This window comes from Tamandua tetradactyla, chromosome 22 (genome assembly GCF_023851605.1).
Source record: "Tamandua tetradactyla isolate mTamTet1 chromosome 22, mTamTet1.pri, whole genome shotgun sequence".
Classification (NCBI taxonomy): Eukaryota; Metazoa; Chordata; class Mammalia; order Pilosa; family Myrmecophagidae; genus Tamandua; species Tamandua tetradactyla.
This window is the reverse complement of record NC_135348.1, coordinates 31,458,756-31,530,844: the sequence shown is the minus strand read 5'-3', so window position 1 is coordinate 31,530,844 and position 72,089 is coordinate 31,458,756. Positions and strand designations below refer to the sequence as shown.

General features: G+C 34.3%; 1 long non-coding RNA gene across 1 annotated transcript; it reads left to right on the top strand.

Moving 5' to 3' along the window:
• Positions 1-13,275: 13,275 nt before the first annotated feature.
• Positions 13,276-46,851, top strand: LOC143666117 (uncharacterized). Its single transcript, XR_013167402.1, has 3 exons — positions 13,276-13,360; positions 18,943-19,015; positions 46,735-46,851. It is a non-coding gene; the product is annotated as an uncharacterized LOC143666117 (long non-coding RNA).
• Positions 46,852-72,089: the final 25,238 nt, after the last annotated feature.

Below are 72,089 nucleotides of genomic sequence, written 5' to 3'. Positions count from 1 at the left end.
TATTACCACAAGATTTTCTCTATCTTAATTGATTTTATCACTTTTTTGCTTTAGCAATTATATAAAAATTAATTTCCAGAAAACAAAATATATTGCTACTCAAATAAGAGCATTGAAAGAGTTTTAAGAATTCTTTGCAGTTAATTCCTCTCCATCTACATTTTTCTATTTGAATAAAAAATATACATTTTAGATCAATATGGGCAAAATAATATAACAGTCTCTAAATATATTTTGACATATAATAAGTTTCATTCGTTTCAATTTGTGGGATTTTTTTCCTCTTTTTGATTCAATTTTTTATGCAAAACTATTAAAACCTTGCAAATTAGAGACTCCATAAAGGATAATTAGGTAAAGTCTTGCTTCTGTTCCTTTTTCCTCATACTGACTCCCCAAATAGATCTTTGGGGATCTATTTGGGAAAAATTATGTGCATTTTTTTCTGGACTGTACCTTTTTCACGTCCAGAGAGACTGTATCATATCTTTGCATAAAAATTATATTCATTCTTTTTCCTGATTACAGTGTTTTTCACTGTATTACACACATAGTTATTCATTCAGATTCCCATTGACAGACAGTGAGTTGTTTTTAGTCATTTGCTATTAACAAGAATGCCACAATGAGAATAAATCATTTCATATATTTACCAGTGTATCTTGATGATAGATTCCTAGAAGTGGGATCAATGAATCATTGTGAAATTTTGCTGATGTTGGCAAATATCCCTCCACTTGCTTGTCTTCACCAGCAATGTATGGGAATAAGTTTTTCTCCACTGCTTCTTCAACAAAATATTTTTTCACGGTTTGGGAATTTTGCCAATCTGATATATGAGAGATGCTAATTTGCTCTATCCTTTTTATGAGTGAATTGAACAACTTTTCATGTGTTTGAGGACATGATTTTTTAGTTTCTTCTCTGAGCCTCTTGTTAATATAATTTGGTCATTATTGTACAAGTTGCAGATTTTTTTTTATAATGAGATAGAAACTGCTTGACGAATATATTGTAAATATTATATTTAAGTTTCTCATTTGGTGTTTCCTTCCCTCTAACATTCTCCTTTTACAAATCTCATCTAAATTTTCCTGTAGCTCATGTATAGTTTTAGTTTTACATGTGGTTCTCTCATCAGTTTGGAATTTATCTTGGTGTGGGAAGGAGAAATGGATCCAATTTCTCTTTCATCAAATAGATAGAGCGTTATTGCAACAGCCTTTAAGGTATTTTCTTTTTTCTTTTTTTTTTTTTTTTGCATGGGCAGGCACCGGGAATTGAACCCAGGTCTCCAACATGGCATGCGAGAACTCTGCCACCATCGCCCAATCCAAGGTATTTTCCTTAAAGATAAATCTACAGTGTGGCAATTTATTTCTGTAATATATCACAATAATATGTTTTCTGATTTTTTCTTTAAAGTAAAGTGAGAGAAATTAAATATAGACAGAAAGGAAGCAATTGCTTTGCAGAAATCTTTTAGACAAGGCATTTAAAAAAATTTATAGTCTCTCCATAACCTAGGAAACAATTTTTAATGACCCTGTACTAAATAGCTTATTTTTCCTAAAAATAACATCTCATTGTATTCTTTTCTTACATTTCATCATTTACATCATTTCTGTTCAATTTTGATATTTTTAATAATAAGTAATATTGACATAAAGAGTTTTCAAAAACAACTGGCTCATGATAAACAAGTAACTTGGTTGGTGGTATCAGAGTTAGAATATATTTATATTAGAAAATAGTTTGTCACAGGTGGTCAATATTCTTTCAGTGTGAATTAGCACATTTACAGGGCAATAGAGCATATCCTTTAAACTTGTGAGTTGTTTAAGAAAATATTATTTAAAGTAGCTTCTATGATAACAGACTCCTGGCATCTCAAAAATTGAATGTTTGCTTTCAAAAAAACAAAAAGAATGAGGAGGTGTGAGGGTAGTTCAGTGGTAGAATTTTCACCTGCCATGTGGAAGATCCAGGTTTGATACCTGACTCATGTACTTCCCAAAAACGAAGAAACCAACAAAAACAAACAAAAAAAAAAATTCAACAAATGGTGCTGCAATAACGGGATACTCATATGGAAAAAGAAATGACTTGTGACCCCGCCATACAATGTACAAAAATAAATAAATAATAAATTCCTGTGATTCCCAGTAATGGAAGAAGGAAATATCATTTGCTATGCAAGTGTTTCTGTTTGCTAAATGCTGCTGTAATGCAATATACCGGAAATGGAATGGCTTTTAAAAAGAGAATTTATTATGTTACAAGTTTACACTTCAAAGGCCATAAAAATGTCCAAACTAAGGCACCCAGAAAGGGATACCTTGACTCAAGAAAGTCTGATGGTTCAGACCACCTCTATCAGCTGGGAAGGCATGTGTCTGATGTTTGCTCAGGACTTTGACTTCTGAATTCAAATAGCTTCCCCAGGGGGCATTTTATTTTTGAATTTCCAACTGTCTGTGTCTCGTGTTCGTGCCATCACTTCTGTCAGCTCTGAAGCTTTTTCTAAACTGGGTCCCTCTTAAAGGACTCCGATAAGTGACTCACTTTGTTTGAGTAGAGACACATCTCTGTGGAAACCACCAAATCAAAAGGTCCCACCTACAATTGTGTGGGTGGGTCACATCTCCATGGAAACAACTTAATAAAAAATATCCCACCCAACAATATTGAATGAGGATTAAAGAACATAGCTTTTCTGAGGTACACAGCAGTTTCAAACCAGCACAAGTATTCAAGCATTTTCTTTTGATAACGGAAGAAAGAAGGAAAGAAAAAAAGAAAGAAAGAAAGGAAAGGAGGGAGGATAGGAGGTAGAGAGAGAGAGAAAGAGAGCAAGAGAGAGAGAAAGAAAGAAACAAACAAACAAACAAAGGAAAAGAGGCATGAGAAGGTCGTTTTCCAGAACTAAATATATTTAATACCTTATTTTGAAACACTTTCAAACTTACAGGTCATTTACAAAAATAACACAAACCCCATAAAGAGAATTCCAACAGACTCCAACTCCCAGATACCCAGATCCACCAATTTTAACATTTTGCTACATTTGCCATAAACTATCAATCCATCTAACTATCCATCTACTGCTCTGATTGTTTCTTTACCAATCCATTTCTGAATATCTGAGCATAAGTTGTATCTATTATTCTCCTTTGAACACTTATTGCTGCAATGAACATTTCCTAAGATATTTGTTTAACTAACCACAGTAAGTGCAATCATGCAGTTCAAGAAATTTAATATTGATATAAACAGTCGATATTCCATTTTTTATTCTGTCCCCAAAAATGTCCTTTTGAGCCTTTTCTCCTTAGTTGTTAGGTCTTATACAGAATCTTGCATTTGCACATAATTGTCAGTGTCTCTTTATTTGCTCTTTCTTTTTCTTTTTATTGTGGAATTTCTATAAACATGAACTTTCCCATTTCAACCACTCCCAATATACCCATTCAGTGGGATTAATCACTTTCCCGATGTTGCAGTACCTGATCATCTCTCATTACTAAACCTCTCCCATTGTATTAGTTAGGGTTCTCTAGAGGAACAGAATCAATAAGAAATATTCACAAATATAAAATTTATAAAAGTGTCTCATGTAATCATGGGAATGTAGAGTCCGAAATCTGTAGGGCAAGCTGTGAAACTTATGATTCCGATGGAGAGTCTGGGCAAACTCATCAGGAGAGGCTGACCGGCTGAAGCAGCAAGAGAGCCTGTCTCTTCTCAGTCCTCCTTAAAAGGCTTCCAGTGATTAGAGTAAGCATCACTCATTAAAGAAGACACTCCCCTTGGCTGATTACAGATGGAATCAGCTATGGATATAGCCCATGTGATCATGATTTAATTCTATGAAATGTCCTCATAGCAAAAGACAGGCCAGCACTTACCCAACCAGACAAACAGGTACCACCACTTGGCCAAGTTGACGCATGAATCTGATCACGATACCCGTCAACCCAAACAGAAACCCTATACTCAAGTTTTAATCTTATACTCATTCATTTTGCTGGATATAAGATTCTTAGTTGGCAGTTTTTGCTTTCAGCGTTTTAAATCTGTCATCCCACTGCCTTCTTGACTCCATAGTTTCCAATGAGAAATTGACATTAGATCTATTGAGGCTCCCTTGTAAGTCATGCATTGTTTCTCTCTTGTATCTATCAGGATACTCTCTTTGTCTTTGGAATTCAACAGTTTTACCATAGTATGGTATAGGTAAGATTATTTGAGTTTATCCTGTTTGGAGTTCATTTGGAACATCACGGATGTGTATATATATTCATGGGTCATTTGTTAAACTTGGGAAACTGTCACCCATTATCCTCTGAATATTCTTTCTGCCCTTTTCTCTCTTTTTCTCATTCTGGGGCTCCCACAATGCATGTAATGACACTTGAGGGTGTCTAATAAGTTCTTCAACCTTTGTTCACTTTTCTTCATTGTTTTTTTCTTTCATTTCATCAGACTGGATGATTTAACTTATCAAATCTTCAAGTTCAATGAGTCATTTTTAGTCAGGTTCAATCCACTGTTGAATCCCAGGAAGGGATCTTTATTTTCTGTTATTGTGGTCTTCAGCTCTAATTGATTCATTTTCATAATCTCGATCTCTTTATTGCTGTTCTCTTTGTGTTCATCTGTTGTTTTCTTGATCTCCTTTAATTCTTTGTGCATATTTAGGATCACTTTTTAAAAATTGTTCTCTGGTTCTCATCAGTAATGTTTACTAATATTTTAATTTTCTCATTTACAAGGCTATCACTTTCTATTTTGTATGTTTTATAATATTTTGTTGAAATCTGAAAAATTGATATATTGCTGGAACTTAGAATCTGAAGTGTCTGTTCTTTAAATTTGTATGCAGCTAGTGTTATAACAGAGTTTCTTTGACTGCCAGAAGCTAACAACAGAAAAAAAAAAAAAAAGAAAAAGAAATACCTTTCCAAGTCTTTGCAGATTAACCCATGAGAGTGCACTCCTTCAGGGCTTATCCACACAGTGAATTTAGAGGATAACTCCAGTCTGAAGCATAAGGATCTACTTGAGCCTTTCTTTACATGCCTCTCATCATGGGCAGGTGCATGTGGCCTCTAGAACTTCTGGTTTTCTTGGATACATATGCCTTCCCTATGAATCAGTTTCCTCACAGGTTCCAGGCTCTGCATTGTATGTCCCACACCATCAATCCCTTGCCTCAGTCAAGCACAACTTGACTTCTCTCCTACACTGTTCTGTAGAAGAAGTCTGTGATCTGCCTTCTGCATTCAGGACAAGTTCTGAAATACCAAGCCTGTGACAATCATCCTGGGTCAATCCACCAAGCTGCCACCAGTCAGATGTTGCCAAACATAAATGTTCCCTGTAGGTGCCTGAGGGTAACTTTGCTCCTTCTGGCCATACAACCTGGGATTCCTGCTGGGACCATCAATCAGTTCTATCTCAACTGGTGAAGATATATTGGAAGAGCCAGCTAGAGTGCCACAAGAACCTTCTGATTTTATTTGACATTTCCTTGATTCAGTGCTCATCTTTTTTTTGCTAGACTTTCACCATTTTCTGAAACTTTGAGAGACATGTTACTGCCAGATTTTGCCAGTGTTTCAAAGCTTCTATGGGGAGATGAAACTCTGAAGCTTCTCACTCTGCCACCCTGATTGGGGTGGGACCAGCCCAGTCTCTAGAACTACATTTTAGAAGCCATTTTAGAATACTTATAAAATAATATTTGCAATAAAAACAGAAAGATCATTAAATTACAAGCACTGAGAACAATTTTCCTCATGCTCACATTTCTGTAGTATATGACTCTCTTTAGGCATAACAGCTCACATAGACTTCATTCCTAAAACAATTTGAGCTTTTTGCAAGTCAATTCTGAGTTATTGTTCATATTTAATTAGTTTTTAAGCTGTTTTTTTAAAAGGTTGGTAGATTTAATAATCAAATTCCAACTTATTATTTCAGGTCACACTTAATATGACTACATCTTATTGATTTTATTTCATCTCAATTTTTTCTACCTCGGCCCATCCCCTGTATTCTGCACTTGACAGTGTCAACCTCAGCAGCTGGTTCATCTATGTACTTGTTCAGGCTACAACTTCCTTCTGATAAAAATGGACTCTTATCTGCTCTGCCCACTCTTTGATACCCGGCTTAGACCTTACTTTCTTGCCCCAGGTACGAGACAATCTTCATCACTTCCTCACTAACTGTGATGGTTGAATTCAGAAGTCAACTTAGCCAGGTGATGGTGCCAAGTTGTCTAGTCAGGCAAGTAATGGCCTATTATTGCAAGGGCATTTGATGTCTGGTTGATAAACTAGAAGACTGGCATATTAAATCATCACTCAGTTGATTGCATCTATGACTGATTACATCTACGATTAACTAAAGGTGTCTCTTCCACAAATGAGAAAATTGAATCAATTGGATTTGATCCAATCAATTGCAGACCTTAAGGGAGAAGAGAGAATTTTTGCTATTTCTTCAGCCAGCAAGCCTTCTGTGGAGTTTGTGATGACCATTCGTAGGAGCTGGAAGCCTCACAGCATGCCATATGGATTTTAGACTATTGCTTCCCCATGACTGCATGAGATACTTTTATAAAACTCATATTTTAAGGCATCTCCTGTTGGTTCTGTTTCTCTAGAGAACCCTGACTAACACATTAACCTTCTTAGATTATTTGCTGTTGAATTAAAAATTTGAATTATCTCTCCCTCATATTTGTAAATTATTTATGAATTTTCCAGAAAAATGGCACACACTTTTGTTTTTTTTAATTTAAAGTACTTGATATTGGGTGATGTAGATTTATGAAACAACAGATTTATAAAGAGCTTCATAAGAACACAAGAGTGTTCTTAGTTTTGGCTTTATAATAACCAACTTTGCAGAACCTGAATTCAAAATCTATGGACTGATAATGAGTATTTGTGTTCTTATTAGAATAATGGGGCAAAGGATATGAAATGGACCTATTATAAATACATGGTATGCATGATCTGTGTAACAACTATTTGCTTTAAAAGAGTAAAAATTTTGTGCTTTATATATAATTTTAACAAAGTGGGTAGTGTATACTTTGGTTCAGTTATTTTATTATTAGAGTCTATGATTGTCAAAGAATTGCATTAAATATATTTAGTGGACAAACGGTTTTTTGTATTTATACAGTTTTTATTTTTTAAGATAATTAAGATTTTGTGAGAAAATGTAAACCCTCATGAAATGAAGATTGACAGGTTTTAGAATTTTCCCGTACTTGCAAATATGAGCAAAGAAATGAAAAAAAAGAGCTTTTATAGTTGCTGTTTATAAATTGCTTATTGTAGTCTTTATATTATTGAAAAAATCTTCTCTGATCTCCATGAAAACTTTATGATTTCAATAATTTTAACAATGGCTAAAGAAGCCCTTATATGGAATGATGACCAACATGGAATTTTACCCAACTAAATTATGAGAACATGGGAAGATTAGATATCATGTCTGAGTTTTTCTCCCTTTATTTAACATTCTCTATACACACCAAAAATAGTGGAGAAAAACTTTTTGGAGTGTTCATTATTTTACATAATTGTTGGATGTATCACAAAGTAAAATATACTTGTTGAAATTCTACTAATTTAGTTTATGCACACTACCATTTTCAGAAGGATCCATTTTTTAATGTAATTGTATGTTTAGTAATTAAAAATCTAATAATTAATTAAATTATTGGATTACTATAATTAATAATCTAATTTTCTTCAACCGTGGGCTAGGTACAAACACAGTTGCCCTAGTGCTTAAACCTTGTCCCTGATAGTAAACTGCATAACTATTGGTAAGTTACACAATATTTGAGATTCTCCAATAAACTTGAAAAGTATTTTGAGTAGGACAATCGTATGATATGCATAAAATATATACATATTCATAGGTCCAAGAAAGAATATAGAAAATGTGTGTGAGCAAGTGTGGGTGTTATAATGGTTTTGCATTTCACACTGTTCAAAATAGTGCCTGGTAATTTCATACACCCACGGAAAGGATTCTGATCCTTCTAGGACACTGAGATAATCAGAGTCATTGTGAGGAATTTCTTATCTATTTATATCCTATAAGGCTGATTGACTTCATGCTGCTTCCAAATATTTCTAATTTATACCTACGGAGCATTGGGAAAATCAACAGGGCCACATCCATGAGTTAAAAATCTTGGTATGTGGGTATACCATGAGTTTCATAGTCTCTTTAATATTTTATAGAGGGTAACATCAAATGAAAATCCATTACAAGGAAAGCAGCAAAAAGTTGGGAACTGTGTCTTCCATAGTAGCATCCAACTTACTGACTGACCAGATAGTGAATTGGATTTTATTAAAAAGGATTATGAACTAGATATACTTATGAACCTCGTATTGTATTTTGTCTCACTCCTTCATCTCTGCTGGCATTCCCTCCCAATAACAGCATCGAGGTCATGTGCTAAATACTATGGAAAGGGAACAGGAAAGTGACAAGAGACAAGAGGAAATAATGTTCAGGGCTAAGGTAAGTCCCAATCACCAGTTGAAGGGCAGCCTTATCTGGAAGAATTTTGCTCAATGATGAACCTGCATAGTTTGACTTCCTGCTTTGGAATAATTACAAAACGCTTATTCAGTTTTCCACAACTTCCTTAATTCTTAGAGAAAATGAATGCATATATATATATTTAATATTCAATATTATATGTAACTATTACCTTATGGGATTTATTCCACTGTATCACAAACTGCAAAATAAAAATATGAGCGTTGATAGTATATGAAATCCAATGAATTCAGTTTGAACCATAAAATATTAATGTACAGTAAAAATAAAATGACATATATGAAGTGATTCATTTATACAGAAATTTTGCCAACCTACCTGCACTTGTGAGCAAGGAAGGTAGCAAACAAGATTGAATACTTACTATATTTCAGGTACAGGTCTTCATATCTAAGTAAAGATATAAAGTAAGTAAACTTTATCTGATTGCTATAATGACCTGTAAACAGATTATTTGTTCTTTTTTATACTAGATGAGGGATACTAAGCTGCAGAGCCAAAATTTTAAACCTCATGTCATTCCAGTATACCACTCACATCTCTTTCTTCATAATTATAACTGAGGGCTGTATCCAAAAGGACAAAAAACAAGCAGGATATGCTGATATGTTCAGTTTTGTTATTATTAATGCATCTTTGCTTAATTCCCATAAATAGCTATGCTATTAAACAAATTAACTCTTTCTTGAAAATCAATATATTTTTTTAAATGCCATTTGTCCAAGTGTAGGCAATTTAAAATTAGACAAAAGCATATAAAAATATTTATTCTCCTTTTAAAGTACTAACACAATAAGTTCTCTGTCAAATGCAACTGGCGTATTGAGACTTCCTTTGTACTGTGAAATTGCCAATATACAAATATATTCACGCATAAATATAGGTAGCCTTTCCATGGCTATAAATTACTTTAGATAATGTGCTATATTAAGTACATGGAATTTAAAGATTGCAGGTGAGGCATCTAATCACTCATGGCAGCTGTCACATTTAGAGCAGCATATGAGATGTGGGAGCGAAGTACAAGTGTCAGGAAAAAGAAAGTCCTTTCAAGCATCAAGATTTCTCCAACAGATGGCTTGTTAGCCTATTTTTTTTTATTATTCTATGACTTCTAATTTTCATCATAGTAAACACATTTTAATAATACCTCATGTGTTAAATTAATTTGTGGGAGGAATAAAAAGATGGAAAGAGTTTTACAAACATTTAAATATAGAACTGAAAAGTACCTTCTTGAGTCATATGTCATACTGAAAGTTAATGCCAACTTCATCGACTTTCTATCCTGTGAGAGACAGGAGATGTGATATTTGGAGAAAATGCAGGGTAAAAATGAAGAGAAATACAGAGAACACTATCAAAAAACTGGCTGGAATCAAATCCAATGTTACATTAAAAGAGTTATACACCATGACCAAAAGTGGGGTTTATCTCAGGAATGCAAGGGTGGTTCAACACAGGGAAAGCAACCAATATAATACAGCACATTAACAAATAAAAAAAAAAATCTCATGATTATCTCAACTGGTGCTGAAAAAGCATTTGACAAAATTCAATATCCTTTTCTGATACAAACAGAAGGAAAGAAACGTCCTCATTATGAGCAAGGGCATATATGAAAAACCCATAGCCAGCATAATACTCAACAGTGAGAAACTGAAAGCCTTCCACCTAAGATCAGCAATGAGACAACAATGCCCTCTGGCACCCTAACATTCAGCATTGTGCTATAAGTTATAGCTAGAGCAATCAGGCAGGGAAAAAAAAGTAAAAGTCATCCAAATCAGAAAGGGAACAGTTTAACTTTCATTATTTGCAGATCACATGATACTATACTTGGAAAATCATGAGAAATCTACAACAAAGCTACTTGAGCTAATAAATAAATTCAGCAAAGTGGTGGGATATAAGATTTATGTTCAAAAATCAAGTAGTCTCTCTATATAAACAATGACTTAATTGAGGATGCAATTAAGGAAAAAGATTCCAATCAAAATAGCAACCAAACGTATCAAGTATCTAGAAATAAACTTAACTCAGTATGTAAAGGACCAGTACACAGAAAACTACAAAACATTGCTAGAAGAATAAAAAGAAAATTCTAAATAGGTGGAAAGACATTCTCTGCTCATGGATAGGAAGGTTAAGTGCAGTTAAGATGTCAATTCTAACCAAATAGATCTAAAGATTTACCACAATATTAATTAAAAATCTGACAACCTACTTTGAAGACTTGGAAAAGCTACTTATCAAATTCACTTGGAAAGGAAAGAGACATTGACTAGCTAAAAACATCTTCAAAAAGAACAAAGTGGGAGGACTAACACTTCCTGATTTTTAAACCTTATTATAAAACCACAGTGGTCAAAACACTATGGTACTAGTGCAAAGATAGAAGTATTGACCAATAGAATTGAGTTGACAGTGTGGAGATAGACCAACAAATCCATTATCAATTGATCTTTAACAAAGCCCCTAAATTCACTGAATTGGGACAGAATAGCCTTTTCAATAAATGGGCATTGGAGAACTGGATATCAATAGTCAAAAGAATTTGAAAAGATCCTTATCCTATACTTTATACACAGATTAACTCAAAGTGGCTCAGAGATCTAAATATCAAAGCCAGTACCATAAAAATCCTAGAGGAAAATATCTTTGAGACATAGTAACGAAGGTAACTTCTTAAACTTTAAACCCAAAGCACAAGCAATGAAAGAAAAAATAGATAAATGGGAACTCCTCAAAATCTAATGTTTCTGTGTCACAAAGGACATGTTAAAAAGGTGAAGAGGGAGCCAACTCAATGGGAGAAAGTATTTGGAAATCACATATCAGATAAAGGTTTGATATCCTGCTTACATAAAGAAATCATACAACTCAATAACAAAAGAACAAACAACCCAATTATAAAATGGGTAAAAGATATGAATAGATATTTTTCTAAAGAACAAATACAGATGGCTAAAAAACACATGAAGAGTTGCTCATTTCACTAGCTGTAAGGGAAATGCAAATCAAGAATACAATGAGATGTCACCTCACACCTATAAGAATGCATGCTATTAAAGAAATAGGAAACTACAAATGCTGGAAAAGATGTATAGAAATTGCGACACAATCACTGCTGGTGAGAATGCATAATGGTACAGTCACTGTGGAACACAGTCTGGTAGTTCCTTAGAAAACTAAATATCGAGTTGTCTTATGACCCAGGAATAGCACTACTAAGTATATACCCAGAAGAGATGAAAACAGAGGCACAAACAGACATCACACACCAATGTTCATAGCAGCATTATTCACAAGCGCCAAAAGTTGGAAACAATTTAAGTGCCCAACAACAGACAAGTGTATTAGAAAAAAAAGTGGTATATGCATTCGCTTAAATATTATGCAGCACTAAGATGAAATGAGATCCTGAAGCATATGGAAATATGGATGAACTTTGAGGACATAATTCTGAGTGAAATAATCCAGACCCAAAAGGATAGCTGCTGTACAGTTTTGCTATTATGACCTCGGAAAAGGTAAACTCAGAAGTTTATATTAGAATATAGGGGCCTAGAGATACATAGAAGCTAGAGATGGGTGAATGAGGTAGAGCTTAAATGTAGGGGAATGTATAAATATGAAGGTATTTCATTAGCGGGTTTATAAGAAATATTACCCATACTGAAGTTGAACATGTTTGAAAAGGATTGTATAGAGCCATATATGTTACTGATTAACACTACAAATATAAATAAGTTCTTGCATTAACTACTTTCAAGGTATGACTCTTGTACAAAGAGTCAATAACATGTGGGTTTAGGAGGAAAACTACTACTATTGTAATGCTATAGACTTTAATTAACAGGAAGACATCAACAAAAATAAGGGGTAAATAATGGCAAGGGGGAAGAACAAGAGTTAAGGGGAGGTTTGGATTTCCTCTTTGATGAAGGTGTGTTTTTCTGTTATTTTTCTCTTTGGAGCAATGACAGTCGTCAAAACCTGAGAGTGTTGATGAAAATACCACTAAGTGAGGGAAACGTGAGACACAGGTTTTCTATTTTGGACATTATCCATGATGTCCAATGGATGGAGGTGACTGAAGGATACATTGACTGAAAAGCAGACAGGTGAGCTTCGTGTAGACATATGATGGAATATTATGTGACTATAGAAAGGAATGAAATCATGAGGCATGCAATCAAGTGAATGAAACTTGGGGACATCATGTCCTGAAAATTAAGCCAGAAACAAAAGAAAAAATGTATGGTCTCTTTTAGAAAATACTTATAAGAAAATTGGAAGTTGTAGAAACCCAGCACATCACCTCACACTTTAAAGAGCTGAATAGGTCTTTTTACCTGAGCTAAGTCTTAACTTATGAGTGGGTGAACCAGAAGCATATGGAGATTACGAACAAAGGTGGGCAGGTTTGGAAAAGGGAGGGGTGACAAGGCCAAGGGACTACTTATGATAAAGCACAGAAGCAGAAGCAGCGTGAGTCATTTTATGAAATATATGTTTCCATAAAATAGGAGAATGTTGCCTGTGTCCAGGTGCATCAAGGTACAGTTTGAGAAAATAAGAGAAAGAAAGGTTTACTTCATCCTGACAGCAATAAAGCATTGTGATGTAATTCATATTTGGGAAACTTCATATTGACAGTAGCACAGAGAACAACTGAGGGAAAGTAAAGAAGGAAGTTAGAAGTCTGTATGAAACATATGCAAGCTTTCCTAAGAGTAGTGTGAAAACAAAGGTGAGAGAACATGCAAGCAAAGCTTTGGCTATGTTAAATTTAGATGCTGCTGGAGACCTAACTGATTGCATCCTATAGAAAATTTGACTACTAAATTTTGGGAAAGTATTTTGGCCTAGAGATACATATTTTTTAATAGTGATCGTGCAAGTGCATATTTAAATTATGGGACTAAATGGGTGTTAAAATGGGGTAGTTTAATATTCAGTTCCTTACCAGTTTTCTAATCAATGGATAATATAAAGACTCAAATTTGGATAAAAGTGTCTATTACCTAAGTAGACTAAGCCAAACCCCCAAACTTCCTAGAAATAGGGCTATTGAGTAAGAGTAAACTGGAGAATGCCTATGCGCCTGGAGTGAGAGGAGCAGCTTCAAAGGACCTCTCATCTGACTGGAGCTAATCCATATACCCACGAGCTCCTAGCCCGAAACGCTGGAATGCAGAGGGAAGAGAACTTGTTGGGAAGATAGCATGGAAACCAGAAGTGCAATGCAAACCCTTCTGCCAGAGTGCAGGGGGAAAAATAGACATCAAAAATGTTCCAGACATGTGCCATGTGGCCTCAACGTTTTAACTCTCCTTGTGGAAAATGTGGCCCAGAAAATACAAGTCTCTCATCAGTCTCCCATAATGTTCTATTTGCAGTTAGGAGGGTGGAGAGCAGTGTATGACTTCTTCAGAAATTATCTGAACAGGGAAGGAATGAAGAAGTCTTTGTAAGATTGTCCCTAATAAGGAAGATACTCCCTCATTTATTGATTCATGAATTTAAGAGGAAAATTATCCTTACTGAATGTGGAAGCCACCTAGGAGAGGGTATAAATGAAAGAGAAAAGGAATGATGCAAATAGCCACAGAGTATTTTATATTACATATACAATACATTATAAATATTACATATATATGTAGATGAGGGAAAGGGTGTATAAAAAAATGAAGAATAAACAGGATGGAAAAATAAGAGAAGAAAGTATGATGCAAAATACAAAGAGAACACAGCTAGCATCCAGATTTTCATTTCTCCTAATATCAGGGAATAGAGCTCTTGGAGAAATGCTTTATCCTAAAACTGTGGCGTAAAGGATGCGATACATACTTGCAGCATTTTGTATTGCCCAAATTGGTAAGTGTCAAAAAATGTTGGGAGTATGTCAAAGGGATGAAGGAGCCATACATTGGTGTACAAATACAATTTGAAACCCTGTTTTCACTTTCTCTGGATATATATCTAGAAGTAGAATTGCTACGTCATGTGGTAATTTCATGTGAATTGTTTCAGGGAATTGCCATATTGCTTTCCACAGTGGCTGCATCATTAAGCATTCCCACCAACAATGCATTAGGTTTTTAATTTCTGTGCATCCGCTCCAAGACTTGTCATTTTATGTTTGTTTCTTTTTAATAATGATCAGCTCTGTGGATGTGAAATGGTATCTCATTGTGGTTTTGATTTTCATTTTGCTAATGGATAGTGATGTTGAGCATCTTTATATATAATTATAGCCATTTGTGTAACTTCTTTGGAGAAATGTCTATTCAAGTCCTTTGTGCATTTTTTTTCCTGCAATGTCAAACGTGGGTCTCCAGCATGGCAGGCGAAAATACTGCCACTGAGTCACCATCACACCACCATTCCTTGTACATTTTCATTAGGGTTGTTTGTCTTTTTATTGTTGCATTAAGGTTCTTTATAGAGTCTGGATTTTTAATTCTCATCTGATATATAGTTTGCAAGTATTTTTCCTATTCCGATGCTTGTCTTTTCACATGTTTTAATAGTTTCTTTTGATGCACAAAAGTTTTTTTTAACTTTTGATGAAGTCATGTTTCTCTATTGTTTCTTTTGTTGCTCATGCTTTTGGTATTTTATCTAATAATCTAATGTCAAATCCCAGATCCTGGACACTTGCCTGTACATTATCCCCCAAGTGTTTTATGGTATGAGCTTTTTTATTTAGCTTTTTGGCCCATTTTGAGTTAAATTTTGTATATGGTATAAAATGGGTGTCCAACTTCGTTCTTTGGCGTGTGTATTACCAGTTTTTTTCAGTCATTTTTTGAAAAGACTATTCTTTTCTCATTGCAAGTACTTGATATCCTTGTGAATAATCAATTAGCCATAGATTTATGAGCAAAGCTGGAATAATTTGGCAACAAAATAAGATAGTATTGGGGAATAAACCAAAGTATAAAATAAATAGCTATGAGTTCATACTGGTAGATATAAATGAATAAATAGATCCCAAAATGGTGAGAATAGACAAATTTCCTGTATAGAATAATTCCACATAATTTTAATAGACTATCTGTCTTAAAGAAGGTAGAATATAACTCTCTACTCTTTCAGTGTGGACTGTGCACAGTGACTTCCTTCCAAAGGGAAGAGTGTGGAAAGGGGGTAAAAAGAATAATTTTTCAGTGATGTCAACTCTGATCAGTGCTAATATCAATGGTGATAAATCATATTACTGGTACCTACCCTGGATATAGTTGTTACGAAAGTTACTTTGGCTCTTCAGTTTTCCACCAAAACAAAAACACAGAACCCTAATCTCATCATTACAAAATTACTAGCATATTCCAATTGAAGTACATTCTACAAAGTACCCAATCAGTACTCATTAAAACAGTTAAATTCATCAAAAAAGCAAAACCTGAGAAATTAACGCAAGTAAGAGGTCTCTAACCAATCAGGACAGTTAAATGTAATTGTGTTACCCAAATGGAATCATAAAACAGAAGAAGAAAAACTAGGTGGAAACTTAGGAAATTTGAATAAAGTATAGACTTCATTTAATAGTAGCTTATCAATAATTTCATTAAATGTAACAAATTTTAGCTTCTCTGTAATATGGGGAGAGAAAAAGGGAGAGCCAGAATGAGAAGGAGAAAAAGAACGTCCAGTTAAGTAGGTTTATGAACTATAAACAAAAGAGCGTATTTTAAAGAGATGCTAAAAACAAGAGTGAACAAATAAATAAAGATGGATGTAAATTGCCCAAGATACTGGAGTTAATGATATACGGAACATAGGGAGAAAAATAAGCCTTGTGCACAGGGGAAAAATACTTTTCTTTCCGAGATGGGTGAGAAGACAGCAGTAGAGTGGATATGCATATAATCTAAGTCATGTTAAGAGAGTTGGGAAAGAAGATGAAAAAAAGTCATTTTCTCTGGCTGGCATAGTATCTCACAAATGTTAGTTTATGCAAGGTATTCTTTTACTTTGCTGTCCTGAAAAAATAATCATGTGTCTCTCAGTGTGTAAACCATAGCTGTAAATTCTTTTTAACTTTCAGTCAAGGTATTTATTCCAGCTCTCCTTCTTGATATTGGTTAACCATTTAATATTGAAATACCTGAAGCATGTTTTACTTTTTTTTACGCACGGGCAGGCACCAGGAATGGAATCCAGGCCTGAGGCATGGCAGGCGAGAACTCTGCCTGATGAAACACTGTGGCCCGCCCTGGAACAGTTTTCATATTATATAACTTTTTCCTTCTTCCTCAGTGTTAAGTTTTCAAGATCTACTTATGTTGACTATGTAGGTTTAATTCATTTATTAATGACTGTGTAACATTTCATTGTATAAATTAAACGGATATTTTTCATTCTGCTAGAGAAGTACATGTAAATCATTTCTTTTTTACATATCATGAATAATACTTCATTGAACAGTTGTGAAAATGTGTTCTGTTACATAGGTATAAACATTTCCCTTCATATATAAACCAAGGATCATAATCCCATGCTCTAGAGTAAGAAGAATTTCTTTCCCCTTCCCCTAGGACGTTCAAGGTTTTGCTTTGCTTTGCTTTGTATTTTAATTTGGCCTTTTTCAGGCACAGAACATAGTTTTGACTAACAATTCTGTATAGGTAAGCACACTGTTAAGTTTAACAGAAACTACAAAAAGGGAGATGCACAATGCACAACCATAATCCGACAGGGGCTGTGGCAAGTGCTAAAATAGAATTACAACATGCTATAAACATCCAAAAGATAGAGGAATTTTAAATTGCAAACAGAGGAAAGGCTGACTTCATGCAGATTGTGAAGTTTGGAATTGACCATAAAAGATGATACTGATTTCAAAAGAAGAGTAAGGTTTGGTGGTGTGGGAAGCTACTACAATTACTAAGGCAAGTGTCAGCAAGGCAACGAGAGAAACATTCTATAGTACGTTCATGAACAGTGAACTAATGGAGTATTTTGGATGGAGCACAAAAGCATGCAAAGCAAGATTTTAGAAGAGAAAACTGGAAAGTATATGGCCAGTTCTTGGGGGTCCTTTAATACTATTTTAAGGGTACTACAATTTATCCAGTAAGGAATGGACAAAGTAAGAAACTGACTACAGTTGCAGCAGTTATGCTTTTGGTACTAAGGCTTTAAATTTGAGTTTTTTTTTTTTATATGAGTTAACTAGATATTTTGTGCTAGAGGGTTGGAAAATTTAATGGGTGGTCATTTCATTAAAGACCAGAGTCCATCAATCTGTCTAGTCATCCTTAACATACTGGTAATGCCTCTTTTCATGGTTGAAGGATGGCTGCAATAGGTCTAAGTTGCAAGCGCAGTTAGCTGATGCCCTGCTAACAGGGGCTTATCCAACCTTGAATCTCCTTTTTTCTAAATAAAAATTTCTGAAATGCCTACCAGAAGGTTTACCTTCAGGTACAATTGATCAGGACTGGGCCACAGGCCCTAGCTAAAGTAATCATTATCAAGGGAAGTTGAAAAATTATGACAGACTTAAACCAAATGCTATTAACCCCAGGGGATCACAGAGTCACCAGTCTGAGGAACATGGAATGGCAACACCAAAGCAGCACTGAGCCTTTGCCAGTGGAAGGGACAGTGATGATTTTGTGTATATAAAGAAGCATATTTGCCTTAGAAGTGTATAAGACTTATGTGAGGTGGTAATATTGGCATTACGGTGGTCAATAAAGGTCCTGTTTTGAGAGTTGTAGGGAGGACCAACATTAGGACAAGTAACAATGAGGAATGAAAAGATGAATTTTTTTCAAAGGACTCTGCAAAAATCAGTTAGAGGACCTGTCAAATGATTGGCTAGACAGGAGAGTAGCTGGTGATTGACAGTAGGAAGAGAATGAATAAGAGCTTGAAAAGGATTGGGAAATCAGAGAGGTTTAGAACAGAGAGAAGAAATGCGTTTATAAAATTACATGGGTGTAAAAATGTCAAGGGTGTTCAGATATGTTAATTTTAAGGGGTTGCTAAGGTGCTCAGAAGAAATTCCCTATAAATACCTGGAAATAGAGCTCAGGGGAATGTATAGACAATTACAAATACAAATTTGATAATCAAGCATGCAAACATGATTACTAACCCTAGGGAGCTAGACAAGCTCTTCAAAGAAGGGGAGTGATATTAAACAGATACAAGTAAAAAAGATTGAGAAATATAAATGTTTAGGGAAAAACAAAGGAAACAATGTCAAAAAACAAATTTATAAGCAGCAGATGTCACAAGTATGCAAATACACTTATTAACAAGAAGGATGAAAAATTTGTGATTAGTCATTTGTGACCTTATTTTCTATTTCTGTAGAGTGAATGGGACACAAGCCAGATTATGCTGTATTGAAAAATGAGTAGGAAATAAGCAAGCGGGAACGATGAATGTAAGCTATTTTCTTCTCCTTCAATAAGTTTGGTAATGAAAGAAAATATTGGGGTGGGAGATAAGCTTTAGTGATTTTTCAGTTTGGTAAAGGTTATTTTATTTTTATTTACTTACTTTTATGATGGTAAAGTAATCCCTGACCATGATTTTATGATATAGAAAAAAGATATAGGAGAGAAGGAAATGCTGAAAAGAAAATACAATGCAATTCTTTAAATCATTCTTAGAGGCAGAGAAAGAAGGTAAGATCAAGTGTAATGTACTTTAAAATCTAATGGAATTTATTTATTGGAGGGGGAAAATAAATAATAGATGACCAGTTTCTATTATAAATTAAATTATAAAACATAGTTAGTGTATATAGAAGATAGAGAAAACATTTTGGAGGTCATACACTGCCACCATTTTTTCCCAGAATTGTCCCCTCCTCCAAAAAACAATGTATTTTTAGTTCCTCCATTTTTATCATGGATTTAAAATATGTATTTGTAATCACACTGCGTTTACTATTTTGGTAAATATACATGAGTGTATATATGTACATATGTGGAATGGAGATGAATGAAGAATGTTCAACCTATCTAAGAGAGCAGAAGATGCATGTTTGAAGAAAAGAATAAATATTACAATCAGAGAGATTGGTTTTAATTATATTCTCGATGCCTATTAATTTGTCAAGCAATCCCCAAGCAACAGCATCATGGCAGCTACCAGGTTGGCTTGCCATACTTCCAGACAAGTTCAAATGGATTTAGACCGTTTATTACTTACATAGACAGTGAAAGCATGATCAGCATGGTATCTGCTCCTTAAATCCACAGTTCCACAGCACCACACCAAACTGGAGGACCCACATGTCAAACAGCATGAATCTCTGTCTTAATGGTCATTCTATCTTAAAAGAGCCAACTCTTAACTAGAGAAAAACAGTATCATAATCTGCAACTATACCCAAAGGAAGATGATTACAAGGTTGAATTGTGACCTTAAAAAGACTGGGTCAAGCCCTAACACCCATGTAACTTTATTTGGAAATAGGGCCTTTGAAGATATTTTCCATTAAAATGAGGTCCAACTGGATTAGGGTGACTGGCTACTTTAAAGAAGGAGAGAATTAGATACAGAAAGACACAGAGAGAAATTGGATATATAAAGATAGAGTCAAATGTATTTGGCTTTCCTGCTGTCAGAGCCAGGAGGGAGGCATGGAATAGATTCTTCCCTAGAGACTTCAGAGGAAAGGCCAATGCCTTGATTTCAGATGTCTAGCCTCTAGAACCATAGCCAGCAAATTTCTTTTGTTTTAAGCCATTCAGTTTGTGGCAGTTGTTACAACAGCCTTAAGCAACTAAAACTGAAGGCAAGATATAAAGTTCCAGCCTGATTGGAACCAAGGAAGCAGATCAGAAACTGCTGCATGACAGTCTCCCACAAGATAATGAGGGAAAACAAGAAATATCCTTGTGACAGCTCCTCGCAAGACTCCCTAACTTGCCACATTCCAAGGCAGATAACAGGGCTTGCAAGACCGGGTTCAGAATGTGATTAAATCTTCCTTACAAGGGCAGTGTGGAAACAGCAAGACTGCCAGAGTGCTATGTTTGAGCCAAATTGCCTGCATCCAATTAGTCACCTTATCCATCACTGTAACAACTTCATTTTCTAGATTTTTATTATATCATTATTCCCAAGAGGATATTTTACTTTACAAGAAAAAAAATCAAGAGATTTGTTGCTTTTACTTAGCAGAGACACTACTATTATTTCATTTTCATATTTAAAATTACTTATTAAACGCCTATGTCATATTGTTTCTTATTAAAGGAGTAAGCCAAAGTATTTTCATGCCTTTATCAGTGTAAAATGATCAAATCTCTGCATTAATGTCTCACATCAAAGACATTAGATTGAATCACAAGTCATAAAATGAAGGGTTATATTAAAATAAAAAGTGAAACTATAACAGCTGAAAATATGGACAAAAAGACATAAAAATGGGTATGCAGTAAGAGCTACTAATTAAAATTACCCACTCATTATTTCTTATAGAGGGATATGCAGTACATTTTTAAATGAATGAACAGCTCAATGAACAGGCAAATGAGAATGATTTGAAGAACACATTCTCTTACATAAAAATATAAATATGTAAAATAAAGTATATGTGCATTTTATACACATTTGGTTGATTTTCTTTCATATATTCTGAGTTTTCAGCTATTTTTTAAATTTACATCTTTAAAATTAAAAATCCCAGATTGACTTATGGGCTTGCAGCTACATTTTCTCATTTTCCTTTCTAGTCCCAAAAGAAAACAGATATGCAAACTTTGTATTTGACTGTTGTCTGATGAACTGCAGGGAACCCAGTCATGACTTTTGCCTAATCATAGGGAACCTCTGAGTTTGTGTTCCAAATTGTGTTGTCTTCTCTATTGCATGGAGGCTTTCTGCTGCTTGACCATTATGATGAAGCTCTTAGAAACTCATAGACTTTATATGGCAGCTCACCACTTCTGGGATGTTTTGGGCACTCTCAGAATTTGTTTATAGTTCGCTGTCTTGCTGGGCAAGAAATTGCTCATTAAGACTCCTCAAGCCTGCCTGATACACACATCCTGTAGCCATTTATGTTCCAGGACCTTGAGGTTTCCTTTAGATCAATCAAGAACAGGGTTAAACGTCTCCGTTTTCAATTCTTCCAAAATGAATGGGGACTTTTGTAATCCTACCTCTTGCCTATACTAATGCTTGGCAAATGAACATCAAGGTCCCTGCCAGGGGTACCATCAGCATTACAGGTCTTTATTATTCCTCTCTGACTTTCTAATGTATTTCATAGGGAGGAGTTTGGAGTGACAAAACTTGTTCATACTTCACCTGAGTTCTCTTAAAGTTACTGTTTTCTGTTGGAGAAGAGGCTTTTATGACTCTTTACAGGCTCTATGCTATAAAAATTCAAAGTCCAGAAAAGACTCCTTACTTTCCATTCTTCTGGCACATCTACCTTTAAATCAATGAGCATGGGAGTCTCCATTTGCTGACTGAAGTGGGTTAAGAAATAAGACACAGACGAGAGAAAAGGTAATAATTATGTGGCAGAAGAAAATATGATAATGTCACTTCTGCTCACATGTCAAAATATTATCACTTAGCCATCAGAAAGAATGAATGAGGGCTAACAACTCCTTGTTAACCACATCCTTTTAATTTGACTAAGCACTGTGGTAAATTTAATTATGTACTCCAAGCAAAGACATGTTCTTTATCGTAATCCTCATTTCTATCAGTGTGAATCCATTTGTAAATTTGGCCCTTTGAAGATGTATTAAAAGTTAAGGTATGGGTTCATTGTAAATATGATCTTTCTAAATTCCTAAGTATATATGGCCCAGCTTGGACCTTAAATTACATAATTAGATGGCTAATTAAGAGGAAATTTAGACACAGCCAAGTTGACGTCAGTGGAATCCTGAAGACCAGGCACAAGGAGAGACGAAGTCAAGGAGCCCCGAAGGATTTCAGTAAGCCAGTAACAGTACACTACAGACTTTGGGGAAAGCATGGTTTTGCCAACACCTTAAGTAGCCTCTAAAACTACAAAACAATAAATGCTTGTTGTTTAAGTCAATCTTCTGCATGGAATTTGTCACAGCAGCCTGGCAAATCAAGACAACCATACAGATACATAGAAGCGTGTGAAACTTTATTAAAAGGTTGGCGGTAACTAAAGAATGTATATCTTTATACATTTAATATGACATTTGCTTTTTCAGGGGAGGAGTACCCAGAAAGTTAAACATTTCAGTAAGAAACCTCTCAATGTGTATTCATTTGTTCCTGTGTAAATAAGAAACCTCCTCAATGTGTATTCATTTGTTCCTGCGTAATAACAGATCACTAAGCACATTTTGGTGTTCCAACCTACCCATAGGTGTATATCTGTCAGGGTTCATTTGTTAACAAGAAATACCATGATCTGGATCATTAGACCAGACCAAAACTAGGGGAATTTTATGGTAATCCATTGGATCCACCAGTCTGGATAGTATTTGTCCCTCTTTTGCTGCACCTCCACCTAAGGCTCAACACCAAGGAGAGTTTCATGTGTGTTTGTTGCTACTATTAATGGCTGATAAAGTATGAATGCTGAACATAAGTTGCAAAAGTACTATTTTATAGGCCTCACTATGTTTCTAGACAAGTTATTGGGTCTACAAGTAGGCTAGACATTAGGACAGGAAGGGAAATGAAGGTTGTTTCTTCAGATAGTATTATTTTTCCAATGTATCCAGATTAGTTTGCGTTAAGAAAAATAAAAGCCTTCGTTGGAACATTGTCAGCCCTTACAAAAACAGTGCAGAAATGTGAACACTTATATATAGTATACTGAAACGCGCCCTCCAGTTTAGGGTTCACAGAGAAAGTAGATAGAATAAATAATACTTAATCTTTCTAATAATTTACCACCATGTGCAGGTATCAAAATATTTGTTTCAGGTAGTTTTTTGGAAGCTGAGGCTACAGTGGTTATTTTTTATCTTTCAAATGAACTAGTTCTGCCTAGTCCTTCTATTCTACCCTTTATGTCCTAAGCTCCAATAATATCAAATGATTGAACCTTTCTAGTTGCCTTATACTTTTTTTATTTTTTCACTATATACTTTTTACCTCGGCTTGAAACCTCCTCTCCTATCACAGGAGCACACACACACGGTGACACAAAGCACTCAAATTTTGATAAACATTTTGCATAAATGAGGTCCTCATGCATTGCCTGAGAGTAGATTAATTCCAATTATTTCGAAAATAGGTGCTTTCCAAATTTGATTATTTGGTGCACATCAAAACCTGCAATTTAGAGAAACTTTTTATTTATGAGTTGGTATATAATGGAAGTCAGTGGATAGTGAGTATTTAAAAGAAGTCCAATATTATTACATGGAGCTACAGCTTTGAAAACTTGGGAAAACTGAATCCTGAATCCTATTAGGTGACATAAAGAAGACATAATGGAAAGAAACAAGATAACATTATAAAAATTTCTCTGAATTGGAGAATATGTTATAGAATATGGCAGAACATTTCATAGAATTTAGTATATTTTAAGCCTGTGCATTTTCAAAATCACATGAAAAATCAAACACTAGCTCCAATATTTTGTATTCTATTCTATTAGGTTCAGAGAAAATGAGTAAGGATGCTTGAAAGACATTTTTGCATACTTCATATCATCATACCAATTTAAATAGAGAACTATTTCTGTAAATAAACTATTATTGTTTTGTTTTATTAACATTTATCATTGCTACTAGACTAATTAAAATACCAAAGACAATATCATTTCTGACACTACTTTAAATTGAAGCACTGAATTTTAGAACTGCTCACATATAGCATAGAGTTGTTTTTTCTCATGAGAATTCTATCTCTAGCTTTCAGTCTCTCAAGGCTTGAATAATTAGTATAAATAGATAGCTTGCATATTGAGGAGATTTGGAACCAAACATTTTTTGAAGTTTTTTGTCATTGGTGATAAGAGGAAAAGTACATTTCTTATTCTGCTTTTTAATGAGACATTTAAATTTCTCTTCTTGAAAGGGAGCATACAGTAATGTGTGCATACAAAAGTAAAGGGAAATTACTTTATGAAATACGTAAAAAAGGTTATTTACGGCAATATTATTCATTTTAGTTTAAAAACTGAAAGAATATTTTTATAAAAGAAGAAAGCTGAAGTTTTGGAATTAATAATGTTTCCTACTTTTGCAATTACACAGTGCATTATTTTCTGAATTCTTAGAGGGATTTTATAATGGCATGGGAATATGTGCTAAAATATTCCTATATTGTTTATTCCTTTCTCTTCATCATCTTTCTTCACTAACTTTCAAAATAAATTCCTTCTTGTTCAATTCTATTACTTTTTTCTCAAGCATTTTTTCTCTTTTTTAGAACAGTTGTGGGTTTACAGAACAATCATGCCTAAAATACAGGATTCCCATATGCCACCTTCTTATTAACACCTAGCATTGTTGTGGGACACGCATTATACATGACAGTAGTCACCTAGCATTGTTGTGGGACACGTATTATACATGACAATAGTACATTTCTTTATAATTGTGTTATTAACTATAGTCCATGGTTTATCTTAGGGTTCACTGTTTATGTAGTGTAGCTCTGTGGAATCTTTTTTTTTTTTTTTTTTTGCGGAATGGCAGGTGAGAACTCTGCCTGCTGAGCCACCGTGGTCAACCCTACATAGACTTAAAAAAAAAAATTATTCTGTTACCATATATGCAATCTAACATTTTCCTTTTTAATCATATTCAGAAATGTATATGTGTATTTCGGTGCTGTTAATTACATAAAACAATGTTATGCTATCATCACCACCATCCATTAACAAAACATTTCCATCATCCCAAATAGGAACTCTGCACATTTTAAACCTTAACTTCCCGTTCCCTATCTCTACCCTGTCCCCTGGTAACCTACACTCTAGAGGTTGACTCTGTGAGCTTACTTAGTGAAACTGTTTCAAATCAATGAGATCATAAATATTTGTCCTTCTGTGCCTGGCTTATTTCACTCAACATTATGTCTTCAAGCTTCATCCATATTTTTGCATATATCAGGACTTTATTCCTTTTTAAGGGCAAATAATATTCCATTGCATGCATTTATATTTTATCCAGTCATCAGTTGATGGACACTTCGGTTTCATCCATCTTTTGGCAATTGTGAATAATTCCAACATGAATTTTGGTGTGCAAATATCTGTTTGAGGTCCTGCTTCTAATTCTTTGGTATGTATACCTAGTAGTGGGATTGCTAGGTTATATGGTAATTCTGTAGTTAGCTCCCTGAGGAACCACCAAACTTTCTTCCACAGCAGCTGCACCATTTTACATTACCACCAACAATGAATGAGAATTTTTACATATTATCCAGCACCTTATATTTCCCATTTTTTAATAACACCCATTCTAATTTGTATGGAATCATTTCATTTTGGTTTTGATTTGTTTCCTTGATGCATAATGATGCAAGCATCTTTTCATGTGCTTTTTGGCTATTTGCATATCTTCTTTGGAAAGGTGTCAGTTTAACTCTTTTTCCAATTAAAAAAAAAATTGGGTTGTACGTCTTTTTGTTGATAACTTAAAGGATTTCTTTACATATTCTGGGTCATATTCCTTGATCATATAATTGCTATCCAAATATTTTTTCTCATTGTGTAGTTGTGGTTTTATTTTCATGATATAGTCCCTCTTGGAAAAAAGGGTTTTAATCTTAATCAGATCCCATTTATCTACATTTTTTCTATTTTTGTTTGTGCTTTGGCTTGAAAGTCTAAGAAACCCTTGCGTGATACATGGTCTTGAAAATGCTTCCCTGAGTTTTCTTCTAGAAGTTATATTTTTCTGTTTTCAACATTGAGGCATTTGATCCTGTTTTTTGGTATGCTGTATGGCAGGGGGCACATTTCATTCTTTTTCCATGTGAGTATCCCATTATTGCAGCACCATTTGTGAATTTTTGTTTGTTTGCTTTTTGTTTGTTTGTTTTAGGGAAGTGCATGGACTGGGAATTGAACCCGGGTCTCCTGAGTGGCAGGTGAGAATTTTACCACTGAAAAACTCTTGCACCCCCACTTTGGTTCATTTTGAATTCATTTTTTATATGGTGCAGGTGGAGGTCCTCCATTTTTTGAGTTTCTTGTTTGTTTGTTTGTTTGTTTTCCAAATGGAGAACCAGTCTTCCCAGCACCATTTGTTGAAATTTGCCTCTTGCCAAAAATCAGTTTGCTATAAACGTGAGGTTTGATTTCTGAAATCTCAGTTCTATCCCATTAGTCTATATATCTGTCCTTGTACTGGTACCATGCTGTTTTGATTATGGTGGTTTTTTAATTAGTTTCAAAATTGAGGAGTGTGAATACTTCAACTTCATTCCTCTTTTTCAAAATGCCTTTACTAATCGCGGCACTTTCCCCTTCCACATAAATGTAATGACTGGCTTTTACATTTCTGCAAAGAAGGTTGTTGGGATTTTGATTGGGATTGCGTTGAATTTATAAATTTGTTTGGGTAGTATTGACATTTTAACAAGATTTAGTCTTCCAATCCATGAACATGGAATGACCTTCCATTTGTTTAGGTCCTCTTTGATTGCTTTAAGCAATGTGTGTAATTTTCTGTGTGCAAATCCTTTATATCCCTGGTTAGATTTATCTTTAAATATTTTATTATTTTTGTTGCTATTGTGAATAGAATGTTTTCCTTGATTTATTCTTCTAATTGTTCAGTTCTTGTGTGTAGATGTTTTGATCATGTACCCTACCACTTTGCTGAATTCAATTATTAGCTGTAGGAGTTCTTTTGTGGATTTTTCAGGGTTTTCTCTACACAGCATCACATCAAAAGCAAACAGAGAAAGTTTTACTTCTTCCCTTCAATGTGTATGCCTGTCATTGCTTTTTCTAGCCTAGTTGCTCTGGCAATAACTTCCAGTAGAATGTTGAATAACAACGATGGCAGTGGGCTTCCTTGCCTTGTTCATGATCTCAGAGGGAAAGCTTTCAGTCTTTCACATTAAGTAGTATGTTACTTGTGGGATTTTGTGTATGCCCTTTATCATGTTGCAGGAGTTTCCTTCCATTCCTAATGTTCTAAGTACCAGTATCAAGAAAGAAGCTGCATTTTGTCAAATCTTTCTCTTCATCAATTGAGATGATCATGTGGTTTCCCTTTCATATCATTATTGTGGTATTCTACATTATTTCATTTTCTTATGTTGACCCACCCTTGCACACCAAGAATAAATTCTACTTGATCATGATATATGATTCTTTTAATGTGATGTTGGATTTTCATGTCTGATTTTAGCTATTTGTAGCATCTCTATTTTTTATTTTGTCAATCAACTAGAGGTTTGCCAATATTTCAATCTTTTCAGAACGCCAATTTTTGGTTTTCTTGATTCTCTTCATTGTTTTTGTTTTGTTTTTCTTTATTTTCCATTTCAGTTATTCTGCTTCTGTTTCCTTCATTCTGCTTGGTTTGAGTTTACTTTGCTCTTCTTTCTATAGTTCTTTCAGGTTCAAGGTTAGGTCTCTGATATGAAATCCTTCTTTTTTAATGAAAGCATTCAGAACTATAAATTTCCCTCACAGCAGTGCCATTGCTGTATCCCATAAGTTTTGTTATGTTGTATTTTCATTTTCCTATGCCTGAAGATATTTGGCAATTTTGTTTGACATTTCCTATTAATTCATTGGTTATTTAAGAGTATGTTGTTAATTTCCACATATTTGGGAATTTTTCATTTCTCCCTCTGTTATAGATTTCTAGCTTCAGTCCATTGTGGTTGGAGAATATATACTATATGATTTTAATATATTTTAATTTATTGAGACAGTTTTTTGATGCAAAATATTGGTCTTTCCTGGAGAAAGATCCATGTGTACTTGAGAAAAATGTCCATTCTGTTTTTTTGTTGGATGCAATGTTCAGTGTTTGTCTGTTAAGTCTAGTTGGTTCAGTGTATCATCCAAGACCTATATTTCCTTATGAGCCTCCTAACTAGATCTTCTATCCATTATTGAGAGTGTTGTGTTAAAGTCTCCTACTATTAACATAGAACTGTTAATTGTTCTGTTTAAATCTGTCAGTATTTGCTTCATACATTTTGAGACTGTGCTGTTAGGTGCATATTTATTAACAATTGTTATCTCTTCCTGTTGAATTGTCCCCTTTAACAATATATAATGACCATCTTTGTCCCTCAATAACTGAATGAACTTAAAGTTCATTTAAGCTAATGTTAATACAGCCACCCCAGCTCTCTTTTGGTTACTACTTGCATGGCGTTTATTTTTTCTACTATTTTACCCTCAACCTGCTTATATCTGACTTTAAGGTGAGCTTCTTGCAAACAACATATAGTTAGGCCATGCCTTTGTATTCTTTATGACAATTTCTGCCATTTGACTAGAGAGTTTAATCTATTTATATTTAAAATCACTACTGACAATGCTGAACTCTTTTTTGCCATTTTTCTTTTTAACCTTTTTTTATTCTCTCACTATTTGCATCCCTCACATCCATTGGAGCTTAATTTTATACTTATTTGCTTTTTGTGTTGTGACATATTTAGTACCTTCTCATGTTCAGTCTGGATATCTGTTTTATTTTTGTTATAGCAGGGTTAAAATTTAGCATCATAAGTATGTAAAAGCCATTTTTGGTATGAAACTAGCTTAACTTCTATAGTATGCACATATAATTTTTCTATACCCTTTGTCCACTACCACATTTTTGGATTTGTTTCAACTTACATCTTTGTACATTATATATTGAAAAAACTGGATACAATGTTACTTTTTATGCATTTGTATTTGAGCACCTGTACAAGTTTTGAAGTGAAGTTATATGCCAAACAATACAATTCAATAATACTGGCATTTATAATTACCTAAATGGTTACCTTTGCTTCAGGCTTTATTTATATATGCTGCTTTGAACTATTGTCTAGTATATATGAACTTCCTCAGCTTTTATCTGAGAATGCCTTAGTTTGCCCTTCATTTTTGAAAGAGAGCCTTGCCATATACAAAATTATTGGCTGGCAGTTGTTTCCCTTCAGCACTTTAAGTACTTCATCCCACTACCTTATTGCTTCCATGGTTTCTAATAAGAAATCAACACTCTATCTGATCAAGACTGCATTCTATGAAATACATTGCTTTTTTCTTATAGTTATCAGATCTTTCTCATTGTCCCTCATGTTTGATAGTGTAATCAATAAATGATGGAGTATATTTCTTAATGTTTCTCCTGTTTGATGTTCCCTGAGCTTCTTGGGTGTGTATATGTATGTCTTTTGCTAAACTTGGGAAGTTTCCTGTTATTATCTCTTTGACTATTTTTTTCTGTCCATTTGTCTTTCTTCTCCTTCTGAGACACCCATAGAACAAATATTGGTGCATTTGATGGTGATCTATATCTGTCATATTATTTTCACTTTTAATATTTCTTTTCTCTCTCTGCTCCACAATCTGACTTATTTCAACTGCCTTGTCTTCAGATTCTCAGATCCTTTCTTCTACCATGTCCAATCAGCTGTTGAAACCCTCTTGAGCATTTTTCATTTCAGTTCTTGTGGCCTTCAATCCAATCATTCTGCATGTTTCTAAATTTCTATCTCTTTACTTAGATTCGCATATTGTCCATTCATTATTTTCCTGATATTCCTTAGATCTTTCTTTGTACTTTCTTTCACTCATCTCCTTGAGCATTTTTAAGACCTTTTTAAAGACTTTGTTTGACGTAACCACACTTTTGTCTTCTTCACTGGTGTTGTGTATTTTTATCCTCTTCCTTTGGATGGGACAAGGTGTCCTGTTTCTTTTTTGTCTTGCCTTCTTTTGTTGCACACAATACATTGAAATAATTAAAAATGTTAACTCTAGGATTTACTCCCTGGAATGTTTATTTCCTTTTTGTTTTTTTGTAACCAGCTGGTGATAAGGCAGAGATAATCTTGAGCTTCAGACCTCCTATCAGGATGCAGGCAAGACAAATGCAGTATGCAGGGTTTCCCCTGTCTTTCAGGTCCTCTATTTTCTCCTAAGTTTTTGCTTATTAGTTGTTTTGGAGTTCCCCTATTGAGAGAAATTGGGTTTTTCCTTCTGTTTCCCAGGAGATAAACCTCCCTCTTCTGGGTACTTGAAGCCAGCAGGCCTTTATCCAAGACTGTCCACTTCCATGGATTTTTATACTTTTTTTTTTTTTTTTGGCATAGGCAGGCTCCAGTATGGCAGGTAAGAAGTCTGCCATTGAGCCACCATTTTACCACCCAAGTTTTACACCTTTTACTAGGCCCAAGGAAAGAGAGATCATCAAGTGATGGGAGGCAGAGATGCAAGCCCTGGAATTCCAGGGATTGTGATAAGTCAGTGTCAGATTTCTACTTCCCCTGGGAGATAGCAGAACCTTGCTAGTGCCTTGATTTTGGACATACAGCCTCTGAAACAATGAAACAGTAAATTCTTCTTATTTAAGCTAACCCATGGTCTGGCATATATCATAGTAGTCTGGCAAACTAAAGTATGACTCAACAGAAAAACAAATAGTGCAGCATAGGTATTAATCTAAACAAAGATGAATGTACTTCTCCTATGCAGATTCTAGTGGCAATTTCCATAGTGGCAATATTTGCAGCCATGTTATTCATCCAACCCATAAAAATGTGACTAGGACATTCACCATTCACAGCTGGATCACCTCGGCTTGGATCCCTATTCTGCTTCCACAAGGTTATGTCTTCTTCACTTCAGTAAGAGTTCTCTCTTCCATTCAATCATCTCATTTTTCTGTAGGTAGTATTAAAATTGTACACTGTGAGAAATAAATTGATTTGGACATCTATGTAGCTTATGCTATCTTTTGTGAGTGCTGATATATATGTGTGTGTATATATATATATAGAAATTGCCATATATAGTGAAATTGCTGTGACTTATTTAAAATGCTCTCTTTTCTGATATATACTAAACTCTTTTAAAAGCAATTGACAATGAATAAATGTCATTTAAATAGGGTTAATTATGTAAAACTGATTCAAATTAAAGAAAAAATAGAATTAAAAGATTAAATATCTAGCATTATATTTCTGCGTTTCAAGAGACTCTTGGAACCATATTTAAAGCCTATGCATTTTAATATATCAGAGAAAATGAAAGCAAAAGGAACATTTTCATTTTTTGTCCTTTGGTCTCTAAAATGCAAGGAGATTGAAAGCACAAAGATAAGAACAAAAGAAAATAATCTAGGCATAGCCATAAAACAATGACAAATTTTTCTTAAATCGCAGAAGACAAGAAAATTTAAAAGATTGATAATTCTCAATGTAGTATAAATCATATTTTCCATCTATCAACCTGGACCTATCTATCTATATTGTTACTGAAGGAAGTATCAATTTTTTGACAAGCTGTTGTTCATAGCAAGAAGTCATCCTGATATTTTCTTTGATTATAACTAAAGAGCAATATCCATTCTTGTTACATGAGTGTAAAGTATAATTTAAAGCTCATTAAAAGTGTAGCAGGTGTTCACTTATAAAGTGCAAAAAAATAAAAAAGGAAAGAATTTCTCTTTGCCTGAGCTGTCAGTGCTCTAAAAGCCTAGTTTATTTTGCATAACCTTTTAGCAAATAGATGTTATTATAATAGAGAGAAGAGAAATGGAAACAATATATGCAGGAAAGTAAAGGGGTTTAGCCTTTGATTTGACCTTGGTTCCCACCCTTTGAAAACCTTGTAGTCTTCTAACAATTGCAGTTTTGACGTATAGCATACTTTCTTCCCAGGAGACAGGCATTTTTCATACATTTTCTTAGCATGAAATCGGCCCTAAAGTAGAAAATGAGTAGGTGCATAAACTGAAACAGAGTCAGTTTATACTCATTGTGAAGCATGGATGGAAATGAATATTCAGTCATCTAGCCCCTTTCATATATGTATTTATCGTGGTAAGCTCCTGCTCTTCAGAGAGGAAATTCAAACTCAAAATTGAAAGCAAGTGAAAGTCTAGTACTTGGGACTATTTTTCAATATGTTCAACTGTTGGCTCAATTAAATCAGGCAAGTGATGAGAAAAAGTACATCAGATTTAGACACAGAATTTCAATGGCAAACTATAATTATTAGCACGATACAATACGATCTGAGAACTTGGCTGAGACTCTTTCAACAAGTAACTGCCCAGAACTATTGGTTTCATTGATTTTGAATACTTCAAATCATTAGTATTATTCTATTTAAAAATTGAAAAAACTACCTCCATTCTCTCTCCCTCCCTCCTTCTTTCCCTCCCTTCTGCCCTTCCCCCTCCTCTCTCTCCCTCCCTTCCCCTCCTTCCTTCCTATTTATTTAAGATGAAGGGGACTTTGTAGTATACAGGAAAAAATGGTGAGAAACAAAACCTTACAACCTAGTTGTAATAACTTCTGATGTTTTGTTTTTAAGCTTTAATGCCACTGTTCATTTATTTTGTAAACAGAAGGCAACATTCAAAGCAATAAAAAAAAATCTCAAAGTGAATTTCCATAAAATTGTTACAAAATCTACAGCTGAGAGAAAAGATGACAGTAAAAGAATGCTCAAAGAGCTTTTCTAGTACGTGGGATTCATGAAAATATGCAGGGATATTCTTTATTTTCACTCCCTAGACAAGAAATTTACAATTAAATACAATTATTAACATGAAAGAAGAATTACCAGTAGCCATTTGCTTCATCTTTTCAGTGATTTTGTGTTCACTGGTATCTTGAACACGTAAAGAAGTATGTTGTTTGACTTTAAGACTATTATTTTTTAATTAGCCAGTAATTTTTTTTTTATTATTTTTTATTTTTTTACATAAGCAGGCACCAAGAATCGAACCCAGGTCCTCTGGCATGGCAGGCAAACATTCTTGCCTGCTGAGCCACCATGGCCTGCACTTATTTTTAAATAGATCTTTCCAAATATGTTAAACAATTAGATCTCCTAACACTAGGATTTTTGGTTGTATGCAACAATTCATCAGAGGTGAGAAGTAGCTGTCCCATCCCTCCATCCCTTAAAAATGGCTGATGTCTCCATAGTTTGCCACAGAGCCATTTTCATAATGCCAGCACTTATCTTCAGACAGCTTCATGCTTTTCTCTAACTTGTCTGTCCTTAGAAGATGTTTGAATGTGTCCCTGTAACAGCACACAAATGGTTTTATTTATTATTAATAAATCACAACCTAAGTCAATCATGCTTTACAGCTCTTTGCACATAGTAGATACTAAATAAATATTTGCAGTACAGCATTGGACATTGTAGTTATGATAAATTGAAAGTAATAATTCAAATACTACACCACTTTGAATCAAGTAGTTTTGAAATTTTAAAATACGATACAGCTCCATGTCCTTTCAAGATAACATTTAGGATCATTTGATTTCAGGTAATGTTCACTGCTGTGGCAATTTTTATATTTAATTCTAACTAAATGAGAATCATCTTTCTCATTTGGAATAGCCACATCATGTCCTTAAAATAGCAAATAACAAAATTAGCTCCCTGCAGCACATAATAAGTCCTTAGTTATCAGAAGATAATCTAGCATGCAGATTTCCTCTTTTTGAAAACGTGTTTGTCAAGAATGCCTACTGCATCTAGAGAGCATTTGTTTGTATTAGAAATCAGTCCTTTACTTTGTGCTGCATTATGATGTGACCTCTCTATTAGTCTTCCATAATCCTTGGTAAATATTAAATTTGGTTTCCTAAGGGTGCTCTTAGATGTCTGCATTGTGAAAATTCCCATAACATATGTCCTCTCAGCAAAATGACAGTAAGGATATGAAGATTGAAACTACACACTGTTAGGGACAAAGCTCTCACAGAGGATTAATAATTCCAATTTCTCTATAAAGATGTTGCTGAGAATCAGATTTTCAAAATGTCAAATGTTTATTGAAAACCTTTATCATAATTGAAACTGGATAGTAATATTTCATTATGAAATACTTTGAACTACCAAAACTATAGTGCAATTCTCATGGGGACCATTTTTTCATTTGTTTTAAGTTAGGATGAAACAATCTTTTGTCCTAAGAGTACAGGTAAGTAGGATAACATACATAAAATACATCATTGTTTCCCCAAACTATCATCATACGTAAAGGGTCTGCTTATGTTTTATAAGGCATATTCAATTATTCACTAGTAATATTTTACACGGAATATACTCGAATTTTAGTTGCCCAGTTTCTAAAAGTATGCTTTCTTGTAGACTATAAGTTATACATACACCTTAAACAGTTTTTTAACTACAGGGTGATGAGGTCTATATCCCTGAAGGTATATATTAAGGAACCAGGATATCACAGTAAAACCCCAATTCAAGATTTTCTATTTGTTGAAATAACATCAGAATAGAAAATTAAACGTGTCCCTTATTTATTCCAATTTTGTATATAGTATCACAGGAAACTCAACAAATAAAAAGAGGTGAATGGAAGGACCCAAAACCTCCCATTAAAGTGAAATATAATATTTGGTTGCTGTTATGAAAAATCGTGAAGACACACAATGAAATAATAGGTCTAGGTGTGACCTTCAACAGCTAGTAAAGCCATTTAGGCAAAATTTTGATTGTTAAGATATATGATTAGGCTGACTTCACCTGAACTTATGATCAGTCTTAACATCACTAGAAAATAAAATTTTACCAGGAGGAGGAAAGATGCTAGACAATTGGTAAATAATCATATTTATACCTGAGATGAGGATGCTATTCTAAACTCTTAAAGTCAATATAAGAATTAATAATGTGGGGGTGGGGTGGGCTGGAATGGAAGGTGATGGAAATAAAGAGACAGTTGGCTCCTTCCCAGGTAGGAACTCAGAATTCTCCAGCTTTATAAGGAAGCTTTATGTCTAGGTTAGCAAAGGCCAAAGGATATTTCTAAGTCGAAGGGCCAGACTTCAGCTTCATGAGTGTAAATATTAAAATGGTGCAAGAGAAGAAGCCAAGATTTCTATGCTGGAATCTTTTGGGAACAAAGGGAGAAGGAAGGGGGATAGTGGCCCAGCATTTCTAAGAGAGTTCCAGATCATTTGAAAAACAAATGGACAAGTGAATACAAAAGAGATAGTGAAGCCCAAAGGCCATTGCAATGGCTCAGAAATGCCAGTGAGAAATGAAACCTAAGCTAGGTGGGACGGGGTTTAATGCCAAGAACCATGGCGTAATGCCAAGAACCGTGGCGTGGTGTCAGAAGAAGAGGTATAGATTTCAGTATTGACTAATGAGAAGAGGCAAACCAGAAAATACAAGGAGGAACAATATTCCCACTACAATACATCGTAAGAACAAACAAAATAGGTAGGAGCAAAAGGATCAATATGTTTGTATATTTCAATCCAATACCATTATAAAGGCACATATTTTCCACCCCTCCATGTTTTGCACAATAAAAGTTCAAACTATACATAAACAAATTACTTCTTTAAAGTAATTATCTATTCCTCAAGCAAGTCACTACAAGTGATCTTGGTTAAAGACTGCGTGTTTAAGTCACATATATGGGAATATTTTTTAAGGGGGAGAGAAGGCTTTCTCTTTTCCCAAATAATATGTTTTACCTATTTCAGAGAAAAAAAGGAACAAAATATTCACAAACATGGTAACATAGACTTACAGTTTACCGTGGGAGCAGAAGTCTCTGTATATATGTTTTTTAGCTATCATGTTTTCTGCTTTCTTTGCTTCGTAACTCTTTATCTTAAATTCCACCACACTTTTCTCCCTTTTAATTTCCAATTTATTCTCCATTAAGTTAAAAACCTACAATTACATTGTTTTTCCTTCTTTATCCCCAAGTCTGTATTTTCTAGTTCACAGTCTCCTTCTGATTAAAGTTCTACCAGGATATTAGTTTCTCTGGTATTTGCTTTTGCCTCTAGCAGATATACCACATTACTCGTCCTCAATGTAAAGGTTTTTAACTACAAATTGGTGGTTTCTTAATTTTCCTATATGCAAACATTCTCTCAAGGGACTCACGTTGTAATATATTCATTCTATTTCTAACCTCATCTCTTTGAGTTGCCCTTAATTCTACATTTTGCCACTAGCCTTCTTCTTCACAGCTATACTCCTTCAAAACAAAGTTCCTAATCTGGACATTATACAAAGTCTTTACCTAGGAAAGTGTGTTTATATAGTAATCACTTATTGTTCCTTGAAACTTTTGGGTATAACATTGCTAATAATAAGAATGGTGGTAAAAAGTAACATTATATGCTCCACGTGGAATGTTACGCAGAGAAGTCTATACCTAATTTATCTTTCCACCAAGCTCATGAGTCCCAGTTTTTATAGTTGAAGATGCTGAAGCTTAGCATAGTTTAGTAAATTGTTCGAAATTGCACAGCTCGTAAGTAGAAGAATCGTGATTTTATGCCAAGTAAACCTATTTCTAAATACTGATATTACCTTCAATTATAAAACCATTTATTAAAAGGCGGACATTCTCCCAAGAAAAATTTCTCCTTGCTCCTATTAGTTCTTGATGTCAGAGAACATGGGGTGCAGCGTTAATCATTTTACATTTGGTGATCCCTTAATCTCATCCCGCATTCCTTATACAGGTAACCTAGAATGCTACAAATGGTGGCATCTCTCCTGGATACTGGTCATCTTGAAAGCTCCTTAGACAAGTAACAGGTTCTACATCTGAAAATGTATACGTAATTAGAGAGTTTGCATTCTACTTTTCCTTCAGAAGTCATCTGGATTTGGATTGCCTTATGTGTTCTGACCTCTCTTCAAATGTTTGCAGCCAAGTTTCATACTTTCCATGAGGAGATACCTAAAGCAGGTGGACTAGGACGAAACTTTATCACTGGCATTGCCCAGAAAGAATCACATTAAAGCAATTAGAGTAGGTTACTTTACTGCTTTCTGTACGACCACCTGAAGAAAGTGAATTTCAGCTCTTACATTTACATTTAATTACTTGATTAATTCTGATTTTAGCCTATTCCCTTCCAACATTTAAAAAAAAAACACCACCATTGTCTGCCAATTCGCTCTGGCCACACTGGCAGAATGACCTTTCAATATCCTATATCCTTGGAAATTAACACTCCTTAAGGCAAAACACATTACCTTTAATGAATATTTCTTAAGAGCAATGAAATGCAAAAATACATATTCTACTTTATGCTATGACCATATGTGATGGTTTGAAACTATTATGTACCCCAGAAAAACCATGTTTTAATCTTGACCCAATCTTATGCAGGCAGCCATTTCTCTTCATCCTGATTCATATTGTAGGGTAAAAATTGATTAGATTATCTTCAAGGAGATATGGCATGCCTAATTGTAGGTGTGACCTTTTGATTAGACAGAGATGTGACTCCACCCATTCATGGTATGTCTTGATTAGTTTTCTAGAGTCCTTTGGAAGGGAACCATTTTGGAGAAGTCCTAGTTGCAAATGCAGATGGAGATGTGTGGAAATGCAGACGCAGATGCTTGGAGAACAGTTGCTTCAGAGCTTATAAAAGACTTTGTATAATCTCCAGATTAGGAACTTTGTTTTGAAGGAGTATAGCTGTGAAAAAGAAGACTAGTGGCAAAATGTAGAATTAAGGGCAACTCAAAGAGATGAGGTTAGAAATAGAATGAATATATTACAACGTGAGTCCCTTGAGAGAATGTTTGTATATAGGAAAATTAAGAAACCACCAATTTGTAGTTAAAAGCCTCTACATTGAGGACGAGTAATGTGGTATATCTGCTAGAGGCAAAAGCAAATATCTCCATGAAGATAATCTAATCAATTTTTACCCTACAATATTGAATCAGGATGAAGAGAAATGGCTGCCTGCATAAGATTGGGTCAAGATTAAAACATGGTGATTATTGTAGGATGTCTCTTTTGTATCAGCTGAAGGCCCAGAACTGAACTTCAAGAAATTCATCTGGGGAAGATGGCGGCTTAGGAAGATGCGCGGATCTTAGTTTCTCCTCCAGAACAGCTACTAGGGGAGTAGAAATGATACAGAACAGCCCCCAAAGCCATGACAGAGATAAAAAAGACAGTGTACCCCATCCTGGAATGGCTGGCTGGCTGAGCGAACCTGCTCTGGTGAGATCGCTGAGGGGCGCGGGCTTCACCAGGTGGGGCGGCAAGCGGCCGGAGTCACTCCCTTCCCCCTTCCCGGGCCGGCTGGGAGAATTGGACAGGCAGTCCCCTAAAACCGCGGCGGCAGGCACCCACACCACGCACAACCCCCCGGACCAAATGAGAAAATGGGATCAGAAATCCCCAGGCCGCGGAGAACGGTGATGGGGAGGGGGCCCCTTCCAAACCCGTGACTCCCCGGGAACGGTGCACTCTCCCGGGTGGGCCACTGTGGCTGGTGCCCTCCCGCCATGCTTGGCGCCCCGGGCCGACTAGGAAATTTGGATGGGCGCTTTCCCGGGCTGCGGCGGCCAGCGACCCTCCCCACGTTCGGACCCCAGGCCGGCTGGCACTCTTCCAAGCCGCTTCGGCTAGCGAACTTCCCAGATGGCGAGAGTTTTCCAAAGTTAAAGGACACACAGCACCTTTTACTGGTGGGACCCGCAGACAAACGTGTGCCACGAGTGCCACCTACTGGGCAGGATAAGAAAAACAGAACCCAGAGATTTCACAGAAAAATCTTCCAAACTTTTGGATCCAACACCCAGGGAAATCTGTCTAAATGCGCAGATGCCAGCAGAAGATAACGGATCACACTCAAAAAATTGAAAATATGGCCCAGTCAAAGGAACAAACCAATAGTTCAAATGAGATACAGGAGCTGAGACAACTAATGCTGAATATACGAACAGAAATGGAAAACCTCTTCAAAAACGAAATCGATAAATTGAGAGAGGACATGAAGAAGACATGGGCTGAACATAAAGAAGAAATAGAAAAACTGAAAAAACAAATTACAGAACTTATGGAAGTGAAGGACAAAGTAGAAAAGATGGAAAAAACAATGGATACCTACAATGATAGATTCAAAGAGACAGAAGATAGAATTAGTGATTTGGAGGATGGAACATCTGAATTCCAAAAACAAACAGAAACTATTGGGAAAAGAATGGAAAAATTTGAACAGGGTATCAGGGAACTCAAGGACAATATGAAGCGCACAAATATACATGTTGTGGGTGTCCCAGAAGGAGAAGAGAAGGGAAAAGGAGGAGAGAAACTAATGGAAGAAATTATCACTGAAAATTTCCCAACTCTTATGAAAGACTTAAAATTACAGATCCAAGAAGTGCAGCGCACCCCGAAGAGATTAGACCCAAATAGGCGTTCTCCAAGACACTTACTAGTTAGAATGTCAGAGGTCAAAGAGAAAGAGAGGATCTTGAAAGCAGCAAGAGAAAAACAATCCATCACATACAAGGGAAACCCAATAAGACTGTGTGTAGATTTCTCAGCAGAAACCATGGAGGCTAGAAGACAGTGGGATGATATATTTAAATTACTAAAAGAGAAAAACTGCCAACCAAGACTCCTATATCCAGCAAAATTGTCCTTCAAAAATGAGGGAGAAATTAAAACATTCTCAGACAAAAAGTCACTGAGAGAATTTGTGACCAAGAGACCAGCTCTGCAAAAAATACTAAAGGGAGCACTAGAGTCAGAAACGAAAAGACAGAAGAGAGAGGTATGGAGAAGAGTGTAGAAAGAAGGAAAGTCAGACATGATATATATAATACAAAAGGCAAAATGGTAGAGGAAAATATTATCCAAACAGCAATAGCACTAAATGTTAATGGACTGAATTCCCCAATCAAAATACATAGATTGGCAGAATGGATTAAAAAACAGGATCCTTCTATATGCTGTCTACAGGAAACACATCTTAGACCCAAAGATAAACATAGGTTGAAAGTGAAAGGTTGAGAAAAGATATTTCATGCAAATAACAACCAGAAAAGAGCAGGAGTGGCTATACTAATATCCAACAAGTTAGACTTCAAATGTAGAACATTTAAAGGAGACAAAGAAGGACACTATATACTAATAAAAGGAACAATTAAACAAGAAGACATAACAATCATAAATATTTACGCACCGAACCAGAATGCCCCAAAATACGTGAGGAATACACTGCAAACACTGAAAAGGGAAATAGACACAAATACCATAATAATTGGAGACTTCAATTCACCACTCTCATCAATGGACAGAACATCTAGACAGAGGATCAATAAAGAAATAGAGAATCTGAATATTACTATAAATGAGCTGGACTTAACAGACATTTATAGGACATTACATCCCACAACAGCAGGATACACCTTTTTCTCAAGTGCTCATGGATCATTCTCAAAGATAGACCATATGCTGGGTCACAAAGCAAGTCTCAACAAATTTAAAAAGATTGAAATCATACACAACACTTTCTTGGATCATAAAGGAATGAAGTTGGAAATCAATAATAGGCAGAGTGCCAGAAAATTCACAAATACGTGGAGGCTCAACAACACACTCTTAAACAACGAGTGGGTCAAAGAAGAAATTGCAAGAGAAATTAGTAAATACCTCGAGGCGAATGAAAATGAAAACACAACATATCAAAACTTATGGGATGCAGCAAAGGCAGTGCTAAGAGGGAAATTTATTGCCCTAAATGTCTATATCAGAAAAGAAGAAAAGGCAAAAATGCAGGAATTAACTGTTCACTTGGAAGAACTGGAGAAAGAACAGAAAACTAATCCCAAAGCAAGCAAAAGGAAAGAAATAACAAAGATCAGAGCAGAAATAAATGAAATTGAAAACATGAAAACAATAGAGAAAATCAATAAGACCAGAAGTTGGTTCTATGAGAAAATCAATAAGATTGATGGGCCCTTATCAAGATTGACAAAAAGAAGAAGAGAGAGGATGCAAATAAATAAGATCAGAAATGGAAGAGGAGACATAACTACTGACCTCACAGAAATAAAGGAGGTAATAACAGGATACTATGAACAACTTTACACTAATAAATAAACAATTTAGATGAAATGGACGGGTTCCTGGAAAGACATGAACAACCAACTTTGACTCAGAAGAAATAGATGACCTCAACAAACCAATCACAAGTAAAGAAATTGAATTAGTCATTCAAAAGCTTCCTAAAAAGAAAAGTCCAGGACCAGATAGCTTCACATGTGAATTCTACCAAACATTCCAGAAAGAATTAGTACCAACTCTCCTCAAACTCTTCAAAAAAATCGAAGTGGAGGGAAAACTACCTAATTCATTCTATGAAGCCAACATCACCCTCATACCAAAACCAGGCAAAGATATTATAAAAAAAGAAAACTATAGACCAATCTCTCTAATGAATATAGATGCAAAAATCCTCAATAAAATTCTAGCAAATCGTATCCAACAACACATTAAAAGAATTATACATCATGACCAAGTAGGATTCATCCCAAGTATGCAAGGATGGTTCAACATAAGAAAATCAATTAATGTAATACACCATATCAACAAATCAAAGCAGAAAAATCACATGATCATCTCAATTGATGCAGAGAATGCATTTGACAAGATCAACATCCTTTCCTGTTGAAAACACTTCAAAAGATAGGAATACAAGGGAACTTCCTTAAAATGATAGAGGGAATATATGAAAAACCCACAGCTAATATCATCCTCAATGGGGAAAAATTGAAAACTTTCCCCCTAAGATCAGGAACAAGACAAGGATGTCCATTATCACCACTATTATTCAACATTGTGTTGAAGGTTCTAGCCAGAGCAGTTAGACAAGAAAAAGAAATACAAGGCATCAAAATTGGAAAGGAAGAGGTAAAACTATCACTGTTTGCAGACGATATGATAGTATACGTCGAAAACCCGGAAAAATCCACAACAAAACTACTAGAGCTAATAAATGAGTACAGCAAAGTAGCAGGTTACAAGATCAACATTCAAAATCTGTAGCATTTCTAGAACGTAATCTTCTAGAGAACATTATGCTGAGTGAGTCTAGCCATAAACTAAAGGACAAATACTGTATGGTCCCACTGATATGAACGGACATTCGAGAATAAATTTGGAATATGTCATTGGTAACAGAGTCCAGCAGGAGGTAGAAACAGGGTAAGACAATGGGCAATTGGAGCTGAAGGGATACAGACTGTGCAACAGGACTAGATACAAAAACTCAAAAATGGACAGCACAATAATACCTAATTGTAAAGTAATCATGTTAAAACACTGAATGAAGCTGCATCTGAGCTATAGGTTTTTGTTTTGTTTTGTTTTGTTTTGTTTTTACTATTACTACTTTTATTTTTTTCTCTATATTAACATTCTATATCTTTTTCGGTTGTGTTGCTAGTTCTTCTCAACCGATGCAAATGTACTAAGAAACGATGATCATGCATCTATGTGATGATGTTAAGAATTACTGATTGCATATGTAGAATGGTACGATTTCTAAATGTTGGGTTAATTTCTTTTTTTCCATTAATTAAAAAAAAAAAGAAGGGGTAATTGGAGCTGAAGGGATACAGACTGTGCAACAGGACTGGATATAAAAACTCAGAAATTGACAGCACAATACTACCTAATTGTAATGCAATTACGTTAAAACATTGAATGAAGCTGCATGTGAGGTATAGGTTTTTTTTTCTCTCTATTTTCGTTTTAATTCTTATTCTGTTGTCTTTTTATTTCTTTTTCTAAATCGATGCAAATGTACTAAGAAATGATGAATATGCAACTATGTGATGATATTAAGAATTACTGATTGTACATGTAGAATGGAATGATTTCTAAATGTTTTGTTAATTTTTTTAATTAATAAAAAAAAGATTAAAACATGGTTTTTCTGGGGTACATAATAGTTTCAAACCATCACATATGGTCATAGCATAAAGTAGAATATGTATTTTTGCATTTCATTGCTCTTAAGAGATATTCATTAAAGATAATGTGTTTTGCCTTCAGGAGTGTTAATTTCCAAGGATATAGGATATTGAAATGTCATTCAGCCGGTGTGGCCAGAGCGAATTGGCAGACAATTGGCAGACAAGCTCTGAACAGTTGCTTCAGAGCTGACAAAGGCATGGATGCTCAGGGATGCTTGGAGTGCCAACAGAGGCAGCAGATGTCTAAACATGGGCAGAGCCCAGCTGACATCACCATGTAGCTTCCCATGAGATGCTAAGCAAGCCAGAACCCAGAACTGTGTCTCAGAGGAGCTAGGTGAAGACCCACAATGCTTAGAGAGGAAACCACTGGCATCAGAAGCTGGAAGCAGCAGAATTTGGAACAAGGATGAGCAGACACCAGCCACATGCCTTCCCAGCTAATAGAGGTGTTCACATGTCATCAGTCTTTCTTCAGTGACTGTAACCTCTGGTTGGTGCCTAAATTTGGACATTTTCATGGCCTTAGAACTGTAAACTTGTAACTGTGAAATTCCCTTTTTAAAGGCCATTTCATTTCTTTTATATTGCATTCTGGCAGTACTGGCAAACTAATACACCACACCATTTCGTTTCTTCAGAATTTTTTCTACCTTGCATACAAATTGTTGGGGGAAGAAAGATAACGAGAGACCAATGTAAAAAAGAGAGAGACATAGTTAAACTTAACATTAACATCGCCATATAGACAAGTTTATATCCAAATTTTAGTTTAAATGCATTTTCATAATTGTTTCTTATATTATTGTCTCCTTTTAGAAAATATTTTAATGACTCAAGTTATTCCACTCAGAATAATTACACAATTTTCTCAATTTTTAGGTTGCTGTTAATTTTTTTTATTGCAGTGTATTTTTGCAATGAAAAGCTTTTATATAGAGAATGATTTCTTTATTTGGTATTAAATTTCCAATTGAAAAATAGCTAGAATCATTTATATGAACATTTTAAAGAGTCTTACATATTTAAATATTCTTGATGCTAAGGAAGTTATCTTTTCACCCAGGTTTAAAATAATCAATTATTCAATGATTCAGGTAATTCAAAGAGATTTAGAAATGCAGAAATTATTACTCAAAATTCTTAGTAATAAAACGATGGTTAATACTTTTTGTGCCTATTTTGGAGAGACCCCACTAGGCAGACATGTTAAACACAACAGATTCTGCGATAGAACTGTGCTCACATTCATTATTCATATTTACTTTTTGTGTTTACCTAGACCAATTACTTCATGTTTTTAAACAAATTATTAATAAATTTCTGAAGTGTAAATAATTAGTTCTAGACCATAGTTGTATTTTCAGTAGCAAATGGTATAATGATTTAAAGGGCAGAGCAAACTGTTGAGTACATAATGAACCCTTAATGTAGAAACACTTTCTACTTAGGGAGAGACGTGGTGGCACACTACTTACAACCATATGCCTGGAGACGGGTTACCTGAGTCCAAACTCCTGTTCCACCATATGACAGTGTGTGACCTTAGCCAGTTACTTGAATGCTCTGCACTCCTGTTGCATCAAATTTAAAAATAGGAATTACTTCAGCCTTTACCTCTAGCTGTTGTCTGTATCACATGAGTGCTTATATGTAGAGATTTAGAGCTGGTTTATATTAAACACTGAATATTTAATTTGTTCACCAAAATTTCATAATTTTCTACATAAAAAAGAAAGATCAGCAGCTATCTGCATGACTTTGAAACAGATTGATTAACATCTGTTACAAAGGAAAGAGTTAGATCATTTAATATTTAAATGACAATTTCCTTTGCCACAAACTACTCAAGGTAAATGCTAGTTTAAGTCCATAATTGCCGTATTTGGATAAAACGAAGCCACTATCATGCAATAAGCAAGCCTATGAGCATTCTGTGGTCAAGTAAGAATTGTTGATTATAATTTTAGAGCTCTCCTCCGGAAATAAAAATTGAAATTAAAACATTCATTTTGGAGCCATAAGGAAGATAGATTTTAGTGTGAAAGAATGCTTCTAAAGTAAACTATAAAAGAGCTAAATTTTTCATGGTAAATCCCACTTTTCCCCAACCTCTTGTTTCCATTTAAATGTTTTCTGGAAATTAAATCATGTAACTTTCAGGCTGTGCAGATTTAAGTTAAAATGTTACCATTCACACCCACATAATGTATGTATAATTTTAAATTATATTTCTAAATGTAAAAGAAAACATTATTTCTATTTTTTAAACACTTTTGGCATTACTGAAATATTAGGATATTTATTTACATCAATTTATTTTGGAGAATTAGACCATCTCCAGCAAAATTAAGACAATCATATCCCTGGTTATTGTGAAAGTTATTACAGAAGTCCAAAAATTCTACTGAATTTCCTTTAAATAGAGGTCTTTTGATTACTTAATTCAACAAAAAATCTTAATTGCACATCTATAGAAATAATTTTGTTGGAACAAATGATTAGTCTTCGGAATATGAAAGGTAAATTAAGAGCAAGAAACCATGCTGAAATAAATTATTTTTCCAATTAAATCAATGATTTAGATAAGCCATTCTTTCTAAGAACTATAAATTTGGTTTTAAAATTTTTGTAACCATTTATAAAAGTCTATTTTTATACCTTTACTAATTATAATTTTTCCAATCTTCTCATGAAAAATAACCTTCATATTCCTTAACTAATTCAAGTTTTCAATTTGGGGGTTGCCAAAATATATGGACAGACCTAACCCCCAGTCCATTCGGGTTAAGTCATCTTTGGGGCTCTTCTCTTATGTAGAGTTGGCCATAAAGTCGTCCTTTCCATTTGGGACATGCAGACACTCTAAATGGGCTCTGAGGTGGCCCTCCCAGAGCTGTTCCCTGGGGGCGGAGAACATGATCACAATTCTCTCATTCATCTCTCTGGTTCCGTGTGCACAGATATTCTGCAGCCAAAAATACAATCATAAAGATAAGCTGGACATGGCTATTTTACTCTTGAAAAATTAAAGGAAGCAAACACAGAAAACAACCCTAAAGCCCTTTCCTTCTCAGTGTAAATAAGCTCTCCCTCTCAGTTCTGGATTAGCCTTCTAGAGCCTTCCTTCTCCTTGATGACCCTCTGTGCCTTTTTCTCTATGTGCCTTTATTTTGTAAACAGAAGAGGTCTTGGGCTGACTCTCTGGTATCACTAATCATCTAACTTTTGCTTTAAAGGGCAGTAGGTATCAAAGATTTCCCGAAGAAACTGAGTGAGTCCCAGATTCAGAACTGGAGAAATTGTAGCAGTGAAAATCACTCTATTTGCAAGTTTCCTACAGCCGTGAGGACACAATAGACACAATAAGTCACTCAATAAATTGTCTTGCTATCTTTCTTTTAGTTGTCTTATTTCATGTTTTGCTTTAAAAAGAAAAAGAATGGTAAACAATACAGATGGTGTAAAACTACTTCAATATAATGCAGAGAAATAAAGAAACTATGGTCTCCAGATTGTCTTGCAAGGACAAATTCTTAATGTTGCTTTCCACAGAGACATCATGATATATCAGAGATGAAGGGAAGAATTCTGCCCTAGAACTGACTTTAAAACCTTTAAATTCTATATCCTTCTTTCTGGAGAAGTTATATGTGTCATTTGTTTTTCTATCGCAAGTTCAACATTCAAGCTGGATTCAAAATGTCTTTTAATTCAGTGAGCTACTAGTGCATTTTGTATTGTAGAGTCTCTTAATCTGTCTTGTTGTTGTTATTGAGAAAATAGTGTACTTATTTAAAAATTAAAGCAATTTTTAACTGCCTACATTATCTCTATAGTCTATTAAAACAACCATGATCTCCTGGTAAATGTATTGCTGGGGTAGCTGCATGCAGATCATTTTATGACTTAGTCATCATATTTACCAGGTTTATGATTTCATGTTTTTTCTGCAGGAATTCAGTTTCAACTTTAAATGTTACTGTTCAGCTAAAACTTCTCTGAGGAGTCCCTGAGAGCCCAGGCTCTGACATCAAGATTAGTTGCAAAAAAATAAAAAATTATTTTACTATTAAAAGTGCAATAATTTTCAGGCAACTCTACTTAGCATACTTAAACTATAAGAGTATGGTCAACTTTAAGAGACTAAAATGGTGATAAAACGGTGACTTTGCACTGATCACCAAAAGCATCAAAATGGCCCCAGGGCAAAATATTAACAATCAGTGACTGCTCTGTATTTCAGTTCAAGATATTTATTAAAATTACTCTTCTCTGTATGGTCTTACCTTTAAGACTAAGCATGCGGCAGTTATGTTTCTTGGTAATGAAGCCAAGGAAATAATCCATTCCCTTTCCCTAAATATTATCCTCTCCTTGAAAACTGACTGGTTTGAATGAAAAATTACTATACTAATAAATGCCCATGGAACCTCAGTACCCAGCCCCACACACATTATTGTTAAAATAGATTCCTCCATTCCCATGTAATATCAATTCAGAGCTACAGAGTCAGCATGATTTTCTTAATATTGGCTTTTCCATGGTCAGACTCCTTTAAATTCATGAAGCTTCTGGTTTGCATGCAGAAGCCTTCTGTGTGGAAATGTCACCAGGAACAAAAACCTGAACTGGCAACAATGAGGTCAGGCACTAATTAGCTCTATGGCATTGAGAAAATAACAACATTCTTGGTCCTCAGTTCACTAGGTATAAACTGAGCAGGTTGTACAAAGATCATTGGTCCATAAACTTGGCTACATTTCAGAATTACTTGAAAAGCTTCAGAAAAGTACAGAATCTTGGCCTTATCTTGCATTATCATTATAGAGATTTTCTGAGCTTGAGGCACAAGGATGTGTCTTTTCTTGAGCTCCAAAGGTGAACTTTGGATCAGCATTTGAAAACCAGAAGATCAGATGATGCTTAAAATCTCTTTCTTTTTATAGACATGAGTCCATAAAAACCAAGGAACTAATCTTATACCTGTTCTCTCCTAAATTTATCATAGCTTCATACATCTTCTTATTGTTTTTTACCAGATGACAGGCCATGCATGGTATTGATTTGTTGGTATATAGTAATTTATTTAATTAATTCCACATCCCACAGGAAAGTGTCGTTTCATTTGACAGATCACAAAACCCTGGCGTACATATCCAGATTCATATATCTGGTAGTGGCAGAGCCAGTATTTAATCCAGGCTCCCAGACTATAATGATCTTGTTATTATTATTATAATGCATTGCCTTTCAATTTAGCTTGCTATGGTCTGGGATGAAAATGCAGCTGCGTTATTGGAATACCATATATGCTGTGTGCACTCCTGAAATGTCACTGTTAAAATGTCTACAGCAAAACAAATAAATAAATGTCCTAAGGAATAAAAGGAACTAATGAGAAAGTGAGTAAGAAAGAAAAGAAGAGGAAAGTCAGGGTATTTATTAATACCTATATAAACTGATTATTTTCTGTGTTCCTGAAGATTCAATCGACTCAACTAGGTCAATGCTCCCCAAAGCATTATTTTATTTTAAATCCATACATTATTTAAGAATACTAAGATGAAATCAATGAAGGAAAACTTAAATAAGGAGTACAATAAAATTCTGATTCATTAACCAAGTATTGTTTCAGCAAAAGCAATTCAGCGATTTGCAATCTATATTAAAACATATTTAGTGTCTCCTATTTTTTTCTCAACAAAGGCAGTTCCCTTGGCCATTTGCTAATAGAATTTTCATCACAATCATTATTAAGAAACAGACACACACATATATATATTTTATATATTTACGTATATATTCATGTGCACACACAAATACTTGCAGACATACATACATATTTGATGAAACAGATATTTCCCACATAGATAATACAGCACGGAGATTTTATTGAACTCTCTGTTTCTCTAAAGTTTTTGATATTGGGCTATAAAGTATCAATACTTCATTCCACATATATCTATTAAGCACCAGCATGCATGGAACTCTGATAGGTCTTAGGTATACAAGGCAAAGAAGGTAAAGCCCTTTTTCTGAAGGAACCGAGTGCAAAAGGAGTTAAGGGCAAATAGACAAGCAAATAGTGATAGTACAGTATGAAAGTGCTCTGTTAAAGAACAAATGGAAAAGGCCTCAAGAATGGTGTGATAAAGAGTCTGACCCATTTTGATGTTTGACTTCTGATACCTTGTATGTCTCACCCATGCATCTTTCCCTTCAGCTCCATCTCTTGAGATGTTGGGCTACTGGGCAGGAAAGCCTGCATGCTCCCACCCTCGGAGCCAGTGGGAAATCCAACCATGTAAACTCTTGTTGGTGCACAGGAACCCTCATCCGGCCCCATTCCCAAGCTCAAAAAATACTCTAAGACAGTCTCCTTTCCTTACTTCCTCGAGCTATGTTCAACACCAGTTTGAGAGGCCTGTCTTGCTCTCCCCATACTTAGCTATTATGTAAGTAAAAACTTTTTCATATCTTCTTGTGTATATATGTCTTCATCAGTCTAGACACTGGACCAAATTTTGAGTGGAAAATCCATTCTACTTTTTCAGAGTGGTCCAGAAAAAAGAACAAAGAAGAAAAATACAGGAGAACCTCTGCCCAGAGTAAAGTGTTAATTTGTTAAGGAAAAAAAAATAAGGTACAAAAATAAATTAGAGAATTAATATTGCAATATTTCCTTTTGTTTGGAAACAAGAAGACATATTTAAACATTTGGTTTCTTAATAAAATAACCTAAGATTTAAGAGGAAAAATCTGTACTATCATTGAAAGTTAAAGAATTCCCCAGCTCATACATTTGATACAGTAAAGATCTTTGGCTATAAAGGACACAGGGGCAAGCAGAGGGTGAGTTTACACTGGCCTGTTGCCAGTATTTGCAAATGGCAACATATAAAGAAAAAGAGTAGAATATTAAGATATTCTACTCTTAAAAATATTGTAAAAGGAGACAGTATATGTTGTGCAACATTTAATCTGGTGGACATTATGAGATGCTGACCAGAAAGGAAAGATAGCTATTATGGATATGAAAATAATCAAATATTCAAGCCAAACTAAATATTCATCTTGGGACAAACATTCCAAGAAAATACTTAGGAAAGTGGAAAGAACATTTAAACAACACTATTTTATAATTTGAAAGTGATTTGAGAATGTAATTTAATAATAGGAAAATACAAATGTGAGAGTTCATGGAAAAGAGAAGTATCATTGCTGTGTCTATAAAATAAAATAAACATAAATGACTAAAGCATAATGGGCATCACAAAAACCAAAGCACAAATTAAAGCTAAGTCAAAGAACACACAAAACAAAACATTTATAAGGGACAGATATTATGAAATGAAAGTTAGGGAACTAGAAACACTTCCAGGTATATGCACAGTAAGCACTCCAGAAAAAGAAACCAAAGGGGATGAAGGAGAAGGAATCATTCAAAGTACAACACTAAAAACTTTCATTTAATTAAGGAAAGAATTTGAATGTGCATATCAAATGGGATCACTGAGTTTCAGAAAGAATTTAGGAGGTGGGGGGAAATTCGGATGAGGCAAATGTAGATGAAGTTTCAATTTTGAAATTAAATACAAATCCTACAAGGTTCTGGACAGGAAATACTTTTTTAAAATCAAAAAATGGAATTAAAAATAAGACATCTACAAGCTAAATTCTAAAAGGCAGATGTACATGTTAGAAATAGAAAAGGAGTGTGATTCCAAAATCTCCATCAGACAAGCTACCATTCATTTACAAAGATACTTTTTCAGACCTAAAAGTGTAACAATAAATACTTGCCATACAACCCTTTGAAAGCAATTACTTATAGAAGTAACCAAACCAAAAAGAAAAAAGGAAAAACAAAACATTCAGATTAAAGAATCTAATAAAGGACAATTAGTGACACTAAAGAATTATTTAAAGGCTGGAGTACTGCATAATTAACTGCTAGATCTAAATGCTCATTAAGTATTTTTACACAAGAATAAATCCATAGCTATAATATTACTCAGGTGTGTCTGGGGGAGGTATACATCTGTGTGTGTGTGTCTGTGTGTAGCCAGTAATATCTTAGAATCTTAGAAACCAGATGTTGGATTTCCAAATCACAAGAGAAAAAAAAAGGAATCTATAAAACTGGATCAATAGAATGATTATAAACAGGGATAATTAAATAATGAAGGCATAATAATTGAAGGTGAAAAGTTCACATTGAAGAAAACTTATTGCCAACATAAATAATAAAGCTAAATTCTTATTATATAAAATATTTTACTGAATAATAAGGAGAAATGTGATTATATTCAGATTCTGAGATATATATAAAGCAAGACAATAATAGAAAAAAATAAAATGGAGTATTTGCAAAGCAGTGGCTGGCAAACTAAAATATGTACAAAACAAGCTCATCACTCTGTATATTATATGTGGAAGAATGGACAAAAAATCATTAAATGGAATAATTTATATTATTTTACTTATATAAAAGGTAAAGTAATATGTCAAATATTATATTTGTATATATATATGTGCATATACATATATGCATATATATACATCATTTGTATACAAATATATTTGACAAAAACCACAATTGTATTAGAAGATTTTTTTCAAACAACTCTTGAAATTTGACATACCGAATGAAATAAACAAAACTATATGCATGATCTGAGTGATATTTAACAAGTTTCATTCATTATATCAAAGAGTATATATGGACAGGCCAATATGGTCATCACCAATCAAGATAGCAGAGTGAGTCACTTCAGAGCTCTGACCCCCATGGTAGCTTTGAACTACTAACAAGAACTGGTGGAACCATCCATCTTAAACCTCCAGAATATAGTTAAAGGAATGAGTAATAAGGTGAGCACTGGATCAAGAAAAATGTTACTTGAAAGAGGTAGGATCTCACATTGCCCCGGCTGGTCACAGAGGTGGCCCACGCACACAGTGTGGGTCCCTGGCCTCAGTTCCAGAGGGAGCAGAGTTACCTTCATGCATATATGTCTGACCCAATCTGGTGGTATTCTGAGGGCCTGGCTGTGCCAGAGCTTGCCCTGCAGTGTAGAAGGCAGCTCAGAGAGCTCTCCTACAGAACTGAGAGAGAAGTCAAGGCGTGCTGCCTGGGGCAAGAGTTTGCTGACTGTAGGACATACAGTACAGTTCCTGGAATCCGTAAGCATTTCCCAGGGAAGAAGGGAATTCAGAACTGTGCAAACTGGAAAATTCCTAGGATTATATGCATATGCCTAAAACAAAGAGCATGTGCAAAAAAGATGAGGGAGGCCTCTACATTTTGGCCTAGGGCTATTCCCCAAACTCATTTTATGAATACGCTCTGAAGGACGGCACTCTCACAGATCAAACTACAAATACTGAGAAAAGTGTTTTCTTTTTTTTTTTCTTTCTTCTTCTTTTCAAAGTTCCTGGCATTCAAGGAAAGCTCTTTTATAACACTAGCTTTATGAGCTTAAGGAACAGATGCCTCAGAGTCTACATTCTAGTTATAGCACAGTCAAATATCAAAATGTCCAGGTTTCAATAAAAAGATTGCAGAACATACGAAGAAACAGGAAGTGATAACCCAGGCAAAGGAAAACATTAAAGGATGGGAAAATATCGATGAGGTGAATCATGCCTCGGACATACCGGCGAAGACTTTTCAAAAATAGTCTCAACATGCTTAAAGAATTGAAGGAAAATATGAGCAAAGAACTAAGGACATTAGCAAACAATAGATGCACACAAAGAGAACACCAATAAAGAAATGAAAATTATGAAAAAGAACAACTAAAAAGAGCTGAAGACCACAGAAACCTAAAATTCCTTGTAGGAGTTGAACAGCAGATGCAGCTGACAGATGAAAGAATCTGAGAAGATAAGACAATTGCAATTACTCAGTCTGAAGGGCAGAAAGAAGAAAGAATGAAAAAAGTGAACAGAACCTCAGGAACCTGTGGGAGTATGTCAAGCATAACCAATATCCACATTGTGAGAATCCTACATGAAAGAGAGAAAGGGGCAGAAGGAAATGACAAAATAATCCCCAAACATTTGTTGAACTTAGTGGGGAAAATAAAATAAATCAAACCGAAATTTTAGATAAAGTGGATGCTTTGGTACGAACGTATGAGTTAAAATAATCGAGGAGTAAAAATTATGATTAGGTAAAAACTCTGAAAATATTTTCAAGTACCCCTAATTCATAATGTGTGCATGGTACATTTATGGTAAAATTTATGAAACCTTAAAGAATAGATTGAACCTGCTATTATACTCTTCTGAATTTTATAAACTATGTTAACAATCGTAATCTGTTTTACAGCCTAGCATGGTCTTGGCAAATGTAGGAATGATACTGAGCAGTACAAACTCTGGTCACCAGTTGTTTTGTTTTGTTTGTTTGTTTTTTCAAGTGTTTGTTTTCGTTTTATCAGGTTGTTGCTTTTCATTATAAGAATATGAAATGGCATGCATTGTAAACCGATTCAGCACATTGGTACCCAGTGCCATGACTCCTGTCCGGCCCTTAGATCAGCTCTTCAGGACCTCCACTTGCCAAGGCCACTAATGCTTAAAAATGTTTTGACTTCGCTATCAAAGGAGCCTGGGAAGACACCATTGTAAAAACTGTACTGGAGCCATGAACATTTTGCAAGGAGAGCAGGTCTAATATTGAATAAAAAAATGCTACCACAAAGTTAATTAAGACAACTTTAAAAAGTTCATAATGGGGGTTAGGTGTGGAATTGGGGACAAGTAGACCAATTCTCCTCCTTCTCTCAATCCATCTGCTTCATTTCTGAAAATTTCTCTGTATCTACTAGGGGGTTATTTTTATTCAATAATCATTTCATAATTGTCAGTATCATTTTGAAGTAAGAAGATGTATATAAGTGGACTCAATATTTCACCTTGAACCAAACACCAAAATAGAATTTTATGGGCTTCTATAATAAGTGAAAAGGGGAAGCTTTAATAGAGTTATTGAGAGACAATTTAAACTTCAAAGGAGAACTCATTTTTTAAAATTCTAGCATTTCAAATTTGGTAAATGTTATGCCTTCCTCTTACCCACAATATCTCACATTTTATTAATTCTATAAAAATAAATAATTAACATAGGGGTACAAGGGCACCTCAGTAGTAGAATTCTCACTTGCCATCCAGGAGACCTGGGTTCGATTCCCGGCTCATGCACTTCCCAACAAACAAACAAACAAAAATTCAACAAATGGTGCTGCAAGAAAAAGATACCCACATGGAAAAATAATGAAATGTGACCCCACCATACAGCATACAATAAGTAAATGATTAATTAATTAACATTACAGAAATACTGCCACACTTTGTGTATTCATGAAAATCCATTTTACCTTTTTCCAATTTCTTTTATGAACAACATCTTGAAAACAGTTGAACACAAGGCTAAGTAGATTTCTTAAAATGCACCTTTAATTCATGGAAATTTATTCGATTATTTTTCCTATTAGTAAGTTTTTAGATTAATAAAAATGTTATTGAGTTGATTTGGTAGCTATTATTTAATAAAATACAAAACACATTTATAGACAAATATTCATAAAAACAGAAAAAATACTGGCTGAACCAGTATTTTAAGAAGACTAGTAGACAATGTCTTAATTATTCAGAGCTCACATTTTTTTATTATTATTATTGAAAGTAAACTGTGCAAGAGATAGCTTTTATTTCTTTTTACAATTTGCATGCTGCTATTATTTGAGAAAGCGTTAAGAATTATCCTGTACTAGGGTAAGATAATGGGTAATTGGAGCTGATGGGATACAGACTGTGCAATAGGACTAGATACAAAAACTCAAAAATGGACAGCACAATAATGCCTAATTGTAAAGTAATCATGTTAAAACACTGAATGAAGCTGCATCCGAGCTATAGGTTTTTGTTCTGTTTTGTTTTGTTTTGTTCTTACTATTATTACTTTTATTTTTTTTCTCTATATTAACATTCTATATCTTTCTCGGTTATATTGCTAGTTCTTCTAAACCGATGCAAATGTACTAAGAAACGATGATCATGCATCTATGTGATGATGTTAAGAATTACTGATTGCATATGTAGAATGGTATGATTTCTAAAAAAAAAAAAAAATGGACAGCACAATACTACCTAATTGTAATGTAATTATGTTAAAACACTGAATGAAGCTGCATCTGAGCTATAGTTGTTTTTTTTTCTTATATATTTTTGTATTTTTTATTTTTATTTTTATTTTTTCTCTATATTATCAGTTTATTTCTTTTTCTGTTGTCTTGCTATTTCTTTTTCTAAATCGATACATATGTACTAAGAAATGATGATCATACATTTATGTGATGATATTAAGAATTACTGATTGCATATGTTGAATGGAATGATTTCTAAATGTTGTTAGTTAATTTTTTTAATTAATAAAAAAAAAAGAATTATCCTGTACTAAAAACTAGTCATTTTTCTCTCCTCCTATGCAGAGTCCTAGAAGAGTAAAATAAAATATTTTAATATTGAAGCAAATAATTGTGCTTTCTCATGTCAAAGTAATTCCTAAATATAGAACTATACAAATTCCTAAAATATAGAACTAGTTAGATATTAAGAGCCATTCATTTGTTCTGAATTGAATTGTTACTATCTGCAAATATGCAATTTATCATACTTATGACACTTTCATATTTGCTGCATAACTTTAAAGAACTAATTTCATCTTTATATGACATACTTTCCATTGACTAACAGTGGGTACAGTTAGGTCAAAGATCAAGAATGGAAATTTAGCTTTTTAGCCAATATCAAAACATCTTTCCTGCAATAAATTTATAGTTCATCAAAATTAGTATTTTACAATTTTTATAGGGCATTTTTATATTAGCTAAAGACTAGTAAAAGTGTGTGTGCGTGAAAGTATCCCTTTATCAAATTTTTGTGAAATATTTCCTAACATTACCAAACATTCACTACTACCAAATGTAATGAGCAAAAGGTTTTTAACATTATACCAAGGAAATTTCTAGATTCTTCGTAGAAAATTACTTTTAGCATATAATTGTGGTTTTAGGATGACTTTAGAAATCAATAACCGCAACTTATTCTGGTAACACAAACTTATAATTAAAAAAAAAGAAACGAAGCTGAATTAATCTCTTTGCATTTAAGAGATTGCTATAATCTAGAAAATAAAAATAAAATATATTTCCCATTCTACTGTGGTTCTCCTTTTTTCCTATTTCAACTCAAATTATTCCTTTACTCTTCTTTGAAAACAACCTCTCCAAATGGAGGTTGAACATTTAATTTTTAAATGCAAAGTGATTACTCAGATTTATTTTCAATTGATCATTTCTTTTTTTTTTTATTTTGGTGCATGGTCTGGGAAAGGAATGATCCTTTCTTTTAAATGTCTAAAATTTTCTTTTTATTTTTGCTTAAAATCATAATATAAGGGAACACTACAAGAAAAGTTCAGCCTAAATTATTTTACTTTAAATTTTCAAAAACTTTCATAAGAGCTTCAAATTAATGATTTTTTTCATGTTTAAGAGTGTTTACAAATCATCCAGCTCTCAGAACAGAAATTTTGGGAGACTGAAGTCAAGTAGAAAACACGTTTCAGAAACATGCTCTCAAAGATGAAAAGGACTTTCTTAAGTCAGGTGTTTTAAAAGAAGTTGTTTAAACATATGTCCTAGAATTTGGTCATATGATTCTTTATTAAAATATTTATTAAAACAATATTTACATTAATTTTGATTTTGTTATTCAAAGTTTATTTTTTTGCCTTTTTATATCTTATTTATAGACTCATTACTAGGATAATATATTTCCTGGCTGCTTCCCTCCACACTATTTGTAGGATACCTTTGGTATATATAGTTGATTGAAGGAAGTATATAATGGTTCACAGAGCGGATTTCCCAAATATTTTTCTTAAAACTAATGTTAGCGCCCTGAGTGACCTGTTCAAAATCTATAGTATTTTCTGTTTCTGTGTTTTAGGTGAGTATATTCATCATTGACATTTATAAAATGCCATGATTATAAGCTTTTCTCCCTTGACTATTTAAAATATTAGGTAGTGGTAGCTAAAAACAGTTTGAACTTCTAAGATGATTTAAAGTGCATGATATTTCATTTTAAATGTTATAGTACACCTCTTATTTCCATAAAAGGCTCAGTATTCATCTATCATGCAGAGAAGGAATCTTACATTAGTTGTCTAAATAGCTTGGAGATTGTGAGATTTGTAATATGTAAGAGAATCAGAGTACAAATATGATGTTTTATAATATTAGACTACAATTCTTCATATTCTCTAAAACAGTATCATTAATTCACATATTTCTCTTGAAACCTACACTCACTCATAAATATGTTTACCATATTAGCTATGTCTTTTTCATAGTGAAATCATACTTAAAATTCTGAAATGAATCTATTTCTTCTATGAAACCCACTTTCACATTGTATCCCTAATCTCAGTTATTCTACCTAGATACCCAAGTCAGAAACTTCTGACCAATGCTTAACAGGCCCCCATATACAGCCCCCACATCCAACCAGTTATCTAATACTTTCTATTCCACCTGATATATGCCTTCGTTGTTTTCTGATTTTCTTCTCTTCATTACTGTTGCTAATATTTGTCATAACTGAATTCTTGCAACCGTTTCTCAGTGACCTCACTTCCATTCTCTCCTCATGCTAATATATACTTCTGTTGCTGTCACTTGTCTGCTCAACGCTTGATAATGTAACTTGGTTTGGATTCTAAATTTAATAGCGTGGAAGGAGGTCTTCCATTATTCAGCTCCCTGCATATAATTTCATCTCTATTACTTGTTCTTCTCTTATTTTCCCAAAATGAAAAAACAAAAATAACTGACCATTAATCAAACAGAATATCATCTGGTCTTTATTCTTATACAAATGCCATTTTCTATGCTTAGATTACTCTGTCTTCTACCTCTTACCACTCAAAACTTATATACTTGTTTCATATTTCAAGTCAGATGTTACATCCTCCACAGAAACTATTTGATTATTTTTGGCAGAGCCCTCCAACTTTTTCCTTCCTTCATAGAAACGGAAACTTTTTTATTTGAATACCTGGCTGCCTGGAATAGATTCTATTATCCAGATTTCATTAAATTTTTGTGTAGCTATTAGATGAAGTTTGGGTCAATGGAAAGTAAATTGAAGTGCATATGGAGCCTTCATGGAGACTTCCTTAAAAGATGATTGATGCATGCCTCTTGCTTCTCTTTCATTGCACCTTCTGCCTCCTTAATGTCTGAAACATCTACACAACAGCAGAAACAAGAATGGAATGACTGGTATTCTAAAGCCATCTTGGATAAAGAACAGTATTATGTTTTACAATGGATAATTGGAATGAGTCTGGGTCAAAGTAGGCACTACGAAACAGCAAAAATATTAGCCCTGGTTGACTTATCTGCACATTTTGATGAAAATGAAACAGAAAAAAAAACAAAAGAAAACAAAAAAAAACTTTTCAAGTAAGACATTGCTATTTTGTGGTTTATGTTACAGACCTTAACTTAATTTTAGGATTCATGCCTCAATTCCAAGTTGGTGTCTTTTATTTATTCAGTACTCCTATAACTATCTCTGCAATCCTTTACTATACTGTAACTTCCATATTTGTTTATATGGCTTTCTCCTTCTAGTCTAGGTAATCAGATATTATGGAACGTTAAAGTGTATTTTACTAATTAACTTTTAATTACTTAATTTTTCAGTTATTTAAAATATCATTTAAGCATTTATTGACTGTTAGACACTGTAATAAGAATAAGAGATAGAGATGAATATTACACAGCTCTACCTTTTCTGTTATTGTGTAGCATAATTCCTTACAAATAAAAGGTGCTAAATAAAAATGTTTATTGCAAGAATAAATCATATTCTCTCTAGGAAAGATTGTGTTATTGGTTAGTTTAGCTTATTCAGAGTGAGCTAGAGGCTATTTAACACAGTTGGGAGAGCATGGTGAAAAGGCATTGTAGAGAGCAGTCATGCCCCAGTGAGCCAACTCAAAATCAGAAGACAAAAATAATGCAGCCTTTTTTGCAACAATGTCCAAGTCCAGTAGAAAGAAGTACAAATATTAGGATAATTTAATTTTCACTGCCATGATGATATAAAAGAAAAAGATAGAACAAAACAAAAACTATAGGTGTCTTCAACATTGTTAGGATGTGTAAACTGATATATCACGAATATATCAGGTTTCAAGGAAAGAATAATAATATCATTCTTTTCCTATTTGAATAAGAGTGTGGTAAAAAATGTTAGATTTTATTGCCAAAATGGCTTCTATCTAACCTTTTCTATTTCAAGGACTGAGTTGCGAGCAGAGTTGCCAGGTGCCAAAAGTAACTAGTTAAGACAACTTAAAATGCCAGTGACAGTCAAGCCTTTAATGGCTACAATAGTATAAGCAAAAGAATATACTGAAAAAGTGATGATTTGCCCAATACCCCATCAATCCCCATGGATCCGTGCCAGGTGAGGGTCACATAGATCAGTGCAGACTTAAGGACTGCCTCACCACCAAAGAGCCCCAAACAAAAGGTTCCTGGCTACCATTTTAGGTTTGCAGGGGTAGAAGGGAGGACGGGGGAGAGAGCACTAGGAGTAGAAAATTGTTGAGTACTGAGTCAAAGTGTAGAAAAGTGTCTTAGAGCTCTCTAGTAAGAAGGTCTCAGCTGAGGTGCTTGAGGAAGTTCTTGCCTTCAGGCTCCCAAAACAGGATGCCATAGAATGGAGGTGAATCTCCTAGGAACGCAGATATGCATAAGAGGTTTTAGCTGCCGGGGTGCCTGCTTCTCAACTGCACCAATACGGTGAGAGGAGGGCAGTTTTCCTCCATGAGAGCTCCCGGGTAAAGCCTCTGAATTTGACTATGTCTGGGCATGAAAGATCACATATGGGTTTTTGCAGGAGCCAGACTCCTCAGTCCATAGAAGACCTTTCCCATTACTCATTCATTATAATAGTTCCCTGATACACCACACCTTGCTATATTTTGCAAAATAGTTATATTCACATCCATCAAAATTTCGAAGGTCCATACTATAGTATGAACACACAAAATAAAGACACATTCAAGTTGGAAAACAAGAAACTGGTATGATTTGGTGGGTTTAAGCAAGTTGCCTTCTAAATAAATCCGACCCAGGATTTGACTATTAAAATGCCTTAATGGTAAAAATACACATAAAAACACATTGCTATTTAAATTCATAATTAAGTTGGAAGGAATTAGTGGAATCTAATGGTGCAAATTTAAAATCTTAATTATAAATATATTTTATTGAAGTAAGTTTATGAAAATGGGGGAAAGAAAATACAGCTAGTTCACTAGAGTGGGAAAATTTGGAATACCCAGAAAATTCCATGATCGAAAAAGAAAGTGACTGACAGTTAAGAAAGATCAAAACAATAGAAAAAAAAGCCAGGGTTCTCAGAAAAAATAGCCAAACGCATAGCTATGCTTGAACAGGCATTGACTTTCTCCTTTGAATTCTTTCTATTGTGAGAACTATTTTTCATTTAGAAAACCTGATTTAATACTTTGGATGATTATTACCATATGAATAGATTTATACACTTTACAAATGACTTTCAGTTAAATTATAACATTTGAATCTCCCCACAACTCCAAGAACGTCTATTTAAAATCTTGAGATAAACATCAAGGTTAATGATTTAACCCCATTTTGCATAAGCAAATTACAAAGTTTCTAATAAACACAGATCACACACTTTGTAATTTTTGACTCACTAAATATTGTTATTAAAACCATATTATCGTATCCAATTTATAAATGAAGTCTAATTTTAAGTTCAGTTAAGTCACTCTGAAACATACAGTTTACTAATATTGGGAATTAATCCAAACTGTGACAGCAACTCAGGTGTTTGAAGAGAAATTTAGACTTAAAGGATAAAATATTTATTGGAGCAAACATATAAATGAATTATCACTGAAACCGAGTTAATAAGGTGACTGTTAATGGTATAAAAACACAGTTAAAGATGGGCCATGATTACTCAGCAGATTGAGTTCTCGCCTGCCATGCCAGAGACCCGGGTTCAATTCCCAGTGCCTGCCCATGGGGAAAAAAAAAAAAAAACACAACTGGAGGAAAAACAATTTCACAAAGCAAAGAGTGAGATAGGAGTGGGCTGAAATGTGAGAAGAAATGTAGGAAGTAAAAAGTAGAGGTTTGACAAGAAATGTTGTCTGAACTTGATATAAAGACAAGGAAGAATGCAATTTGTGATGTGAAATTTTAGATACTGGAAATACCAGATTATTTATCAATCTGGTATTATTCTCTTAGCAGTAGAATTGTAACCCTCCAGGTTTCTTTTCAACAACTATTTTTTAAACATCAGTCTGGGTTAGAGCTGAACGAGAATATTGACAATAAAATAGAAATATTTTAATCATTCTCACAGATCTTATTTAGTACAAAAATGACTTTTCATGAACAATTTCCATAAACAAATTAAGTGAGTTAGTCAATGGGGATGTAGACCTTTGTCATATTATGTAAATTCATAACTTTGGAAGGATTTCATCTATTTGAAATATATATATTTCTTAAAGCATTTAAAACTTTAAGAAACAGTTACTACCTAATTCAAAGCTTGTATTCAAAGAACATAATTGGAGTTTTCCCAGAGAGCATTATAGAACACTTTCTCTAATCTAGTTGTGGTGTATAATTCAGGTTATAATTAATCAACCAACCAAACAGCAGATGTTTATGAGGCAATATTTTATGGCTACAAATGAAAGAGGATGTTAGAGTCCAGAGGATCTGGCTTTAAAATTAATTCCTGTCACTTTTCAGTTATGTAAAGTTCAACAAGTGGTTCAAAGACTGAACCTAGGTTTTTATCAACCATCAGGTGATTACAGTGACATATATCCTAGTCGTTGCTGGAAAGATATATATGAGTATCTGACACAAACCTGACATTTCATAGACTCAATAAATGGTGGCAAATCTTCTCATCAATGGAGGCAAGACTGGGTTATGCTGTTACCTCTGTGTTTTGTATTTAGGGATTGGTTTTTCAATAGTTAGGGGAAGAAAAGGTAAAGGGGGAGGGGACTTGCCAATAGCAAGTGAATTAGCTGCTCGTTCATGATTAAGTCCAGCTTTGTTACCTATAATCAGGGCAGTTAAGCTGTTATATTATCTTCCCATTTAAACTTCTCCACTTGACCCTCTTGGATTATAGGAGAGAATTCTCTGATAATTTTGCCTAAACTATCTCTTCTAGAAATCTCAAATCAAATGATAGTATTGACAGTCATTCCAGGAAAAACCCATAACCCAATGTTTCATTTTCTGCCGAATTCCCACTAAATCACTTGGAATAAATAACAACCCCAACAAAATTGAAGAAAAATCACATTTAATACCATGGAAAGAGAAAGGAAGTAAATCCCTACCGCCTGACACCCCACAACCACCCACCCCATTCCCCAGACTATTAGCACTACCCTAAACCTGCTTTATAATGAACCTGTTCTCATTCACCGAGGTACCCCAGGGATTCACTCTACTTTACTTTTCTACTGGCTTTGTTTTTTATTTTAGGAATTCCTACACTATCTATTGTAGCTTTAGAATAAAACAGGGTTGCCATAGTTTTCTTGATCCTGGCTCTAACATAAGGCTGACACAATATTCCAGATTTGCATGTAAGTTTTTTTGCTAATATCATTCTCTAGAGACTCTGATATCCTTTTGGGTTGTTTTGTGAAAATTAAAGATATATGATTTTTTTCTCTATATTTTTTGGATCCATTTTCCAGTGAAGTCTCTGTTTCTTCCATAAACATTTTAAGGTAGGCCTTCCATTCATCTCCACAGCAGTCTTAATATAACTTGTGGACATGGTAAAGCGAAGTTTAATATATAGCCAAATTAACATAAAAAAGATAGTGGCATTATCCTGTAGACATGCCTAATTGTGTGTATCAGTACTTTTTTAATGGTGGATTCCTTGCTTCTTGAATGTGTCCAATTTATAGAGTTAAACTGAAAATTTCATAGACAATATAAATATTACATTGACAAACTCTAGGTTCTTATTTTCAGAACACTTGTTGAGTATAAGAATTATATCCATGCAAACCACTACTTGGCAAAATAATTCCATTCATTAAGACATTAGTCATAACCAGGGTAAATACTATGGAGAATCTTTCTCCATTGAACTTTCTTGTTTTCACAGGGAACCATAAAGACCAATTTCACAGTAATGCTTATGCAAATTTTTTGTAACATTTCGGACACTATTTAATCCGAATATCTGGAAATGATCTAAGCAATTGCAAAGGCTGCTTTTCTTGAATTGTCAATTGAGATCAGTTTTAAAATTGATAAATCCATATGAGTTTTTATTGTGTCCTTGGGACTATTTGTTGATATGGCAATAACTTCCCCACTCCTACAATTACTGGCAAATACCATTGGAAATACTTTCAATAACGGCTGGTGTGCTATTTTTACACCTATCCTTCTCATCTCTATTTTAATGGGTATGCAATTGAGTCATTTATAACAGCACAAGACAGGGAGTGAATATCCAAAGCAGACATACTAGGGAAACTTATAGGCAGAATCTGGCAAGTATAAGTTGCCTAAAGTCTCTCATCTGTCACTCTCCAATTAAGAAGTATGCTTGGGTTAGTCCTCTGGAAAATGAATCCAATTTTCTTTCACCTTTTATATTTATAGGGAAATTGAATGTCAGTAGAGACCACCTGGCAAATTCGGAAACCCCAGAACAGGACCCTCAAATCTATAACCTGTTTACTGACATAACTAGGGACATAAAGTTGTGGATATGCATTCCTACCAGCACTGGCTTCACTCTAACATTTTTCAACTTTCCCTGCAAGCCACTTCTTTGATAGAGCAAGTTAAACACATCCACAAGAAATACAGGCTTGTCTCTCTTCATGAATGGACAAAAATGGTTTTACAAACATTTCTGGATTACCTATCAATATTTGCTGCACCTCAACACTCATTCTGACAGTTTGTTACGGGTAGAGTATTAGAAAATATAGAGAATTACTATTTATTACCTTTTTTAGATGTGCAAATGACATTTTTTTATACAGGAAAATTACCTTAATTTCAATATGTATGCTGAAATATTTAGGGATAGGCTATCATGATATATTAATTTATGTTAGAATACTTCAGGAAAGAACCACTTTAAGCAATGTGCCAAAGGTGAGCAGTGGTTTAATTAGGTGAAAGCTACATGGATGTCCACTATATGATTCTCTCGACTCACTATAATCAAAATTTTTCATAAAATAAATTTAAAATTCCTTCCCATTCTCAGGAAATCACTCTGCATCTTATTCGGTTGAGAGAAAAAAATGTTTGTGATGTTGACAAGACTATCCTTTGTCCCATAGTATTTTTACTATTTTGGTAGATCAGTTCCTAATGGGTGCCTTCTTGTTAAACCTTAATTGTAGCACAATCAACCCTGCAATGACTTCCAGCAAAATATTCCTTGCTTCTTGTGGTAACTATTTTCCCAACCTTGTTATTTCGCTCTTTCTTCCCTATTTTTATCCTTATCACATGCTCGTCATACATTTGTGATAATAGTTGTCATTAACTTGTTTTTGCATTTTATGAGGATAGGTTAGGTGGAATAGTTAATTTTATTGTTTCTGCTCACTTACATCATTGTGACACAATTAGTATAGAAAATAATTGAATTTTTCTTGTCTCAAGCATGCTAGAAGAAAAGAAAAGAATTAGACATTATATCAAATCTTAAGAATCTTATAATCTATTAGAGAAAAGAAAAGAAAGAAAATGTGCATAAACATGCTTATAAAAATTTAGCTAATGAATAATCCAACGTGAAAATATATCAGACCAACATTGTGCAATAATTTTAAATGATCTTAAAGTAAGCATTATAGTTCTCACCAAAAGATTTGATATTTGACATATATTCTTCCAGTCATTTATTAGAATTTCCCGCTAAACATAGAAAAATAAAAAATTGGGAAAATTATTCAACGTGTTCCAAATTCTTTAACTTAGATCTACTATTAAAAGTAATGCCGTCACTGGGTGGGCCACGGTGACTCAGTGGCAGAGTTCTCGCCTGCCATGCCAGAGACTCAGTTTCGATTCCCAGAGACTGTCTGTGCAAAAAAAAACGTAATACCGTCACTGTAAAGAAGTATATGCATATAAGGCCAGAGATTAGCGCTAACTCTTCCTTTGAAGATGAATAACAATGTGTCTCGAATAGCAAAAGCAGTTTTCCTTTTTTTTTTAAAACTTTTGCTTTCATTTTAAGCCAAATTGAGGTAATTCACACTCAGGAAGCACAATCGAAAGGGAGAGAAAAAAACTCTCGTAAAAAAAATCATTTAGCATCTTGAATTACTCAGACAAATTCAGTAAAAACATAGTAATCCATTGTAAAAATAAAGATTTCAAAATTAGAGATACTTCTTGGCTAATATTCTCTAATGATGACTAGATAAATAAGAACATCTTCACATCAATTTTTCTTTCTTTCCGTTCTCTTTACAAAGTGGTTTCTTTTTCTTTTTAAGATTTAGTATGTCAACCACAGCCTGCTCCACGACACAAAGATGCCTGGTTATTTGAAAGACTTTGATACATCTGTGCTTATTCCCTGTGTGCTGACATATGTCTACTTGCAACAGAGAAAAGAAACTTCAAGGATGAGCTCCACTCATTGCAGTAATTGGTATTCCAGCCTGCTAGTTCAGATGGATTATTGTTAGGGTGATAGGCAGATAGCATTAATGTCAAATTAACATAAACTATAAGGATGACAGTATGCTGGAATTTGCATAATTTTCATCAGAATCTAAAGGCTTTTGAAATTGATTCTCAAGGACTAATAAAGACATATTAGTTTACTTACTACAACATTTTTGGGATATTATTTAAAATGTCACATTCTAATTTTAAGTCAGTGATCTGCAACTTTGGATAATGGACAATATTTGAAGTTTAGGCACATATTAAATAACATGAAAAATACCAACCCCCAAATTATTAATCAGCCCATGGACAAAAGAGACCATTTCTGTGTTGTGTTACATATATATATATACAGTTATATATGTTGTTTTATATATATATATATATATATATATGTATATATATGTGTATATATATACACACACACACACACACACACACACACGCATATAATGCTACTTAAATTAAAATCTTTGTTAATTTCATTCTAGGAATGCATTGTGCATGTTCTTTGCAATCTATTTACTATGGATGGGCCTGGTATGAACCCACATGCCCTAATGAAGTCTGCTCAGCAATTCAAAGTAGTATGTTAATGGGTTTTTTCAAAAGTCTTTAAAAATGAAATTTGTGATTTCGTTCATAGAGAAAAGCTTTTGAGAAAAGTAAAAAATGTTTAAATAGTTGAATCTTTGGTTATGCTGAAGCACACAAATGTGTGAATAAAACATATAGCAGGTAAGCTTAAAATTTGCCTATTTCTGGCAGTTAGTTTTAGAATTGTTCATCTCAACTGAATATTGCATGTAATGGTTAATTTGTCAATTGGGCTAGGTTATGATATCCAGATCTTTAGTAAACAAGTACTGGTCTGATTGGTACAATGAAAGTATTTCACAGATTTAAATCATTAGTCAGTTGATTGCATCTACGTGTTATTGCATCTACAATCAACTGAGGAAATTGTCTTTGGCAATGAGAAAAGTCTCATCTAATCAGCTGAAGGCTTTATAGATAGGATTGATTAGTTTAGCAGTCAGAAAGAAGAACTTTTATCTCTACCAGCCAGCCAGCCTGTCTTGGGGAATTCATTATTACCTTCATAAAAGTTCCTAATTTGTGAATTCTTCTGGGGAATTCAATATCACCATCAAGGTCTCAATTTACAGCCTGACAAAGGGAATTTAGACTTGGCTATCCTCATGGCCTCAGCCAATCCTCTGGAGAACCCTAATACATCACTTATTACCTGGAATTTGAAACGGAAATTTGTTTTTATTTAGATTACCTGTCAGTTTGAGTTCTTCATTCTCTAAGTGTCTTCCTTTTGAGATTTGTTTTGCTAAGCCATCATAAAATTCTGAGTCTACTTAATGGTATTCAGAGTACTAAGCAGAAAACTTAAAAATGATTTTGAGCATGCCCTTTATTTTTTTGTTCCATCAAGTTCCTCTTCTCTGCAAATCCAGGGAACTACAGTCTTAGCTTCTCAACAAGGGGAGGAGGATTTCATATTCCATGCACTCTGTAGTATAGTATTAACATATTATTACAAATATGTGTTTAAGATGTCTTCAGTTAACTATGTGCAATACGACCCTATGTGCAATATGACTAGCAGAACTTTGGCTTTCCCTGAACTAATGAAGGAAGGCATACACTAGAGAATTACACAAGTTTTAGACATGCTAACCCCAATAAGAAAATCATGACAAGTAAGAATATTTGCAGCTCAAATCACAGCAAATGGTTCAATTCTCTGATTAACAAAAATCATGAGCCAAATACAGTGGCCTTTTAAAGCAATCTGAATTACAAGGTTGTTTGTTATATAGTGATAATTAACAGGAGTAGAAAACAAATATCATCTCCCATAAGACAATTTCAAGGTGAAACCAAGTATATTACCTGTTTCTCAGACTATTATTAAATATTAATATTGAAATTGCTTTATGCCAGATAAAAATCATTATCTTTATAGTACCATACATGGGAAATTGTATTATTCACACAATATATAATATATTCCTATTATCTTTGAAGAAAGACAAATATTATCGCTTAGTTTGAAATTCAATTTTCTGTAGTGAAAAAAGTATTTTGAAATTCTACATGATAAGAATTCATTTTCTGTTTGTATAATTAAATAATTACATCTGCTTTTGTTTCTCAAACTTTTAGTTCAATGTTCATATTTTGAGATGTAATTATTTAATTATACACACAGAAAATGAATTATACATAAATGTCCTTATTAATGGCATGATTATTTTATCACCACTGTTTACTACATAGGAAACTTACCTCATTATTGCATAGAATTCAGACAATTCAAGAGACTTTATTTTTAGATTTAATAAAATATCTGGATTGTTCATTTTATGTTGTTAACACTCATTTTAAAACATTCTATCTGAAAATGCCATATTTCTTTGCCAAAAAACTCAACTTGCAGTCAATTGCAGAAGCAATTTTTTTCTCTTATGCTTTAAACTTTCCCAATTTTTAAAAGAATTCTTGCAAATTCAGAAAGCACTTAGACTTCACATTGCCCTTCAGCTTAATAATAAATGTGGGAATAAATGCCCTAAACTAAACATTAAAGATTTATCCCTGATCTTAGAGAATAAAATCACCATGAGGGAATACAAAAGTTTATTATTAAGTCTCTTAACTGAGTATAATATGTAGAATGCAGAAAAGCACATTAAAATAATAATTGTATAGATAATGTGGCCATGGAGAACCATTTATTTTTAGATATAAAGAAGTTTGTCTATACAATATGCATTTTAATCTGAATAGATTTTATGATTCACATATCCCTCTTGTTCCAATCTATTGAGTGATAAAAGATGAGAGATGAAATATTCTAAGTCCAAATATTTAATTTTGTAAATTTGCATCATTTTATTTTCTGTTCTCAAAGTTCTTTGCTTAATTTAGACGTACAAGCATAGAAAAAAGAATATTTGTAAAATAAAGCACATCAGTAGAAAAAGTATCTGGTATATGGATTGCAAAAATATCTCTCTATCTTCATCTTCCTTTATCCAGGCCCTGTGCAACTGACCGCGTGACTCCTTTCATCAAAAGGTTAAGCTTTGTTCTCATCTCGAAGACGGGTTGGCCTTGTATGTTTCTTTTCATCCTTTGAATGAAAGAAAAGTGATAGTGTGCTAGATCAAAACTTATCCTCGATGGGTCTCGAGAGACTTTGTGGGCTTCCATACTTTTTCTTCACCTTTTGCCCTCAGCACAATTGGACGAGTGTGCTAGGTTTTGAGACCTTTGAGTCAGAAGTAAGTGAACCCAGTTTTTCAAGACAAGACCCCAGTCCATCTGACTGATAAGTGACCAAAACACTTGAGTCTTCCATACTGAGCTCAGCTCAGTCCCAGCAGAACCACCCAATCTACTTACATTCTCTTCAGTAAAAAAAGGACATTTATCTTGGAATGAGGTTATGTGGCTTTTTCTTTTTTCTTTGCATGGGCAGGCACCAGGAATTGAACCCAGTCTCCAGCATGGCAGGTGAGAATTCTGCCTGCTGAGCCACCGTGGCCTGCCCTATGTGGCTTTTTTATTACGGAGTAAGATAGAAATTGCTGCCTAGAAGTTGACTTCAGGACCAATCCGTGAGCAGAAGCTTAAAAAGCTGCAAGAAATTTCTATAGCAGGAACAATAGTATTCTGTTTTTGTAAAGTAAAAAAACAAATGGTTCAAAGTCATACATGGTAACTTATAAGTTAGAAAATTGTATTTAAAGAATTTTGTAGTAAGGTCATAGATTCCCAGGCAGAATACTAAAAGTGCCTGTGGCTTTTATTTGCTGTGCATGAGGTACAACAGTAAAAAGATGAGCTGAATACCTTACGAGTTAGTAAACAGAATTTAGAGGAAAAATAAAGGGGGCAGTACTTGCTAAGTTAGAAAATAAACTGCTTATTGTCAACAGTTTCTTTGCCACTAAAAGATTGTCAAAGTACACAATCACTTCAGGGTAAAGATCAAATGACTGTTTTGACTGTGACACCCTTTGAAACCCTCTGAAAGAATTAAGGCATTTCCTAATGGGCTTTTTCAAATAGATGAAAGGGATTTTAGGAATCCTTAGGATTTTTGCCTCACAGCAGGCTGACATACCCATATTAACATCAACAAACATGTATAGAAAGACCTGCCTTGATAAGAATTTTTTTTTTATGTTGCTCTTTGAAAACATAATTGACACAAGTGCCAGCAGCCAGGTCTAATAGGAACAGAGATTCTTCAAGATGCAAAAAAATCACTGTGGTCCCATATTTTAATTATAACGAGCTGACTCAGAAAGTAGCTTAAAGGACATACATATCTTATGTTCTTTGCAGAAGTGGCCAAATTAAAATAATGAAAAATGAAAAGTTTCCCATAGACCAAAACCAAATGGAAAACAATGAACTAAGGAGACCTTCCCAAACTGCAGAGCTACGGCCTAATAAAGGAATTTTAACCACCCCTAGAGTAGCAATTCTAGCAAATCTTGGAGTCATAATTGCTATGGAAATTAGACTTATTGCCTCCCATTTTTTACTTGTTTTCAATGGGAGAATCCAGTGACATTTTTGGTGTCTGATCATTTGCTGTATGTCTGAGAACAGAAAATTAGTCCTATTAGCAGCAGTTCTTCAGATGAAGAGGAATTGCATCCCAACATTTGTATCCATACGTAGGACAGATCATGAGATCCTGTACTCTGAATGTGATGACTTGATACAGTGAGAATTTCGTGGTCTTGAGGGGGTGAGTGTATTATGCAGGTGGAAGGGGTGTGAATATTTCTGGGCAAGATGGAGACAATGGTTGTTGATTACAAAGACTCCAACATTTTATCCTTCCCTGTGTTCAAAACTTTTGATATTGGACTTTGAAGTTTTTCCAATAAAGAGAGTTTATTTACCAACCTGTTGAATTTCACCTGGACTTATCACTTTCTTTGGCCAACAGAATGTGGTGCAAGTGATGACGTACCAGTTCCAAGGATAGACCAAAAAAGGCCTTGGTTACATCCACTACTTCTTTCTCCTCTGCTTTACCACTGAAGATGTGCTTGCACTAATCTTCTGGCCCAAATTCACATAGATTACCAGTTGTCTTAACTGGGCCCCAGCCATTTGAGGAAACCCACTGAGCTGACTCCTTAGTGGTTCCACAGAGTGACAAGCAAAAATAAATGTCTACAGCTGCTTGCCACTGAGGTGTTGTGGCTATTTGACACCAGCATTATTATGGTAACAGATGATTAATACAAAATATTTCTATTAAGTCAGTTTGGTGTGGAGAAATTCATTCTTCAGACCCTGTGGTCAAAGTCACATAGAACCAGTTTGAATTCTGATTATGTCATATACTTCTTTAAAATGTTGGACAAGTTGCTGAACTTTTTAAGTCCATAATATCTCTTGTGTAAATGAGCACAACAAAAGTACCTAACTAATAGAGTCTTTTTCAAAGATTTAAACGTGATACTATATCAGAATGCATGGCAGGAGTAGGTGAATTTGTTTAACATTTAAAATCATGTGACATAAACAACATGGTATTAATAGTGACTTAGAATCTTTTAAAAAAATTAATTAAATGAAAAAGAACACCACATAAAACACTATAATTACCTCAAAGGCAAGTAAAATAAGATTTTCAATTATTTTATTTCCATCACTTAGCATATTTGCTGCCAAGTTGTAGCCATTTA